Raw genomic sequence first — 72,089 nt, 5'->3', positions numbered from 1 at the left:
AGCTGTCCCAGGTCAGGCAGTGGGAGAGAGCAGGGGTTTTTGTGTATGGACTAGACAGCTTTCAGATGAATGCACACTCATCCCCCCACCTTCAAGTATTAAGAAGTCCATTAGCAGCCACATCTTGCTGTAAAACTCCGTCACTAAATTGCCCCAGGACGCGCTAACATCAGCCAGGATTCCTGCACCTGAATTCTCATGCTGCAGCTCCCACACAGAAGTCTGTGCATGTCTGCCTATATGTATGTGTGTGCCTATTATTATCTGTGTATGTGCACATGCCTCTATGTACCTGTCTGACAGATCTGTCTGTGTTTGTGTGTGTATTTCTCCACGATCAGACCATTTCCTGGTCCCAGTGATAAACTTTAGGCCTCAGGATCTTCTCCAGCAGAGGCTCAAATGTCACCAGTGTGAATGCCCAGGGGCAAGAATCTCCTTCCTCAGTCCAGGGAAAATGTAAGGGGCCCAAAGAGAGGACTGGAGAAAATTCCCTGGAGTGATAATTTTAAAAGGAAACCTCCCAGGAAATTAAAGAACCTCCTTTATCAGTGAGCTAGGTCAGGGATTCTCCTTTAAGTGATGGTCATTCAGTTTGTTGAAATAATAAGCTGCCTGGTCATTGGTGGCACTCTGGCCAATGAGGGATTGCAGGTTTCTAACATGGTACAACACTGCCCCTTACTGTCAGCAGACTGCCAGCTACTCACCTTCTCTTATTAGCTATTGGTGCCCTGATAACCATATCTACTTTGACTTACTGGGAAGACTGTCACCAATCACCAAATTTCATCAAATGAAACTGGGAATTCTGCCCATTACACTGCCAGAATACTGTTTAAAGAGGCCTCATCATTTTTCACTGGCAGGTCCATTCCAATCACATCCCTGTTCTGTAAACTATTTCCAACTATTTAATATTGGATTTTGTGTGCTGCTGCTGTACATGTTGCTCCGGCAAAGAAACCTTTTCATTCAGTTTCTTACTCCCTGTCCATCACTTACTCTGTGCCAAATTCTCAGTCCCTTCAGACCATCACTCTCTTCAGTCCCTCACTACCCCTTCAATTCCTCACACTCCCTTCACTCAGAATCATACAATATTACTGCTCAAAAGGGGGCCATTTGGGTCACGCTTTGATGCTTTGAAAGTGGCAGAGAATTTAGTCCTACACTCCATCTCTTTCCCCAAAAGCCTTCAAAATGGCGCTCTTTGAATACATGCTCAATTTATTTTTAAAAGTTCCTGATTCCACCACACTTTCAATTGGTGCAAACAATTCTTAACCACCCTCTATGTGAAGAAATTTCTCCTTATTTACCATCCTTTTGCCAATTATTTTTAATCTATGACCTCTGGTTGCCAACCCACTTGCCAAAGGAAGTGATTTTTTATTACTTGCCTTATCACTACCACTCAAAATTTTGAATCAAGTTCTTCCTATAACCTTTTTATATAAGAGCAATCCATTTTCTCCAATCTCTCCACATAATTGAATTCCCTCATCTTTGTTGAAATCCTAATAAAACTCTCTTTCCGAAGGTCTGCTGCCCTGAATTTTACTTAATAATACAGTTGATGTCTAACAAGAACTGTGTAAAGATTTAGCATAACTTATTTTTGTTTTTTATTCGATGTCCATATTTACAAAGGCAAGTTTCCAATTGAACTACGACCTACATTTATATAGCGCATGCAATGCAATAAAACACCCAAAGGTGCTTCATAGGAGTATTATAAAACAAAACATAACACTGAGCCACTATGGAGATATTGGGTCAGATGACCCAAAGCTTGGTCAAAGAGGGAGTTTTGAAGAAATATCTTCAAGGAGGAAAGCAAGGTTGAGAAGGAGAGAGGTTAAGGGAGGGCATTCCAGAGCTTAGGCCCCAGGCAGCTAAGGGCATAGCTTCCAAAGATGCAATGATTAAAATTGGGGATGTTCTAGGGCCCAGTTAGAGAAGCTCACATACTTCATATGGCTGTGGGGCTGGAGGAGATTCCTGAAATAGGGAGGGCTGAGACCAGGGAGGGATTTGAAAACAAGGATGAAAATTTTAAAATCAATACATTGCTTGGCTGGGAACCTATGTAGGTCAGCGAGCCCAATGGTGTAAGGTGAACAGGATTTGGTGTGAGTTAAGGCACAGGCAGATAGTTTTGGATAATTCCATGTTTATGAAAGCAAAATGTGATAAAATGTCTGTTGAAATAGTCAAGTGTAGAGGTGACAAAGGCATAAATGAGGGTTTCAGCAGCAGATGAGCTGAGACAGGGAAGAAATCAGGCAATGTTATGGAGGTGGAAATTAACATGAATCTGCCTTCTTAACCAGCTTATCAACTTGAAATGTCACCTTCAATGATGTACAGACATGCAAAATGTCATAAACTGATTGTGAGAGGTACAGTTTCTGAGTCAAATTCTGCCTCACTCAATCTCATGTAAGGGTTATGAATTCGGGATTCTTCTGTTGCGGAAATTCCCTCAGGAAATCAGCTCAGCACCAGGTTATTGACTCTCTGCTGATCGACAAATCTTGTCATTGCATGATTGTATGCACTTTTTTTTTCTGTCTGTAGATTGTTTTCTAAAACAGTATTGGGCCAGATCTTCTGGTCAGCGGTGGTGCTGCGGATATTACTTTTTTGATCTTACCTTTTTGTGCCCTTGCAGGTGGGCCTTCCTGTCCTAGCTGCAGCAATGATACCTCAGTGCAGGAATTATGAAGGGGAGCAGCAGAGAGGACACACTCCCTTTTGACAACACCAGCTGCCATGTTCAGGTAAGTGTTTAAAGGGATTCAGTGGAGTTTCTTGGTGGATGAAGGAGTTTGTGGATGACAGAGTGAGTGGATGGGTGAAGAAGTGAAGAATTGGGTGAGCGACTGAGTGGGTGGATGAGGGAGTGAGGTTGTGGTAAGGGAATGAATGAGCGGGTGAGGGAGTAAGTTTGTGGATGAGGGAGTGAGTGGGTGTGTGGGCACTGGTCCAGTCAGAGGTGAGTGGGTAGTCAGGTTGGGTTGGGGGAGTTGGTAGTCGAGTCAGGGATTGGATAATGAGGCCTGAGGAGTGAGTAGTCAGGTCAGGGGAATGCGTAGTCAGATTGGGGGGACGGATAGTCGGATCAGAGAAGTGGGTAGTCAGATCAATGAAATGGTTAGTCAGGTTGCGTTGGGCTGGTAAGTTTATACCATGACATTTTTGTCATTAATCTCTCCTGCCCTCTACTCTATCCCAGACCGTCCCTTTTATTTTTCATCTTTTATTTTTCAACAGCAAAATAACCCATCACATTTCTACCTTCCTTCAATTCTGAAAAACAGCCATATTTGGCTTGAAACGTTAACACTGTTTCTCTGTCCACAAATGCTGCCAGACCTGCTGAATATTTCCAGCACCTTGTTTTTATTTCAAGTTTCAAGCATCTGCAGTATTTTGTTTTTATTTCGTGAATGAGAAGCAGTGTTAATATTTCAGGTCAATAACCTATCATCAGAATTGGAAAAGGTCAGAGAATGTAAAAGGTTTTAAACAAGTACAGTTCAGGGAAAGGGGGGAGTGGGGGAAGAACAAAATGGAAGGCTTGTGATAGGGTGTAAAGTAGGAGAGATTAAAGGACAAAAGGGATGATGGTGTCAGGAAAAGGGAAGTGGTAATGAGAGAAGAAATAAAAACAAAGGGAGGGCCTAAGAGGAGTTTTAAAAGACCAGCGCTGATAATTAGCAGCAACTTCTGTCTGAACAAATGGGACAGGGTTATGAACTGAAATTGTTGCATTCAGTGTTTAGTCCAGAAGGCTGTAAAGTGACCAAATCATACCTGGCCCTCAAGATTATATTGAGCCTCACTCAACAGCCTGGGATACATTTCATCCGGGCCTGGAGACTTATCTACTTTTAAGCCTGCCAGACCACTTAGAACCTCCTCCCTTTCTGTGCTAATTTCTTGAATTATATCACAGTCCTTCTGCCTGATTTCCATACCAACGTCGTTCCTCTCACTTGTGAACCCTGACACAAAGTGCTCATTTAGAAACCTACCTACATCTTCAGGCTCCACACACAAATTATCACTATGGTCCTTAATAGGCCCTACTCTTTCCCTAGTTATCCTCTTACTCTTAATGTACTTGTAAAATAACTTTGGATTTTCCTTTATTTTAGCTGCCAATGTTTTATCATGCCCCCATTTTGCTCTCCTAATTTCCTTTTTAAGTTCCCCCTACACATTCTATACTCCTCTAGGGCTTCCACTGTTTTGAGCCCTCATTATCTGCCATAAGCCTACCTTTTCCTCCTTATCCAACACTGCATATCCCTCGACATCCAGGTTTTCTTGGATTTGTTGGCCCACCCTTTATCTTCACTGGAATATGTTGGCCCTGTACTCTCCCTATTTCCTTCTTGAATATGTCCCACTGCTCTGATGCAGATTTACCTAAAAGTAGCTGCTCCCAGTCCACTCTGGCCAAGTCATATCTGATCTTATTAAAATCAGCCTTCCCCCAATTTAGAACTCTGATTTCTGGCCCATCCTTGTCCTTTTCCATTACAACCTTGAATCTAATGGAGCTATGATCACTATCTACAAAATGTTCCCCCATTGATACCTCTACCATTTGCCTGTCTTCATTCCCTAAAATTAAGTACAAGACCACTCCCTCTCTTGCAGGACCTTCTACTTACTGGCTTAAAAAGCTCTCCTGGATGCATTTTAAGAATTCCGCTCCCTCTAAACCTATCACACTATGACTAACCCAGTTAATGTTAGGGAAGTTGAAATCCCCCACTATTACTAACCTATTATTTTTACACTTCTCTGAAATTTGCCTATATATCTGCTCTTCTATTTCTCTCTGACTGTTTGGGGGCCTACAGTACACTCCCAGCAATGTGATTGCTCCTTTTTTGTTTTTAAGTTCTACCCATATGGCTTCGTTTGAGGAGCCTTCTGAGAAGTCATCCCTCCTTACTGCTGTAATTGATTCCTTGATCAATATTGCGATACCCCCTCCTTTTTACCTCCTTCCCTGTCTCGCCTGAAGACCCTGTTTCCTGGAATATTGAGCTGCCAATCCTGCCCCTCGCTCAACCATGTCTCCGTGACAGCAATGATATTATTCTTCCATGTGCTATTGTGCCCTCAACTCATCTGCCTTATTCATCAGACTCCTTGCATGAAAATAAAAACCAACCAACCTTGCCAAACTCCCTAGTGCCTTAACTGGCCAAAATTTCTATGCCTTCCAAACTCATGTGCTCTTTCTTCTAATTTTGGCTGTGCATGTACCCCTGCTGAACCTCCTCTCAGGATCCCATCCACCTGCCAAGTTAGATTAACTTGCAGAACTTGCAGAATGAATGAAAGTATTCTGTGAAGTAATCACCCAATCTGTGTTTAGCCTTTCCAATATAGAGCAGGCTTCATCGTGAGTAAAGAATACTAAATTGAAGGAATTACCAGCGAATCTCTGTTTGACCTGGGAGGGCTGTTTGGGACCTGGAAGTTGAGAAAGAAGAAGGTAAAAGGGCAGGTGTTGCAAATGTTGCACTTGCATGGAAATGTGCCTTGAGGAGGGGAGGGTCTGTTGGGAATATAGCAGAGTCGACCAGGGTATTGTGGAGGGAACAGTCCCCTCAACTTCTGAAAGGAGATGTCAAGAGATTATGTGTTTGGTGGTGGCATCAAGCTAGTGGTGGCAGAAATGGCTGAGAATGATCTGATAAATATGGTGGCTGATGGGTTGTCAGGTGGGGATAGTGAGACCGTTTATCTTTATTCTGAGAGGGAGAGACGAAAACAGAGTGCAGGAAATGTAAAAGACATGTTCAATGGCATTGCCAATTGCAATACAGGGAAATTTGCTGTTAAGGGAAAAGGAAGGCAAACTGAAAGCACTGGTATTGATGTCAGCATCATCACAATGGATGCAACTGAGACACAGGAACTGGAAGAATGAAACAGACAGAGTATTCCCAGGAAGCAGGGTGGTAAGAAAGGTAATTGAGGGAGTCAGCAGGTTCTCATGTATATTGATCAAGATCCTGCCCTGAAATGGAGGCAGAGATGGTTGATGAAAGGAAAAGAGTCAGAAATGGACCATGTGAAGGTGAGAGAAGAGTGGAAATTGGAAGCAAAATTAATGAAAGTTTCCAGTCCAATCCCTTTCAAACCATGTGCTTCCATTTTCTAATAAATATGTTAAGAGCCATTTTATCAAATACTTTTGAAAATAATTTATATATTACATCTACACTGCCTTCTTTCCTTTGACAGCACCTTCCAAGCCTGTGTCTCTACCATCTAGAAAGACAACTCCACTACCTGTAAATTCCCCTTCAAACCACTCACCATTCTGACTTGGAACTATATCTCTGTTCCTTCACTGTCACTGGGTCAAGATCCTGGAACTCCCTCCCCACCAGCGCTGTGGGTGTACCTACACCACATGGACTGCCATGGTTCAAGAAGGCAGCTCACCACCATCTTCTCAAGAGCTGTTAGAAATGGGCAATAAAATGCTGGCCTAGCCAACAACACCCACATCCCATGAGAGAAGAAGAAAAGTACCTTCATCAACCCTTTCTGTACTTCATTAAAGAATTCAATCAGGTTCGTCAGACATGATTTGCCTACTGTCTATCTTCAAGTGAGAAAGAAATTTGTCCTTGACAATAGTCTCCAGTAGTTTTCCCACCACCGACATAAATACATCCCAGGTTTATCCCTGTCTCACTTTTGAACAGTGGTACAACATTTGCAATCATCTAGTCTTCTAGCGCCACTCCAGAATCCAAGGAGGACTGAAAGATTGTGGTCAGAGCTTCTGCTATCTGAATCCTAGCTTACTGCAGCAACCTAGGATGCATCCCACCCGCACTGAGTGGTTTGTTGACTTTGAATGATTGCAGCCTATTTAAAACCTTCTATTTTTATCATCCCGATATCTCTTCCCCAACCCCTCCTCTCCTGTAATATTAATTTAATCTTTTTTGTTCTTTTGTGTCTTCAGATGGAAAGAATTCAATTATAACTCAGTCATGCTCTCTGTCATGGTATTACGTATCTTTACAATGCAGGAGGCCATTCAACCCATCCAATCTGCACTGGCTCTGTGAAAAAGCATTCCATCTGGTCCCGTTCCCCTGTTGTTACAAGAAGATTTCCTTTTCTATCCATTTTGGTCCCTCCATTCTTTTAACATCTTTTTAATTTCATTTGTTTAAGGAAGATGTTTGGGTTCCTTATATGTTACACGTTCATCTTTCCTTATGCTCATACTTTATATACTGCCTGGTTTGCTACCTTACTCTGTACCTTGCATTTGTCACAACCTTTCCTGTTTTATTTTAACTTATTTTTCTTTTCTCATCCAGGAACCTCTGCCTGCAGATGCTCCAACTTTTCTACTAATGGGAGGTTGCTTGGTTTGTACCTGAACCATCTGCACCCTGCTGGCAAGTTAATCGGTGCTGGACGGACCTCTTCTCAAAACACTGAAATTGCCTCTCTTCCTATTAACAGTGAGCGCTGATGATGTAACAATGGGTGATGAGCCAATCAGCTGCAGCGCGGATACTGATTGGATGGTGTGTGTGGAATGCTCCGATTTTGGAAGGAGTTCTTGATGTCGCTGCTTTAATTGTGCCACTGGTCTGGCGGTTGCTTTTGTAATTTACTCAGGCAGGGCTGTCCTCTCTCGCCTGTTCTTTTCATGTGTTGCATAGAACACTTTGCTGAGTCCATCTGAAAGGATCTGGGCATAAACGGAGTGATGATCCCAGGCAGTGGAGGCACTCAGATCAAAGCCTCCCTGTACATGGATGATGTCACCGTCTTCTGCTCAGATCCGCTGTCGGTGTGCAGACTGATCCACATCTGCAACCAGTTCGAACTGACCTCAGGAGCCAAGGTAAATAGTGGGAAGAGCGAGGCCATGTTCTTCGGGAACTGGGCTGACTGATCCTTTGTCCCCTTCACTGTCAGGGCTGATGGCCTGAAGGTGCTGGGGATATGGTTCGAAGGGACCAAGGCATGCATTAGAAACTGGAAGGAGTGAGTGTCTATGGTGAAAAGGAAACTGGGCACGTGGGAGCGACGCTCCCTCTCCATTGCAGGTAAGAACCTGGTCATCAGGTGTGAGGCACTCTCGCTGTTGCTGTACATGGCGCAGGTCTGGCCCATTCCACACTCCTGTGTGGTGGCGATCACCCAAGCCATCCTCCGCTTTATCTGGAGGTCGAAAATGGATTGTGTCCGCAGAAACGCGATGTATAAGCCTCTAGATAAAGGGGGAAAAAACGTGCCCAACATTGCCCTCATACTGATGGCTACATTTGTGTGTGGCTGCATCAAGCGGTGCGTAGACCCTCAGTACACAAACACCAAGTGTCACTACATGCTAAGGTTCTACCTGTCCACGGTGTTGCGAAGTATGGGTCTGGCCACGCTGCCACAGAACGCTCCAAGTAGTTGGACCATGCTGTACCACCTGTCCCTCGTGGAAAAATTTAAGCAGAGAAACACCTTTGACCACAAGTCCATCAGGCAGTGGTCGGCACGTAACATCTTAGAGGCCCTGAGGGAAAAGGAGAGGGTGGATCCTGTGGGATGGTTCTTCGAGCAGACTGTCAAAGTCATTTGGCAGAATGCCTCATCGCCAGAACTTTCCAACAAGCACCAAGACGTAGCATGGCTGGTGGTGAGAAAGGCCCTCCCCGTCAGATCCTTCCTACATGCCAGGAGTCTCATCCCCTCGGCACATTGCCCTCGAGGTGGCTGTGGTGGGGACGGGACCGTTGTTCACCTCCTTGTAGATTGGGCATTTGCAAAGAAGGTCTGGAGAGAGATGCAGTGGTCTCTGTCGAGGTTCATCCAGAGAAGTTCTGTGACACAGGACTCTGTGCTCTACAGGCTGTTCCCAGGGACACATACTGAGACAAACATCAACTGCTGGAGGATCATCAACTCGGTGAAAGATGCTCTTTGGTCTGCCCAAATCTTGTTGGTCTTCCAGCGCAAAGAGTTGTCCCCGACCGAGTGTTGCAGACTGCCACATTCCAAAGTCCAGGACTACATGCTGAGGGACGCACTAAAGCTTGGGGCAGCTGCCGCAAAGGCGCAATGGGGAAGGGTCGCTGCCTAAGAACTTTCTGCCACAGTGCACCGAGGGGCTGGGAACTGTGTAGAGCCCCTCGGGCTGTACAGCCCAAAATGAATGTCTGCAAATGATTGTAATATTCATTGTTTGTACTGATGCACCTTGTGATACATGTTGTAAAAGTTGAACCTGATTGTACCCTTGTGATGGTGATTTTGAAATGGTTTGGAATGTGGTTAAAAATATTTTATGAATAAAGTATATTTTTGCAAAAAAAAAATACTTCGGGGCTTCGTGTTGTAGCGGGCCTGGTCCTCGGGGGGGCGGGATGGGGGGGGGGCAGCGGGATTGGCTGCTTTTCTCTCACAGCCCTAGGCTCACTCCGCTAATAGGTGGAACGATAATCAAAAGTGTGGAGCACGGAGCAGAGCGGTTACACGGTGCAGAGTGGAGAAAGAGCAAGGGTCTCTATCCCTTCGTGCTGTTCATGCAGCAGATGCAGGACCTGGATCTGGGCTGAGAGACGGTGCTGGACGGAAACAGGACCCAGGGATGAGACTGAATGGCAGTGGTATGAGGCCAGGACTTGGGATGGGAAAAAGGATTGGAAAGGCGAGCAAGGGGTGAAACAGCAACAGGCAAATCCTGTTGTTATGTTATTGTCACCTGGCTGGTTTGATGCTCTGGGCTGGGCTGGGCTGGGAGAGAGATTGGGCTGGGAATAGAGATCAGCAAAGGCACAGTGTCCTTGGCTATTTACAGCTGAGGGGAACCCACTGGGTGGTTACAGATTCATGTGTTCTTTATGTTCAATCTTGCAAGACAGAGATTGTTCAGATAGTCTCAGACTAAGCCAGCATGGAAGTATTCATCGAAGTGAAAATATTAGTGAATGATCAGACTGGGTCAGTGGAGACTCCTGGACTTGGAGCAGCAGAGATACCAGGACCTGGATCAGCAGAGATTCCTGGGCTGGATCAGTGGAGATTCCTGGACCTAGATCAGCAACAATTCCTGGACCCAGCCAACAGGGATTGACTGATGAGGAAGTTAGGGGTTTTCAGTGTCTGATGTGTGGGAGCACCTTTAGATGGGCGAGCCACTTAAAAAGGTACGAGCGCCTTCAAACAGGAGAGAAACCATTCGAGTGCTCCGTGCGTAATAAACGGTTTTACACATCCAGTGACCTGATCCAGCCCCAGCGCATTCGTACTAGGGAGAAAACGTTTGCATGCTCTGTGTGCAGAAAGCGGTTCTCCTTTTGCAATGTGTTGAAAGTCCATCAATGAATTCACACAGGAGAAAAACCGTTTGAATGTCCAGTGTGTAAAAAAGGATTCTGTGCATCCAGTGACTTGACTGTACATCAGAGAGTTCACGCTATGGAGAAACCATTCAAATGCACTGTGTGTGCAAAGCAGTTCTGCACATCCAATGACCTAATAGTACATCAACGAATTCACACTGGAGAGAAACCATTCGTATGTGCTGTGTGTAAAATGCAGTTTTACACATCCAGTCAGTTGACGGTGCATCAGCGAACTCACACAGGAGAGAAGCCATTTGAATGTACAGAATGTAAAAATCGGTTTTACACACCCAGCAACTTGTTACAGCACAAAAAGATTCACACTGGGGAGAAACCATTTGAATGCTCGGAATGTAAAAAGCGATTATTTATCCAGGCACCTGATGTTGCACCAGCAACATCACACTGGAGAGAAACCATTTGAATGTTTAGTGTGTAAAAAGCGGTTTGCCCAATCCAACACATTGTTAGTTCATCAGAGAATTCACACTGGGGAGAAACCATTTGAATGCTCTGCTTGTGCAAAGATATTCTACACATCCAGTCACTTGATACGGCATCAGCGGGTTCACACAGGAGAGAAACCGTTCAAGTGTGCAGATTGTAAGAAGCGGTTTTGTACACCTCGCGATCTGACTGTACATCAGCAAACCCACACTGGGGAGAAACCCTGAGTACAGTGTGTAAAAGCTGCTTTAGTCGGTCTAGTTCATTAACAATTCATGAACGAATTCACACAGAAGAGGAATGATCAGTGCGTGCAAAGCATTTTCACACACATAGTCATTTGATACAATGCCAGCAGATTCACAATGGAGAAACTGAGAATCGTATTTTGTAGAAAACACAGCTTGACACATCAGGGAATGAGTGAATTCACACTGGAGAGATATTGTTGAATTCACTGGATTAGATTGTCTTGGATTTTTTTCCTGGTTGGTTGCTTTGCAGCAGTAAGTCTCACTTACACATTGAAATTGATGATATGCCAGAATTGCCTAGAAGACAATATTGACGCTGCCACGGTATTTGATCACACACATTCTCCTCTGGTAGCAAGGGAATATCGCTGGTATTTCAGGAGATGGAGGTAGCTGGTATTGATGAAGGACTGGATTTTTGTTCAGACCTTTCTCAGGGCACCAGAGATTTTAGTCTGCACTCAAGATGTGAACGCTTTGCTGCGAATTAACAGACCATCTTCACCATTGCCGAATCCAAGCTGCAGAGTATTGTGGTGCACCCTGGACTCAAATGTCCTACAGCAGCAGATGTAAAGTCAAGGTCACTGGCAAGGGGCCAGCTTAGAGTTGATTTTAGGTGTGGAGCTGAGTGGCAGTGTCCAAAGCTGGGTTTGTGCACTTAGAGGAAAACTCCCCCTCCTGTCTCTATGGAAACTATTACTGGCCTTGCATTCCTCTCTGGACAAAGCACCATCAAATGCTGGTCAATGAGAGGTCGGCCCACAAAGGGGAACTATCATTCAGTAACGCACAGGACGAACCCACCACCAACCCTGCCCCCGCAACCACGTCCTCCCCAACACCGCACCGAACTTCAATTTTAAACGGGACTGATGCAACTGGTCTGCAGTGGTCATGGTCAGCACTGTCATAACCATGGTGATGGCAGCAATGAGTGGTAAATTGCCCCTTACTATTTTCATGGGTGACTGCTGTGCAGGGTAAAGCTGAGATTTGAGCCCCTTGATAGGGTAATTCACCATAAGCAGTCAATGGGTGGCAGAGGTTCAGGGTCCATGTTGAACCCAGTCAGAAGTTTATTTTTTTGGTGGGGATTACAATCTGTGTTGGGCAGTAGTGGGATTTGGTTTCACATTGCTGGAGAATGGAGACCTGTTTTACATCTTTTCCCACCTCACTGATTTTCTATTCTGTTGTGTTTGGAAAGATGAACATCGGAAAGCCAATCTGCTCCCTCTGGATTTACCTTCCAGCTGAAGTTCACTCCATCCCCAGAACATGTAACATTTGTCGGTGGCAGCAGTTGTCCCTCGATTCAAGGATGACGTCTATCTGAGTGGGAGTTCCTGCCATGGGTCTTCATGTGACTAAACAGGCTGATTCTCGATTCACAGATCTTTGGGCACAGGGATAGGTCCCCTAAGGTAGTGGAATCCGGAGTGCAGGATTCGCTTTTCCTTTCCTTCTCTGCCACTGCTCTGCCTCATCATTAAAGCATTTGGGCTCGAAGCATCATGCAGCTTGACGGACAAGTTGTCACCATTTTGAATAATTGGCAAGTGCTTCCCAATCACTAATGTCAATTCTGTCACTCTTCAGGGAGAGCTTCAGAGTGTATTTGTCATGTTTTCTTTGTCCTTCCCTGGAATGCTGGCCATTTGAGAGTTGAGAAAACAAGACCTGGTGGGAGGGAGGCTTTGTGGCCATCATTCAACCCATTGCAGTTGATCTTGCAGGGGTTTTGTCTGAATGCTTGTGGAGCTGGCTTCAAGAAGGATACCAGTGTTAATTTGATTATCCTCCCATTGTATCCAGAGGATGTGGTGGAAGCATTGCTGGTGGAATTTTTCTAATGTTCTTATGTGTCACTGATATACTGTCCAGGTCTCACTGCAGCAAAGGAGTGTGGTGACGACAACTGCTCTGTACACTAGGACATTTGTTGACTTGCGGACGTCTTCTGCCTCTGGCGTGAGCATTAAATACCGCCCAGATGGAAAACTCTTTAACCTCCGTCATCTCCGTGCCAAAACCAAACTGACCATCATGAACATAAATAATCTACAGTTTCCAGATGACTGCAGCATCATTGTCTACTGTACCAGATTGGCAAGCCACTCTTGATCTCTTCAGCTCTGCATACTAGAGACTCGGGCTGAGCTTGAATGTTGCTAAAATGAAGCTCATTTGTCAACTCACACCTGATCAGCCAAATATTCCACCTCTCATATATGTTGAAGGAGAGACTCTGGAATATGTTGAGCACTTCACATTCCTTGGCAGCCACCTCTCTCCAAAGGTCAGCACAGACAAGGAGACCCAACACTGGATCAGCTGCACCAGCTCAGCCTTCTACAAATCATGGCAGCGAGTGTTTAACTACAAATCTAACATTACAACAATAGTCCAGCATTGCATTTCACCAATCAGTTGTTTACTGTATGTACTTACATCCCCAAATAAAAAAAAATGCAGTAAATAAAACTAATAATGGAAATTATAATTTTCTGTTCTATTCTTTGTTATGAGGTTTTAATTAAATATTCCTGTTAAATGGAAAGAGGTGACTGAACATGCGCTTACAGACAGGTTTGGTTTTCAGTGACTCAGGGACCCCTGAGTCAGCAGCAGTAGGTCGAATTTGCTGTACTGGCTGTGTTTGTTGAATTAGTACACACCTGGATGGTTAGTGTTCTGTTATAATTTCCTCTGCTGAAAGTACTGGTCCTCACTATCTATTGAGAATTAGCATCTCTACTCAAATGTAACTTATTTCATTCATTTCACTAGTTTAAATTTTAATAAAGACATGCCTCTTAATCCATTTAGTTACCAAAGATTTACATAAATAAACCCGAAGAATACAGAAAAGACTGACCCTAAATAAGCAGATTCCAAACGTACACAGGGAATGTTAAATATTCCCAATACACAGTTAAAAAGAAAGGAGAGAATTCATACAGATCCCACAGGTGTATCAGAAAGTTATAAACATCAAAAAACGGGATCAGAGTTGTAGATCATTAGAGCAGAGGAGTCGGCCATTTGGCCTATCATGTCTGTGGCTACTCCCTGCAAGAGCAAATCAGCTACTGCACAACCCCTGCCTTTTCCTCTTAGCCCTGCAATTTTTTTCTCTTCCGATATTATCCAATGCCCTTTTGAAAGCCACACTTGAATCTGGTTCCACCACATTCTCAGGTAGTGCATTCAAGATCCTAACCACTTGCTGCATAAAAATAGATTTTTGCTCACGTTATCTTGGTTCTTTTGCCTTTCACCTTAAATAGGTGTCCTCTTGTTATATGGTTCTGATTTCTGCCAATGAGAACAGTTTCCCCCGACCTACACCATCCAGATCATTCATGACTTTCAACACCTCTGTCAAATCTCCTCTCAACCTTCCTTTCTTGAAGGAGAACAGCCTCAGTTTCTCCAATCTTATCTACACAACTGAAGTCCTTCATCCCTGGAACCATTTATCGTACATCGTTTCTGCATTCTCTCCAGTGCCTTCACATCCTTCCTAAAGTGTGGTGCCCAGAATTGGACACAATAATCCAGATAAGGCCAATAAGTGTTTTATAAAGGTTCACTGTAACTTCTTTGCTTTTGTACTCATTTCTCTATTTATAAAACTTAGGATTCCATGTTCCTTATTCACCGTTTTCTCAACCTGTTCTGCCACCTTCAGTGGTTTGTGCGCATATTACTCCCACAATTTTGATGTTCTTCTACTAGCAGCACATTACCTTTTATCTAACCTGCCCTTACATTACAAACCACCCCCCACTCAGCCCGTAATGACAAACCTGCATTTCAATATCTTATCTCAACAGCATCAGAGCTTTTCATGAATTGATTATCACTCAGAAGTGTGGATGTGTAGATATGATGTAGATATAAGAATAACATTTCAATGCATGGATTGACTTTAGATAAAAGATCACCCAGTTGGACAGTACAGATGGCCAGTTTGCACCCAGAGATCACCAGGGCTTTCTATGTGCCTCTAACCTGACCCATGGGAATATGTGTTGTAAGATCCTGCATCTGACATTCAGCCTTACCCCTCAAGCTCCTGTGTGGTAGGTGATACCACTCTTGTACCTATGAAGGTGCAGAACATCAGTTATGATCAACATACATATTGTCTCAGCTGATAAAAGTATAAGACAAAGTAAACTTGGCACCTGATTTCTCTTTGTTTGGACTGTGTGAACACTCAACAATCAACTAGGATTTGATCAAACATTTAAAGTTCGCCACCTCGCTTTCCCCCTTTAAAACAGACTTGAAAGACCTACCTCTTTGACACTTTTTGTTATCTTACCTAATGTCTCCTAAATATCCATCATGTTTTGTTCCAGCTGTGGATCTAGAGTCACATATATAGGCCAGACCAGGTGAGGCTGGCATATTTCCTTCCTTATTTATGAAGCAGATGGGTTATTAATAGCATTCTGGTAGTCTTATGGTCATCATTATTGAGACTAGCTTTTTATCCCATATCTATTTAATTAATTGAAATTAAATTTTCCAGTTACATTGCATCTAACCATTTAACCACTCTTGGTTTACCAATGTTCACATAGATCAGATGGAATGAAGAGCTTGCTTTCTGCACAATATGAAAGGTTTCCTCCCAAGCTGGAATGGTTTCTACTCGGAGCTCTGATGAACCTTCACCCTTCTGCTTACACTCAAAGGTAACTTCCTGATTACAGTACAGTTGTACCTTGCTCTACATCTGACCACGTATCAGTGATACTTGCTTCTGCACTTCATTTTCACATTCCTCTGACTGAATAGATTGGAGAAGCTGGGACATACCTGCAAACATACAAATTAAGAGCAGAAATAGGCTACTCAGCACCACAAGCCTGCTCCACCATTCAATAAGATCATGATCTGATTGTAACCTTAACTCCACATTCCCACCTATCCCCAATAACCTTTCACGCCCTTGCTTATCAAGAATCTATCTAGCCTTGTCTTGAAAATATCGAAGACTCTACTTCCACCACCTTTTGAGGAACAGAGTTCCAAAGACTCATGACCCTCTGAGAGAAAAAGAATTCTCTTCAAGCCTGTCTTAAATGGATGACCCCTTATTTTTAAACTGTGACCCCCTAGTTCTAGATTCTCCCACAAGAGCAAACATCCACATCCACCCAGTCAAGACTCCTCAGGATGTTATGTATTTCAATCAAGTTGCCTCTTACTCTCCTAAACTCCAGTGGATACAAACCTAGCCTATCCAACCTTTCCTCATAACACAACCCGCCCATTCCAGGTATTAGCCTAATAAACCTTCTCTGAACTGCTTCCTACACATTTACATCCTTCTTGAAATAAGACCAATAATGTACACAGTAGTCCAGATATGGTCTCACCAATGCCCTGTACAACTGAAGCATAAACTCCCTACTTTTGTATTTAATTCCCATTGCAATAACATTATATTAGCTTTCCTAATTACTTACAGTACTAACCTTTGCGATTCATGCACTAGGACACCCAGATCCCTCTGCATCTCAGAGTTCTGCAAGCTCTCACCATTTAGATAATATGTTCCTTTTTTATTCTTCCTGCCAAAATGGACAATTGCATATTTGTCTACATTACACTCGATTTGCCAGGTTTCTGCCCATTTGCTTAATCTACCTATATCCCATTGTAGCCTCCTTATGTCCTCTTCACAACTGACTTTCCTACCTATCTTTGTATCATCAAGACTGTTCTCATTTGAGAAAGATGACGGGAGATTTGATAGAGGTTTTCAAAATCGTGAGGAGTCTGGACAGAGTAGATAGAGAGAAGCGATTCCTATTGACAGAAGGATTGAGAACATGAGAACACTGATTTAAGGTGAATGGCAAAAGAAGCAGAAGTCACATGAGGAAAATCCTTCTCATGCGGCAAGTGGGTAGGATTTAGAATGCTTTACCCAGCAGTGTGGTAGAGGCTGATTCATTTGTGGCTTTCAAAAGGAAATTGGATATTTATCTGATGACAAATAATACACAGGGCTACAGAAAGGGCAGGGAAGTGGGTCTCTCTAAGTTAATCTGGTGGGGTGCCAGCACTGACCTAAAGGGCTGAATGGCTTCCTTCTATTCAGTAACCATTCTATGACGGATCCACTGTTCTGTGGAAATGGTTCACTGTACTGTGCTTTTGCAGAATAGAGAAATGTTCCAGTTGACACCTTTCACGCTGTCTTAGATTCAAAAGGTGTGAGTACTTTTAGATATAGTACCTCTAATTGTCATCAAAATCGGTGGTAATTTAAAATCGCTGTCACACTGACTAATTCCTGCAGCATATCTTAACTGTTCGAATTGTCCTTTCTTTTGCAGGTGAAATGGAATGTAGAATTTCTGTTCTATCCTGAATATAGTGTACATTGCTCTCATGCAAATGATGCATATTATCACAATCAATGATCTGAAGTATTTCACAAGTGGAAGCAGTTAGTTCTGCAGGGAGTTTTGATGATGGTTGTGGGTCCCAGCGGATGGTCAGGATCGAAGAGGTGGGTTATAGGGCCAAGTGGACAGTCGGGGTTGGGAATCCAGATGGGGATCAGACTGGGAGATTGCAATCCATCTGGGTTATCAGTGTTATTTGGAACAGTAAAATGAAGGTGTTGAATAGTAAAGTATTGCCACTTCATGGCCTTGAGCTAGTGGGTCAGAAAGACCCCAGTGATCTCCAATGGTGACACTGGAAATATGGAGCAACACAAAGAAACCAGGTCAAGGCCTTGTGTTTTGCTGCTGCAGGCAGCCCTACATTTCAGTGCTGATTGGGGTCTGGTTTGGAATGTATTTTCTCCTTCACAATGTAAATCTCAGGGGAGAGAAAACACTGTACGATCTGTTTAAAGAAAGCTGAATATTTGATAGATCTACCATCAGTGTTGCAACAATTGTTTCTCTGCCAACTTGGGAGGTAGTTAGTCAAGGTGAGATAACATTAAAATCCAGGAGAAGGAATAGCTGGGCTTGAAAGCAAGCCTTGAAGAACAGAAGTCACCTCTGCATTCTGAGCGTAAGGAACAGAACATTTATATCAGTGCCCTATGGGCTGTTCCCAGGGACGCACACTGAGACAAACATCAACTGCAGCTGCAGGATCATCAACTTGGTGAAAGACGTTCTTTGGTCTGCCGAAACTTGTTCTTTCAGTGAAACAAATTGTCCTTGACTGAAGGTTGCAGACTGGCGCATTCCAAAGTCCAGGACTACATGCTGAAAGATGCACTAAAGCTTGGGGCAGCCAACGGAGAGGCGCAATGGGGAAAGGTCGCTGTCTAAGACTTTTCAGGCATACTGCACTGACGGATTGGGAATTGTATAGACCATACAGGCTGTATGACTCACAATGAATGTATGCAGTAAATATTATATATATCACAATTGTATTGAAGTACCTCAGAGTGCATCATGATCTATGTGGAAAACTTGAATATTATTGCACTGTCTGTGATGGCCATTTTGAAATGTTCTTTCAGATACTTTATGAATATAGTATATTTTTGCAACAAAAAGATACACAGATGGAAGAATGCCAAATTTCAAACAAGCACTCACAACAATTTATACCACAGGAGAAAAGGCAGTGCTGATTAGTTAGCAAGCTAACTCCGATTGGCCCAGGAGTTTGCCATGGAGAAAGCAACAGAGAACTATAGGCTCCCCATGCTTCCGGTTATTAAAAAAAGGCTTGAAATGACATAAATTCAAACACAGGGATCCGTCCTCTGCAAACAAAAGGAATATGTTCAAGCTTTTTTAATGCGGTCCTTAGTGAGATAGTGAAACAGGGTGTGGGAGATCTGATCTTCAATTGGGTATTTAAAAGGGGTCCAGTACAATGCTAGAAGTTGCTTTTCCCCACTCAGTATATTGTAGTCAACTCCCTGGAAGCTGATTAACGAAAGACACTAGCTTGACTTTCTGTGATTTTATTGATGGATCACCTCAGCCAAGCTTCTTTTAAATTCTTTCATGGGATATGCATGTCACTGGCAAGGCCAGCATGAGTTGCCCATCTCTAATTGACACTGAACTGAGTGGCTTGCTGGGCCATTTCAGAGGGCAGTTAAGAGTGAACCACACTGCTATGGACCTGGAGTCACATGTAGGCCAGACCAGATAAGGATGGCAGATTTCCTTTTCCGAATGACAATATTGAACTATGGGATTTTACTGCAATTGATGATAGTTTCATGGTACCATTACTGAGACTAACTTCCAATTCCAGATTTGTATTGATCAATTGAATCCTTTTTAATTTAATTCAAATTGCACCAGCTGCAATGATGCAATTCAAACCCATGTTCCCAGGGAGTAGTCTAGATGACATTACCAGTATGCCATGATCTCCCAATCCAATACAATCAAAGGATTTAGAATTAGACATGGGCAGTTAGTAGTAGTCTCGCCTCTGAATCCATGCTGTCTGTATGTAAAGATCAATTACAGCTGTGCCAGACCATCACTGTGCAGGTTGCCCCATTGTCACTTCATCTGGATATTGTTGTGTTCGCACTCCATGACCATTGAATCTCCAACAGCTCTGCATCATTAACTTATTTGTGCAGTCCATAACATACCTTCAACCAGTCTTACATGATCGTCCTGTGATCCTCAAAACTGAGACTTGGAGGCCTCAAACAAGGTCCACCTTGATAACTGCCTCTCCTGAACATAGTAATCCAATCCCTGAAAGAAGAGAGCTTTGCTCCTTGGTCAACCTCCTATAGGAACTTGGGAATGATTGGCAATCAATGCCTCAGGGAAATTGCTCCTATTGGGTTGGACAAATAAATCATTTTTGCTGCCACTCCTTTCATTAGGTGGGTCAAAGTTATTCCTGCTCCTCACCGTATTTCATTAACGGCTGCAAAAATACTGTTGAACAATTCTGTTGTGTTGGGGTATGCCACAGGTGATGGACACAACTGTGCAGAATGCAAAAGTCAGATGATAAAGAAATGCACACATTCTGTCTCAAGCACAGGAATCAGGGTAGGTAGAGAGAGAAAATCGTAGCGTTAAAAAAAACGTTGGATGAGGAGGTTAAAGAATTAGGAAAAACCGGTGATCGAAAGATATCCCAGGCTTAAGTTGCAATCTGGGCTGGGTGAATGTCATCTCAAGTACCGGAATATCACACCTTCTGAGGCTGTGACAGGCCAGATAATAAGGCTACCAGTGTACAACCACGACAGGATTACAGGAGGCAGTATTGATAACATAGTGGGTGCAACACATGGTACATGTTAGGAAAATACACAGGCAGGTAGATAACAGGGATGAATGACCAGAATCAGGATAAGGTACAGCTGTATTTTATTAAGAGTGCAGCACCCAGAAAGTGGAAAATCATGTAATGGTATCCCTTCCCAACCCACATGGATAGGGCCTATTTTTATTGTAGAAAAGTGAGCCCCAACCCACCCTGCCACCTTTATCTTGTACAATAAGACAATGGGAAATCAATTACTGAGAAATGGCTCCACAGGATACAGCTAAAGGTTCCCTGGACTAAACTCAGCAGGGGCTCTACAAATCGCTGAAGGCTTTGCTCCTTGTCTTTTCCAGAGAGCAATGAGAATACTCTTGTCCTGGGAGCATCTGTATGTTGTGGAGTCTCAATCTCAATATCATGGAACAAGAGGCCATCAAGTCTACACTGGCTCTTTCAAAGAGCAATCCAGTTTGTTCCACTCCCCTACTCTTTCTTCATATCCCTGCAATTTTGTTTTCCCTCAAATATTTATTTAACTTGCCTCTTGAAGGTCATTATTAAATCTTAATGACCACCCAATCAAGCATCATATTTCAAATCCTAACCTAAATTCCATCTGTGATTCTTCTGCAAATGGCCTTAAATCTGTGCCAACCGGTTATGATCCTCACTGTTGGAAGTAAATGATCTTTATTTACTCTATCTAAACCATTCATGGTTTCAAGCACTTCCATTAACTCTTCTCTTAGCATTCTCTGCTAAGGAAAACAACGTCAGGTTTTTCAGTGTCTTTGGATTGTTCCTTGCTCTTCTCAGTTGCAAATCTAAAACTTATGATATGATAATCACTCTTACCCAAGTATTTTCCCCACAGACACTTGGGGTTCACTTGCCCCTCCCTCATTCCCCAGCACCATATCCAGTAATGCCTCCTTCTGAGTTACACCACTGGTCAAGAACGTTCTCCTGAACACATTTCAGAAATTCCTTCCACCTTCTTACCTTCAACTCTAAAATTATTCCAATTGATATTTGGGGAATTAAAGTCCCTCAATGTCATCAATTTATATTTTTTGCACTCTGATTTCCCTGCAGATTGCACCACTACCTGTCTTGCTCTTACTATTTGGAGACCTATGAAATATCCTCAGCAGTTTTGCTTCTGAACTGGCACTAAATGGATTCTGTCTTTGCCTTTTGGGCTTATAATATTTGGAGGTTTCAGTTAATGCTAAGTTCTGGAACTCGTTCTGGACATAGTGAGTGACAGGAACCTCAGACCAGGTGTTAAACTTCTGACAGCCAGTTGGCAAAGGAGACAACCAGTAGTCATCTTTACTCTGTTTTACATTTATTTGCAAAGCAAAAAATTACAACTGCATAGCCTCTAACTCTACAAAACAACTGCAGAGTCAATAAGTATGTCAATAAGTATCTCATTATATGTACTCAAGTAATCATCCAGTGAATGCCCTCCACCTGTATATCTGTAACATTAATTTATAAAATTAACACCAGGGCTATGTTTGTACTGGGGACAGTCACTGCAGGAAAGGAATCGATTCGAAATATCTAAATGATTACATCCCACGGAGAAAGCAACTTAGAGAATAATTCATGCAGGAGATTCCAGTTACATTACTTTTCAACATGAATTCACTGTTGCTGGACCAAGTCACTGTCCTGGGCACACAATGAGGGCTATGGTGATTTCTGACCGGTGTGAATTCGTTGATGTCTAGTCAAGCAGCCAGAGGTATAAAAGTGCTTTCCACAAACTCTACATTCGAACGGTTTCCCTCCAGTGTGAGTTTGATAATGCCGTGTTAACTGACCATATGCATAAAACCGTCTTTTACATGCAGTACACTCGAACGGTTTCTCTCCAGTGTGAAATCGCTGATGCTGAATCAAGTTACTGGATTTGCTAAAATGCTTTTTTCACACTGAACATTCAAAGGGTTTCTCAACCGTGTGAGTTCGCTGATGATGTGTTAAGTTAGCGGATTGTCCAAACCTTTTCTTACACACTGTGCACTCAAATGGCTTCTCCCCAGTGTGAGTTCGCTGATGTGTTTTCAGATCATGAGATGTGCAAAACCGCTTCTTACACTCTGTACATTCAAATGGTTTCTGTCCTGTGTGATATCGTTGATGTATTGTTAAGTAACCAGCTTTATTAAATCGCTTTTTACATAGTGTGCATTCAAACGGTTTCTCACCTGTGTGAACTAGCAGATGCATTTTTAAAAGATAAGGCCACTTGAAGCTTTTCCCACAGATAAAACAGCGAAAACCTTCCCTGTTCAGAGGGACAGTCTCCAGCTGACTGGGTCCATGACTCTCAGCTAATCCAAGTCCAGGCATCTCTGTTGATCCAGGCTAAATCATTTATGAACATTTCTGTTCCTTTCACTATTTCCATTTTGGCTCTTAGTCCCAAAGTATCTGAACAATCTCCATCTTGCAAACCTGAACACACAAAACATGGGAAACAGTAATCAGCTTTCTGGTTCTCAGGTACAACAAAACCCCAACACTGTTGGTACCAGGCTCAAACAAGCATCTGCTACAATTACTGGCAATAGCCACTATTGGGGACAATCCAAGGGCTTTACTTACACTACAATTGTAGGGTATGTATGAAGCTGCAGTTATAGTAAAATATGAATCTGGAGTTAGGGTCTACCTGACAGTTAAGGCTCCCGACAGAAGCGAGTCTCATTCAGCTTTGCTTCCAAGTCAATCTGCGTCTTATCAAATTTATATTTCCAAAGCTTGGCGTTGGAAGCTAAAGCATTGATGCTATTTTGCAGCGCGACTGCACCCTGAATGACTGTAACTGTGTAAAATCAGTGCTGACAAATTTGGGCTGGCTTTGAATGTGAACTCACTGGCAGTGGGAACTTCTCAAACTCATTTCAAGTAACAGTGAACAGAGATTGACAACCCATCACATTGAGCTGAATTTAGACTCAGGACCCAAAAGAGAAAACCTAATTGGTACTTTCTCAAAGACTCTGAAAGATACATTCAACTTTCAACCATTGCATTCCACAGGACACATAACATTACCATAAAAATAACATTAAAATTATTCCCGAATCATCAAAAGTAGCTTGTTGTTCCAGATACCATTCCTCCAACAATCACCTATTCCATTAGAGAACCAGAGGACAGATAATATGCGAGAGGTCATAACAGGGCACTTAGAAAATCATAACATGATTGCGCAGAGTCAACATGAATTTATGAAGTGAAAACCTGTTTTTCTGCGGTTGCAACTAGCAGCATAGATAAAGGGGAAACAGTGGATGAAGTAAGACCATAAGACGTAGGGGCAGAAGTAGGTCATTCAGCCCATCAAGTCTGCTCCGCTATTCAATGAGATCATGGCTGATATGATCATCCTCAACTCCAATCCACAGATTGACTACCCACTGAGTGAAGAAATTCCTCCTCATCTCTGTTTTAAGTGGGTGCCACCTTACTCTTAGATTTTGCCCTCTGGTCCCACAAGGGGAAACAACCTCATGGCATCTACCCTGTCAAGCCCCTCAAGAATCTTATATGTTTCAATAAGGTCACCTCTCATTCTTCTAAATTCCAAAGAGTACAAGCCCAACCTACTCAACCTCTCCTCATGAGAAAATCCCTCCATACTTGGGATTAACTTAGTGAACCTTCTCTAGACTGCCTCCAATGCCAGCATATCTTTCCTTAGATAAGGGGACCAAAACTGTTCACAGTATTCCAGGTATGGTCTAACTTGTGCCTTGTCTAGTTTTAGCAAGACTTTCCTAGTTTTATACTCTATTCCTTTGAAATAAAGGCCAGCATTCCATTTGCCTTACTAGTACCTGCTGAATTTGTATGCTAACTTTCTGGGTTCATGCACAAGGACCCCCAAAACCCTCTGTGCTGCAGCTTTCTCCATTTAAATAATATTCAGCTCCTCTATTCTTCCTGCCAAAGTGCTTAACCTCACACTTTCCCACATATTCCAGCCGCCACATTTTTGCCCACTCACTTAACCTGTCTAGATTTCTTTAGACTCTTTGTGTCATCCTCACCACTTGCCTTCCCACCTATTTTTGTGTCATCTGCAAACTTGGTGATAGTACATTCACTTCCCTCATCCAAGTCATTAATATATATTGTAAATAATTGTGGCTCCAACACTGATCCCTGTGGCACTCCACTAGTTACAGGATGCCATCCTGAAAATGCCTCCCGTATCCCAACTCTCTGTCTTCTATTAATTAGCCAGCCCTCTTTCCGTGCAAACATACTACCTCCAACACCACGGGCTCTTATCTTATTAAGTAGCCCTAGGCGTGGTACCTTATCGAACGCCATTTGGAAATCCAAATATATTACATTTACTGTTCCCCTTTATCTATCTTGCTTGTTACCTCCTCAAAGAATTCTAGTAAATTTGTCAGGCATGATTTCCCCTTCGTGAAGCCATGCTGACTCTGCTTGATTCTATTATGCATTTCTAAATGCTCTGCTATTGCATCCCTTATAATAGACTCCAACATTTTTCCAATGACAGATGTTAAGCTAACTGGCCTACAGTTACCTGTGTTTTGTCTCACTCCCTTTTTGTTTAAGGGTGTTACATTGGCAGTTTTCCAATCCTCTGGGACTTTTCCAGAATCTAAGGACTCTTGGAAGATTACTACCAGTGCATTCACTATCTCTGCAGCTATTTCCTTTAATATCCTAGGATGCAACCCATCAGGTCCAAATGACTTATGAGCCTTTAGCCCCATTAGTTACCCTAATACAATAACTATCACTGGAGAAAAAGTATTTATTTCCTCCTCTGCTTTTGCCCCATGATTATTTAGTACGTTTGGTATGCTACTAGTGTCTTCCACCATGAAGACTTACGCAAAGTATTTATTCAACTTCTCTGCCATTTCCTGGTTCCCCATTATTATTTCCCCAGCCGCATTCTCTAAGGGGCCTAAATTGACCATGGCCGCTCTCTTCCTTTTTATATATTTAAAGAAGCTTTTACTGTCCATTTTTATATTACTTGCCAGTTTAGCCACAAAGTTTGTTTTCTCCCTCTTTATTATGTTCTTGATCATCTTCTGTTGGTTTTGAAAACTTTCCCAATCCTCTGGCTTACCATTAATCGTTGCCACATTGTATGCTTTTTCTTTCACTTTGATACAATCCTTAACTTCCTTGCTTAAACATGGTTGGTTTATCCCCTTCCTACAATCCTTCTTTGTCACTGGGATATATCTTAGTTGTGAGTCATGAACTATTTTCTTAAAGGTCTGCCGTTGTTCATCAACTGTCTTTTCTGCTAAACTTATTTCCCAGTCTACTGCAACCAACTCTGCCCTCATTTTTTTGTATTTACCCTTATTTAAGTTTAGCACAGATGTTTCCGAACTAAGTTTCCCACTCTCAATCTGTGCTAAATGCCACCATGTTACGGTCATTGTTTCCTAGGGTGTCTTTTATTCTGAGATCATTTATTAACCATATCTCAGTACACATTACCAGATCTAAAATAGCCTGATCCCTGGTTGCATCCACAAAATATTGTTCCAGGAAAGTGTCCCGATTATGCTCTATGAATTCTTGCTCGTGACTACCTCTGCCAATTTGAGTTTCCCGATCTACATGGAGATTAAAGTCACCCATGTTTAATATGCTGCCTTTATTACATGCCTCGTTATTTCCCGATTTATTCTCTGTCCAACAGCATAGCTCATGTTAGGGACCTAAAGACTACTCCCATCAGTGTCTTTTTCCTCTTGTTATTTCTTACCTCCACCCATATGGACTCCACATTTTCCAATCCAAGATCATTTCTTGCTCTTGTACTTATTCCATCTTGTACTAACAAAGCTACACCACCACCCTTTCCTTCTTGCCTGTCTTTTCGAAAAGTCACATACCTCTGAATATTTAGTTCCCAGCTTTGATCTCCTTGTAACCATGTCTCAGTAATAGCTATAAGATCATACTCATTAATCTCTATTTGTACCGTTACTTCATATATTTTGTTCCAAATACTATGTGCATTTAAGTAAAGGGCCATTAATTGTGTCTTTTTACCATTTTTTCCCTCTTTGACCCTATTTTCTGCTTTTTCTTTAATGTTTGTACACTCTGTCCCTTCCTGTCACACTCTGGGTATCATTACCTAAGTAGCTGCCCTGCATTGCCGCCATTCTTTTTGCTTTGTAAGCCTTCTTATCCCTTCTCCAGAATTGGATGGTGCAGAATTTGTAAGGTGCATCCAGGAGGGCTGCCTGAGACAATATGTAGATAGTCCAACTAGGGAAGAGGCAATACTGGACCTGGTATTAGGGAATGAACCCGGCCAGGTGGTCAAAGTTTCAGTAGGGGAGCATTTCGGGAAAAGTGACCATAATTCAGTAAGTTTCAAGGTACTGGTGGATAAGGATAACAGGAGTCCTCGGGTTAAGGTGCTTAATTGGGAGAAAGCTAATTATAACAATATTAGGCAGGAATTGAGGAATCTAGACTGGAGGTGGATGTTTGAGGGCAAATGAACAACTGACACGTGGGGGGGCTTTCAAACATCAGTTGATAAGAATTCAGGACCGGCATGTTCCTGCTAGGATGAAGGATAAGCATGGCAAGTTTCAGGAATGTTGGATAATGAAGGATATTGTGAGATTAGTCAAAAAGAAAAGGGGAGCATTCATAAGGGCTAGAAGGCTGGGAACAGCTGAAGCCCATGGAGAATATAAAGAAAGTAGGAAGAAACTTAAGCAAGGAGTCAGGACAGCTAAAGTGGGTTATGAAAAGTCACTGGCAACCAGGATTAAGGAAAATCCCAAGGCCTTTTATACATATCTAAAAAGCAAGAGGGTAGCCAGGAAAAGGGTAGGCCCACTCAGGCACAGAGGGGGGAATGTGTGTGTGGAGCCAGAAGAAATGGGAGAGATACTAAATGAATACTTCCCATCAGAATTCACCAAAGAGAAGGACTTAGCGATCGATTTGTCTAGGGAAGAATGTGTAGATAGCGTGGATCATGTTGAGACCAAAGAAGAGGTGTTAGGCATCTTAAAGAATATTAAGGTGGATAAGTCCCCAGGGCCAGATGGGATCTACCCCAGAGTACTGAGGGAGGCAAGGGAGGAGATTGCTGGTGAGGTCCCAGAGGACTGGACAATGGCCAATGTTGTTCCATTATTTAAGAAAGGTAGCAGGGATAATCAAGGAAATTACAGGCCGGTAGCCTTACATCAGTGGTAGGGAAATTATTGGAGAAGATTCTTCGTGAAAGGATTTACTACCATTTGGAAGCAAATGGGCGTATTAGTGAGAGGCAGCATGGTTTTGTGAAGGGGAGGTCGTGTCTCACTAACTTGATCGAGTTTTTCGAGGAAGTGACAAAGATGATCGACGATGGAAGGGCAGTGGATGTTACATACATGGATTTCAGTAAGGCCTTTGACAAGGTCACTCATGGCAGACTGGTACAGAAGGTAAAGTCACACGGGATCAGAGGTGAGCTGGCAAGACGGATACAGAATTGGCTTGGTCATAGAAGACAGAGGGTAGCAGTGGAAGGGTGCTTTTCTGAATGGAGAGCTGTGACTAAGGAGTTCCGCAGGGATCAGTGCTGGGACCTTTGCTGTTTGTAGTATACATAATGGATTTGGAGGAAAATGTAACTGGGCTAATTAGTAAGTTTGCAGACGACACTAAGATTGGAGGGATTGCAGATAGTGAAGAGGATTGTCAAAGGATACAACGGGATATAGATCGGTTGGAGACTTGGGCAGAGAAAAGGCAGATGGAGTTTAATCTGGACAAATGTGAGGTAATGCATTTTGGAAGGTCTAATACAGGCAGGAATTATACAGTAAATGGCAGAACCCTTAAGTGATTGACGGGCAGAGGGATCTCGGTGTACAGGTCCACAGGTCACTGAAAGTGGCAACGCAGGTAGATAAGGTAGTCAGGAAGGCATATGGCATGCTTGCCTTCATCGGCAGGGGTATTGAGTATAAAAGCTGGGAAGTCATGCTGCAGCTGTATAGAACCTTGGTTAGGCCACACTTGGAATACTACGTGCAATTCTGGTCACCACAGTTCCAGAAGGATATGGAGGCGTTGGAGAGGGTACAGAGGAGGTTTACCAGGATGCTGCCTGATCTGGAGGTTATTAGCTATGAGGAGAGGTTGGAGAAACTCGGATTGTTCTCACTAGAACGACGGAGATTGAGGGGCGACTTGATAGAAGTTTACAAAATAATGAGTGGCATGGACAGAGTAGATAGTCAGAAATTTTTTCCCAGGGTGAAAGAGTCAATTACTAGGAGACATAGATTAAAGGTGAGAGAAAACTATAGAGGAGATGGGTGGTTTTTTTTATGCAGAGGATAGTGAGTGTCTGGAATTCGCTGCCAGAGGAGGTGGTGGAAGCAGGTTCGATAGTGGTGTTTAAGAGGCAGCTTGACAAATACATGAATAGAATGGGAATAGAGGGATACAGACCCCGCAAGTGCAAAATGTTTTAGTTGTCGGGCAATATCGTCAGCGCAGGCTTGCAGGGCCGAAGGGCCTGTTCCTGTGCTGTACTTTTCTTTGTTCTTTGTTCTAACCCTCCCCTCCTCTAGTTAGTTTAAAGCCCTCTCTACAGCTCTCGTTATTCAATTCGCTAGGACACGAGATGGATTTGGATTTTGAAGAAGTATTTGATAAGGTACCAAAATTTAGTTTAATGCACCAATTTAGGGCTTGTGGGGTCACAGGTAATATATTAGCAAGGACTGGGGATTGTTAATGGACACAAAACAGAAAGTAACAATAAGTAAGTCATTTTCAGATTGGTAGTGATGAAGCGCAAGGATCAATGCTTGGGTGTCAGCTATTTACAATCTGTGCCAAGGACCAAGGTAGTTAAGTTAAACCTGTATAAAACAGGTTTGGCCTCAACTGGAGAATTACATCGAGGTCTGGGCACCACACTTTAGGAAGGATGTGAAGACATTAGACAGGGTTCAAAAAAGATTCACAAGAATATTTCTGGGGATAAGGAACTTTAATTTCTCTAATCTTCCTTTGTAATTGGACTAGTCTCCTTGGAGAAGGGAAGGTTGAGAGGAGATTTGATAGAGTTATTTAAAATCATGAGGGGCGAGGGCAGAGGGAGAAACTGCTCCCATTGGTCAAAGGATTGTGAACCAGAGGGCACAGATTTAAGATAATTGCAAAAAGCAATGACATGAGGAAAAACTTTTCCACACAGCAAATGGTTAGGATCTGGAATACACTGCCTGAGAGTGTGGTGGAAGCAGGATCAATTGTGGCTTTTAATAGGGAATTGGATCATTAATTAAAAATGAAAAAAATTGTAAGGCTATGGGGAAAAGGCAGTAGGTCAATTGTTCCTTCATAGAACCAGTACAGACACATGTCAAATAGCCTCTGTGTTGTAACCATTCTATGATTTGAATGAAGGAACCAAATGTAATGTATTCAAGTTTGCTGGCAGTGCAAAGCTAGGTAGGATATTAAGCTGTGAGGAGGATGCAAAGAGATTGAGTGAAGAACCTGGCAGATGGAATATAATTAATGAAACATGGATTTTTCCAATTTGGTAGAAAAAATAGAAACACAATATTTTTAAAATGTTACTGTTGATTTTCAGAGGGACTTAGGTGTGCTCAGGTAGGCGGAACAAGGCCATATGCTTCTTGGAGAGGGAGAGTCTAAAGCGGGGAAGGGGGGGTGAAGGTGGATAGGGGTAGAGATACACAAATCAATAAAAGTAGCATCACAGGTTAACAAGGCTGTAAAAAAGTCAAACACTGGGGTTAATTTCCAGAGGATAGAATTCCATAGTAGAGATACTCTGTTACACTGTTATGTATTCTGTGCAGAACTTTAGTTAGACCACACTTATTATTGTGGGGAGTTCTGGCCTTCATATTACAAAAAAAAAGTGTAAATACTTACAAGGCTGATACTGAGAGGGCATAACCATCAGGGGGGACTGAACAGGCTCAGGCTCTTTTCTCTACAAGTTCCTTTCCAGGGAGAAAAGAAGAGAAAGTTGGTTAATAGGCTTAGATTTATTAATGGTTTATTAAAGTCAACTCCTGTCACAGCCAGAGGCTGAATTGAGTTAAGATTTGAAATCAACAAGTAAAATATAAAAAAACTGAAAAAGAAAAATATTAAAAGTTCAGATGAAGTAATTTGGAGAGAAGCTCGTGTGGAACACGAACAGACCTGTTTCTGTGTAGAATTCTATGTAGTAAGGGCACTATCCGTTACAGAAACTCCTGAGAGGATTGTTCCAATTATTCCTAATCCGATAGATCCCATTGTATCCCTGGATGAATCAGAAACAGAGCCAGTTCCTATTACTCTATCACAGTACCAGGCGAAAGTCCTCAATGCTGCAAATCAAGGAAATACTTCTGAGTTTAAAAATATAATGGAATTATAACGGGGGGGGAAGTGATTCCGGCAGTAGCAACATTCCACAGCTGTGTTCAGTATCACGTGAAACAGTGTAACACTTTCCTGTTACTACTACTGACTTCGGTCAGAATGCGCATGCGGCCCTCTCACGAGTTCCCCTTCCACTGCGCATGCGGACCCTTCTCCGTTCAAAGTACGCAATTCACATGCAGGCCCACCCACTCCGTTGACAAGGCCTAATGCGCACGCAAAATAAAAACAGCAAATGCTGGAAAAACTCAACAGGTCCAACAGCATCTGTGGAGAGAGAAACAGTTAACATTTAGAGCCCGTATGACTCAGCAGAGTGCGCATTCGGCTATCTCTCTGCTCATGTAAAACACTGCGCACGCGCCATTTCTACTCTGGACACAGAGCCCAATGCGCATGCGGTCCTCCCTCTGGTCCCGCTGCGCCTGCGCCCCTTTCTCCGGTTCTCTGGCCCGCGATTTTAACCCCGAACCTGCCACCACGGGAAAGATTTGTTGATGGTGAAGCGGAAGCCTTTGACTGATACCTAATCCCGGGCTGACAACAACTGAATTCCCATCATCGGACTGGAGCACCCACCTACGTCACCGTTCCCCCAATGCTTGCGTATGACATCAGCCATTGACCTCGCCGCTTGATTGGCTCAATTGTGGCAACGGCGTTTCAGCCAATCAGCATCTGGAATTGGCTTTTTTTGATACAATGGCTTTTGGCTGTTTTCCCTGCAAAAAATATACTTAATTCGTAAAATGTATACATTTTACATAAAAAACAAAGTACAGGTTACGGTGATAAGGCAGGAGATGGCACTAAATTAAAATAATCAGAGAGCCGTTGCAGACACGATGGACCGAATGGCCTCCTACATGATAACAATTCTGTGAAATAGACATTCTATAAAGTGAAAAACATATCAGTCGCTTTGAACCCAGCATGTGGCACTCAGGTGCCTCACCAGAATAGAATGGTTAGAGCAAAGAAGCAGTTCCATTTGGCCCATCGTGTCCAAGCGTGCTGTCTGTAAGAGCAATTCACCGAGTGCCACTCCCCTGCCGTCCCCCTACTTCCCCCTTCAACTTGTATCCACCATACACCCAGGCATTTACATTTATTATATTTGCACTTACATTCCATTTATAATTACAGTACATATTTACAATATTCATTTCATGTCAAACATATAGTTTCAAGGTGTGTGACATTCATACCATGCAAGTCAGGACAAGAGAGAGCTGATTGGTAGGTACCTATAAAATTCTAACAGGACTAGACAGGGTAGATGCAGGAAGTATGTTCCCGATGGTGCGGGAGTCCAGAGCAGGGGTCACAGTCTGAGGATACGGGGTAGACCATTTAGGACTGAGATGAGGAGAAATTTTTTCATCCAGAGAGTGTTGAGGCTGTGGAATTCGCTACCACAGAAAGTAGTTGAGGCCAAAACATTGTATGTTTTCAAGAAGGAATTAGATATAGCTCTTGGGGCAAAAAGGATCAAAGGATATGGGGAGAAAATGGGAGCAGGCTATTGAGTTGGATGATCAGCCATAAATAATGAATGGCGGAGCAGGCTCAAGGGACCGAATGCCCTACTCCTGCTCCTATTTTCTATGTTCTATGTAGTGGGTAAGTATTTTTTTTTCCATTTTAAAGTGACATTACAGAGGGTAACAATCTCAGCATTTGTTTTTTTTAAGACAAACTAAATAGTTTTTTATTTGGCTTAAATTTAAACAAATTGTCTTTTAATTAAAACAAACAAAGAGTATGGCAAGGGAGATCAGTCCCATGTGTTGTACGGCCTGCAGCTTGTGGGAATTCTTAGACACTCCTTGCTCTCTGGATGGCCATCTGCAGGAAGTACCACCAGCTTCACCAGCTTGAGCAACAGGTTTCGGAGCTTGAGCATCAGCTAGAGACACAGCGGTGCATCCGCGAGGCTGAGGGTTAAGTGGATAGCACATTTTTAGATGTGGTCACTCCACAGCTTAAGAAAGTGCAGTCAGAGAGGGAATGGGTGAGCACCAGTCAGAAGAAGGGAGTCAGGCAGGTAGTCGGGAAAGCCCCAGAGTGCATCTCACTCAAGAACTGTTTTTCTGGAGAGTGCAGCCAGAGCCACGTTTACGGCACTGTGAGTGGCTCAGCTGCACAAGGTGGGAGAAGTAAGAGTGCAAGAGCAATAGTGTTAGGAGACTCAATAGTGAGGGGTGCAGACAGGCACTTCTGCAGCTGCAGACATGACTCCAGGATGGAGCATTGCCTTCCTGGTGCCAGGGTCAAGCATGTCACAGAACAACTGCAGGGCATTTTGAAGGGGGAGGGTGAACCATCAGAGGTTATGGTTCACATTGGTACCAATGACATAGCTAGAAAGAGGGACGCGGTCCTGCAACAATTTAGGGAGCTAGGTAACATATGAAAAAACAGGACCTCAAAGGTTGTAATCTCTGGGTTACTCCCTGTGCCACATGCTAGTGAGTATAGGAATAGAAGGATAAAGAGGTTGAATGTATGGCTGAAGAGATGGTGCAGGAGAGAGGGCTTTAGTTTCTAGGATCACTGGGTCTATTTCTGGCAATGGTGGGGCCTGTACAAGTCGGACGGGTTGCACCTGAACCGGAACAGGACCAACATCCTTGTGGGGAGGTTTGCTAGTGCTGTTGGTGGGGGGGGGGGGGTTTAAACTAATTTGGCAGAGGGATGGGATACAAAGTGGAGGTACAGTAGGCGGTGATACACAGCCAAATATAGAAGAGAAACTAAGTCAGTCTGGAAGGCAGAGCAAATATAGACCTGTTAAGGCACAAGGGAGTGACGCAAGGTTGGATTGCATCTATTCTAAGTCAAGGAGTCTTACAAGTAAGGCAGATGAATTGAGGGTGTTGATAAACACATGGGAATAGGGTATTGTTGCTAAAACAGAGACATGGTTGAGATAAGGGTAGGACTGGCAACTCAATGTTCCATGGTATAAAAACTTCAGGGGTGACAGGGTGGGGGTGTAAAAGAGAATGTGGCATTGCACTCTTGATCAAGGAGTCAATTACTTCAGTAAGGGGGGATGATATCTTAGAAGGTTCCTCAAATGACACCATATGGGTAGAACTTAAAAACCAAAAGTGGGCAATCACTTTGCTGGGAGTGATTACTGGAGTATGCTGTACAGGAGCAGAGAAAGTACTTCCAACAAAGAGATAGAAGGGGTGCCCTTGAAACTGAGGTAGAAAAGTGATGTGAAAACATACACTAAACTCTCATCAGACTCACAGCCACTGGTGGTGCCTCTCGGGTGTGGCAGCTGTTTGCATTTATTGTGAAAACTGATCTGTCCGAATCTACTTTGTTTTGGACTGATGCTGAACATCTAAATCTGATTCTTGCACATCATCACCCACCTCACCATTTAAAACTCCAGGAATTTTGCTTTTCGCAAATGTTTGGAAAGTAACCTCCTGTTGGACTGTTGCTTTGGTGTTTAATGAGAGTTGAAGTACTTGCAATTTCTGGAATGCTTTTTTTGAGTGAAAGTACAAAGGTCAAAGTACAAAAATCTACTATTCTTCATTTGTTTTATTATTGATGAAAACCTATATGTGAAACATGGGCAACTCAGAATTTGGGTAGCAGATTATAATAAGGCTTTGATTATGCTTGAAATGTACTAAAGGAAGATCCTTGACTTGTGACCTCCCTTTCCTCTGTTAAAAATTCCAGTCTGAATTGGCTGTATTTGGAAGTAAAGGCAGGATATTCTCTGTGAGGCTCATCATCTTCTTGAAGAACGGTCATGTTGGGATTATGAACACATGATTCATCATAAAGGCCTCCTGAAATTACCAATGTGTCATCTGGAATATTGTAACTTCCTCCTGGCTCCTCATATGAACTGGCATAGAGAGGGCGATGTGAATACTGTGCTCTCCTTCGTTTACATTTGGTAACATTATACATAATAATGGTAAGAATGACAACTCCAATATTGGTGCTCAAGCAGATGGTCAGAATTATTTCTTGTTTTCTGAGGTGCAATCCTGTGCTTGAAGTTCCAGTTGTTAGAGTTGAATACAATGAGTGTGTATAAGGTTGGGTGACGTCAGTGCCAGTTGGTTGCCTACTTGTTACAGTGGATTCAGTCTGTGTAGGCTTCAGTACAGGTGTTGATATTGATGTTGTAACTTGACGTGTTGAATTAATTTGGTTTTCTGTAGCTGTTTTACCAAGTGCTGGAGTTGCAGAGGACTCAGGCATGTAGTGACCTGAGACAATGGGTAGTGTTGTTTGAACTGTTGTTTTTTGTGTCAAAGGAGGCTGATAACTATCAGGCGCAGACGGCTTCATTGAATTAATGGATGTGGCAACAGTAGTCTCAGGGTCTAAGGAGTTCATGTTGCTACTTGTTGGGTTCTGTTTCAATGTGGAAAGTGACACTGCCTCTGTCTGATTGGACCCAGTTGCAAAGAGAGCTGGGAGCCTACAAACAAACTGTCAGGGGGAGCTAGAGGAGCAGATATGTGGGTAAATCTCAGAGAAGTGTAAAAATAATAGGGTAATAATAGCAGGGGGTTTCAACTTCCCCAATATTAATAGGGATAGTGTTAGTGTGAAAGGCTTAGTGGGGGCTGAATTCTTAAAAGTGCATCCAGGAGAGGGTTTGGAGCCAGCACGTAAAAAGTCCTGGAAAAGAAGGGGTGATACTGAACCTAATTTTTGGGAATGAAGCCAGGCAAATGGTAGAACTGTCAGTGGGGAAGCGTTTCAGGGATAGTGACCATAACTTTGTAAGATTTAAGGTAGTTTTGGAAAAGAACAAAAATGGACCGGAAATAAAGATCCTGAATTGGAGGAAGGCCGATTTCATTATGATAAGACAGGATCTGGCCAAAGTGGACTGGGAGCAACTACTTGTAGGACAGTCTACATCAGACCAGTGGGAGTCATTCAAAAAGGAAATAGTGAGAGTTCAGGGCCAACATGTTCCCGTAAATATGAAGGGTAGGACTAACAAGTCCAGGGAACTCTGGATGTCAAGGGATATAGAGGATTGGATAAGGGAAAAAAGGAGGCTTATGGCAGATACAGAGGGATGAAAACAGCAGAAGTCCTTGGGGAGTATAGAAAATGCAGGGGGGCATTTAAAAAAGTGGTCAGGAGAGTGAAGAGGGGGCATGAAAAAACACTGGCGGGCAAGATAATGAAAAACCCCAAAGCATTTTATAAATATATTAAGGGCAAGAGGATAACCAGGGAAAGGGAAGGGCCCATTAGGGACCAAAATGGCAATCTGTGCGTGCAGCCGGAGGACAGAGATGAGTGTTTGAATGATTACTTTTCTTCTGTGCTCACTATGGAGAAGGACAATGTAGCTGTAGAAATCGGGGAGGGGGACTGTGATATTCTTGAACAAGTTAACTTTGAAATGGCGGACAAAAACCTGAGGACAAAGGAAGGGGGCGGGTGGGGTGGCTGATCTTGGCAAGACCTGGGGATCTGTGTGGTTGGTACAGCCCCACCCCTTTCGAATTCTGCACGGACTTCCCAAACCTCAGACCTGTTTGACAGTACCCTCTTACTCAACTCTGCCAGAAACATCCCTGTGCCTGTGTTAGACTTAACCAGGGCACCTATTCCCCCCCTTCCCCCACTCCCGAATTAGGCCTGAGAGACCCCGCCGGCTCTGACCACCTCCCAGAGTCTCTCCCCCTTCCCCACTCCCCCCCCCCCCACCCCCATCTCCCCTCTTTCCTGGACTCATCAAACACATGGTATCGAAGCTGGGAAGAGACTTGCACCAGTGCCAGCCTGTACTGCTTCTCATGGCTGTGTCTGTCCATGAGCAGTGCTCCAGCTCTGGAATTTGCATGCACAGACACCAACCATGATCAACTAGACACAAGAGGACAGAAATCTGAGATAAATGGCAAACTGGAAAGCTCACACCTGGAATGCAGGACAGAAGGGCATATTCCAGGACAGTCCCAGCAAATCCAGGATGGTTGGTCACCCTGGCACAAATAAGAAAGAATCTAACCATCTCCCCTTTACAATCAGTGACATTACCATCACTGAATCCACCCCATTAACAGCCTAGGGGCTTATCATTGGGGGAAGGCGGTGGCGTAGTGGTATTGTCACTAGACTGGTAAGCCAGAGATCCAGGGTAATTCTCTGTGGACCTGGCTTTGAATCCTGCCATGGCAGATGGTGACATTTGAATTCAATAAAAATCTGGAATTGAAAGTCTGATGATGAAACCGTTGTTGGTTGTTGTAAAAACCCATCTGGTTCACTAATGTCCTTTAGGGAAGGAAATCTGACATCCTTACCTGGTCTGGCCTACATGTGACTCTTAAAAAAATGTGGTTGACTCTTTAAAAAAGTGCTCTCTGAACAAGGGCAATTAGGGATGGGCAATAAATGCTGGTCTAGTCAGCAATGCCCACATCCCATGAACAAATAAAAAATGAGAAACTGAACTGGCTACAAGAACAGGTTAGAGGCTGGGAATTCTGAGCCAAGGAACTCACTTCCTGACTGCACAAAGCCAATGCACGAGGCACAAGTCAGGAATGGAATACTCTCCCCACTACCACCATTGAATCCCCAGTCATCAACATCCTGGGTGCCACCTTAGGAATAGCCCATAGAGCACAGAGTCCTGCATGACAGAGCTGCTCAAGATGAACCTAAGCAAAAACCACTGCATCTTTTCCCAGACCTGCTTTGCAATGTGAATTCCAGAAGGAGGTGGACAATGGTCTCTTCCCCACCGAAGCCACCTTATGGGCAACGTGCAGAAGGGTTGAGATTCCAAGCATGCAAGAAGGAAATAACAGGAAGGACACTTCTCACCAACAGCTATGCTGCATCTTGGTGCTTATTTCAAAGTCCTAGCAATGAGGCATTCTGTTGCGATCATCATAGAGACCTATAACATTAAAAAAGAGATGTGAACCTCCAGTTGATAGCTAAAAGAATGGCACATCAAGATTTCATGTTTTTTGAAAACATTTACTGTAACGAATCACTAAAAGCACGATTGACTAAACAGCACATTCTTTTTGTCGGCAACAACTACTTCAAACTAGAGAGATGAACATTCCCCACTAATACTTATCACACATTGTGCTCTCCACTGAATTACAATCCCTATAGCAAATAGTCCACAGTTAGTCCCAGCTTCCAGTGAGTTCCCCTACCCCTACTTCGCCAAGTAGTAACTTTGAATAATTATCTTCAGGTACTTTCCTCAGATTTGACAGAGTTTCTTAAATCTGCCACCAGCATTAAAGCCTATTTTGATAATTCTACCTCCTCCTGGCCATACCAGGATGAACCTCACAGAATCCATTGGTGGCTACAGGATACATATCTTCAACTAGAGACTGTCTCCCTCCGGCATTTGGCTGTGGTAGCTCAAAAAAACAGGCAGCCTCCTCTTGCTGACCATACGGAGCTCCTGCCTATTCATTGATTTGTTGGCAAGACTGTAACCTGATCTCAAAGGTGGCTCCCTCTACCCTCTTCCTGTGGCAACGTGCAACACATTAATTGAGAAAGAGAACACCTCTTTATCATCTTAGAAGTAAACAGACAGTTTGAAGCAAAACTATTTACAACCCAGTACCTTCAACACCTTTCTGGGACTTTGGCAGACTCAGAGTCTACTGATTGTCAAATCAGAGATTGCTGCCATTGTCTCCAAATATAAATACCTCACATCATCTTCCCAGTAAAACAATCAAAGCCTTCCTTTGATTTCTAACAATCAAACCACCAGCTTTACTGTCAGGCAGATTTCAGAACAGGTCACATGACCCCCTTTATTTGCCCTAAACTTAAAGCTACAATACTAAAGTATAATAATCTCATAAACCTCATAATTTTAATAATTCTGCCAAATAACTTTGACAGTCTACTCAGGGAATGGCCTGACAGGATCCAACATTTTTTTCAGCAGAACTTCAAGGATGTTACATATGGACTTCTACCTGATGGACTTGTGCTCAAAGATGTTTCTCTACGTCAACTTTTCCATGAGGGATAGGTGGTATAGCATAGTCCAACTGAATGGAGTGTAGCACATTAAAGTGGCCTGACCCATCCTTCACAACATCAGGAACAGGTAGAACCTCAGCACATAGTGACACTTGGTGTTTCCTTACTGAGGGTCTATACATACCCTTATGCAGCCACACACAAAGGTGGCCATCAGCATGAGGGTGACATTGGGAACGTTTTTTCCACTTTTATCAAGAGATTTTCCATTTTGTCCCTGTGAACACAATCCATTTTAAATCTCCAGATAAAGCAAAAGACAGCTGGGCTGACCAGGAGTAGGTTATATGAACATACAACATAGGAGCAGAAGTAGGCCATTCAGCCCCTCGAGCCCACTCCACCATTCATTAGGATAATGGCTGATCTATTCATGGTTCGAATTCCACATTCCCATCTACTCTCAATAACCTTTGATTCCCTTGCCAAACAAGAACCTATCCATCTCTGCTTTAAAAATGTTCAATGACCCCGTCTCCACCGCCTTCTGAGGCAGAGTTCCAAAGTTTCACAACCCACTTAGAGAAAAAAATTTCCTCATCTCTGTCCTAAAATTGTGACCCTGCTTTTAAAACAGTGCACCCTAGTTCTGGACTCACCCAAAAGAGGAAACATCCTTTCCACGTCCACCTTGTCAATACCAGCGTGGGCCAGAGAAAAGCATCAACAAGGGTGCCTCACAGCTGATGATACCCACAGTGGAGAGGAAGGGTCACGCCCACATGCCTAGCCTTTGTTTTGCCATGGCTCATGTCCCTTCCAGTTTTTAACACGTTCCAGCGTCTCTGAACCATATCCTCAGCACTTCCACGTGGGCTGATCTAATGGGGAAGGGGACAAAGGATCGGTCAGGCCAGTTTCCAGAGAACATGGCTTTGCTCTTGCTGAGATTTACTTTGGACCTGAGGCCAATTTAAACTGGTGGCCAATGTTCATCAGTCTGCGGACTGACAGTGGATCCGAGTGGAAGAGGGTGATGTCATCCATGCACAGGTAGAACCTCAGCACATAGTGACTCTCAGTGTTTGCCTATTGGGGGTCTAATGATGCAGCCACTCACTAAGGTGGCCATCAGGATGAGGGTCACTGTGGTCACTTTTTTCCCTGTTTGCCTGGGATCACCAGCTCTCTTATGCCTGCATCCTTCCTCATGGATTCGGCATAAAGCTCAATATAGCATATAAACAAAAAAGGAGAAAGGACAGCCCTGCCTGACTCCAGAGCTGAAATTTTACAGCCCTGTCACGGTGGGGACGGGGCCATTAAATGCGGCGAGCCATTCTAAACTCAGTTGACTTTGGCAGGACCGTAAAATCCTGCTGTTATAAAATTCCAACCCAGATTTGATGGGAAAGTTTCCCAATGCCCAGCCATTGATTGAAGCTGTGCTACTGATGGGTAAAGCAGTTAGATTCAATAGTGGATTCCCTCCCAAAATCCCATTCTGGACAGCATTATCCATCAGGTGGTGTGACATTCTGCCAAATGCTTTCTCCCGGTTTAAACTGATTGGGCAGGTGTCCGTGCCCCTATCCAGCACATAAGGTGATCATATACCTGAGCACTGCAAGGCTATCCGAGATCTTCCTGCTGGGAGCAGTGCAGGTCTGATCTGGTTGGATCACCAACTCCTGAACAGCCTTGACCTGATTGTTGGTGGCCTTGGACAGAATTTTGTAGTCTATGTTAAACAGTGAGATAGGACACCAATTTCTGATTTTCTCCCTCTTCCTCTTCTGCTTGCAGACGAGGTGATGATGCCTTTCCCCGTGCATTCTGACATACCACCTGCTGGGAGCATGATCTTGCACACTTCCAGCAGGTCTGGGTTGATCCATTCCCACAGAGTCGAATCCAACTTTGCCAGTAAACTGTCATTTCTGGAAATTTCTTTAATCTCAAACAACATGATGGCCTTTGGCAGCTCATCCAGAATTACTGGTTTGTCTACCTGGAGCGCCAGGTGCTTTGCCACAGGCAGTGTTTGAAACCATTACATCTTTTAAAGAAATAATTAATAAACATTTAAAGCAGAGGAAGATGTAAAGGGTGGAGAGCAGGGGAGGAGGATTGGATTTAGACTGCTCTAGCAAAGACCCTCCTTTTATGTGTAAGCATCTATGGTACTATTGCATCAATGTACATAACATTCAGGAAATAATCCTTCAGCATATTACCAATTCCCTGAAACTTGTTCATGGTACATGGTATACCTGAGATCTGATTTTTTTTTTTAAATCCTTTCTTGGGATGTGGGTGTCACTGACAAGGCTGGCATTTTTTGCCCATCCCTAATTGCCCTTGAAGTGAATGACTTGCTTGGCCATTTTAGAGTCAACCATATTGCTGTGGGCCTGGAGTAATGTGTAGTCCAGACCAGGTAAGGACAGCAGATTTCTTTCACTAAAGGGCATTAGATGGTTTTCACAACAACCAGATAGTTTTTACAACAATCGGCAATGGTTTAATGGTCATTGTTATTGAGCCTAACTTTTAATTGCAGATTTATTTGCTGTGGTGGTGGGATTTGAACCCGTGTCCCCAGAGCATTAGCCTGGGACTCCAGATTAGTGGTCCAATGACAATACCACAATGCTACTGCCTCCCACAGAATAAAAATATCCTTTATGAAAGGAAGATTGTGTTTGACAAATTTATTAGCATTCTTTGAAGATCCAACAAGCAGGATGGATGAAGGGGGACCGGTAGATGTAATGGATTTGGATTTCCAAAAGGCATTTGATAAGGTGCCACATAAAAGGTGGGAAAATCAGCTTAATGCCCTTTCAGGTGTCTTTGTGCTAACAGCCATCATTCCATCCTCCACTTCACTAGTTTCACAAATTAGGTCATTCAAGGGTCTAGTGTGTGTGTATATATATACTTCAGCCTGGCTACTTTATAAAATTATTTTTTTTGTTTTCAAAAATGTACAGCTGCTGGGCTGATAAAATGGCTATGGCTGATGACGTGCTCAGAGTTTTTGAAGATTCTAGACTGTTCCAATGGACAAAGGCTACCTCATCATCCTCCTGGAATGTTACTTGTACTGTATAAACATTCCAGCCAAACCAACACAAACATTCATTGACGATAAGTCTGCACCAATCAGCTATGGACAAAGGTAGAACTATCTGTGAGTCCTAATCTCCAAGGCTGTGCTAATAGCCCCTGCGTTACCTGCTCAAAAGACAATGGATTTTAGCCAAGATGCCTCATTAGCTGAAAAGCTCGACCTGAAACCATCCTGTCACATGACCGAGACTTGAGCTGTTTGAATTCCTTTAATTATACAGCCTTTTAATTTTAACTTCAGTTGTTGCTGAACATCCGAAGGGAAAACCAGACTGCAGGCTAACGGCCTGCCTTTGACCTCCATCTCTCTCCAAGTCTGATTTCCAGAAAGAACACTGTATTTCACCTAGAGAGTGAACTAATACCCAGGAGACAAAAATACTTTGCTGCATCTTCAGTGGACTCAACCTGCAACCGAGTTCCTAGGACCAAGACCAAGCATTCTGCCAGACAAAGTCAGCTGAAAGAACCTTCCTTCAACATTAGTTCTGGACTCTTGATTCATGTGAAACCATAACTCTTATTTTTATCATGGTCTTTGCCCTGAACCCCTTTCTCTCCCTTATCCCTCTTTTACTGTATTGAATGCAAACAGGGCAGATATTGCGAAACCCCTTCCAATGTTTGTATGTGAGCAAAAAATAAACCCCCTCTTATTTTACCCTATCTTGAATTTGCTGTGGGGTTATTAATAGAGGATTGGATAACTCTAGAACTGAAGGTTGGAGAAAACACGCCACCACCTACAAAGGGGGAAATCAGAAATCAAAAACACCTTTCTGTTTATGGGTGAATAGCGAGTGGAGAAATCAGGACTGCTTAAATTAATCTCTCTCCTGTCCTTAATGCTTGGAAATGGGAAAATTAATCACATTTAAATATAATTACATAGAAATTAGAGCACAGGAACACGGCATTTGACCCACCAGGTCTACACCAGTTTAAGCTTAGATGATTCCTTTAATGGAGTGTGAGATTGGATGAGGTGCAAAACCAGTTTTATTATCAGATCCCACAGCTTCCTGATAGACAGCTAAGATTACACTTGTGTCTTGGGCTGTGCTTAACTCCAATCAGCATCAAACAGTTTGCAATCATTTATTTGGGCTCTCAACCCAGGACATGCATCACCCTCCACATTATAACAGCAGAGGGTATGCCACTTGGCATCACAGTGAAAACCATAGTAACCCAGAGTAAGATGGCTTTCACCAGTAGCTGAAATGTAGATGCTGATAAGCTCTCAATAGGTGAGAGGGGTGTTTGTTAAAAGCTTACCAAAATCTTCAGCATTTATGAAGATCACAATCATTTATTAATGCAACTCAGTTTATAAACTTATCAGAATCTGTGGAGATCTAAGCCACTTGTTCCCAGAACTCAGCATGGAAATTGACCTGAATCTTTGAAGATTAAAAACCTTGTTTACAGAATTCAGCTCTTAAACTCATCAGAGCTGGAGAGGTAATGTTTCCTCAGAAGTTGAGGATAAAGTCATTGAAGAGACAAAGGGTGATTTCAGTCTGTGTGTAAATGAAGGATCCGTTGTTGGAGAATTATACATTTGAAGGGTTTCTAATTGATAAGGAGGAGGATTTTGTTTTATTCGTTCATGGGATGTGGACGACACTGGCTAGGTCAGCATTTATTGCCTATCCCTAACTGCCCTTGAGGAGGTGGTAGTGAGCTGCCTTCTTGAACCACTGCAGTCCATGTAGTGTAGATATGCCCACAGTGCTGTAAGGGAGGGAGTTCCAGGATTTTGAATGTGCAACAGTGAAGGAACGGTGATATATTTCCAAGTCAGGATAGTAAGTGGCTTGGAGGGAACTTCCAGGTGGTTGTGTTCCCATCAATCTGCTGCTTTTGTCCTTCTAGATGGTAGTGGTCATGGGTTTGGAAGGTGCTGTCTAAGGAGGCTTGTGGAGGATTCTTGCAGTGCATCTTGTAGATGGTGCACACTGCTGCTACTGTGCGTCATCCCTAGTCGCCCTAGGGACGGGCGTCAGTGGTGGAGGGAGTGAATGTTTGTGGATATGGAGCCAATAGAGCAGGCTGCTTTGTCCTGGATGGTGTCAAGCTTCTTGAGTGTTATTGGAGCTGCATTCATCCAGGCAAGAGGAATGTATTCCATCACAGTCCTGACTTGTGTCTTGCAGATGCTGGACAAGCACTGGGGAGTCAGGAGGCAAGCTATTACTTGCCACAGGATTCCTAGCCTCTGACCTGCTCTTGTAGCCACAGTATTTACATGGCTAGTCCAGTTCATTTTCTGGTCAATGGTAACTTCAGGATGTTGATATGCTGTCTGTACTCAAAGTTGATAAGGCACTAGAACTGGATGAAATGCATCCAAGGATACTGAGGGAAGTAAAGGTGGAAATTTCGAAGGCACTTGCCATAATTTTCCAGGCTTGCTTAGATTCAGGGATGGTGCCGAGGACTGGAGAATGGCAAATGTTACTTACATCTTTCATCAAAAAGATAAGCCCAGCAGCTATCAGCCGGTCAGTATAACTTTGATGGTGGGAAAGCTTCTGGAAACAATAATTACAGACAAAATTAATAGTCATTTGGGCAAATACCTTGACTGACCTAACAGCACTGAGTGTACCTACCCAACAGCAGCTCAAGAAGGTGGCTCACCACCATCTTCTATAGGGCAATTAGGGATGGGCAATAAATGCTGATCTAGCCAGCAATGGCTGCTCCCATGAAAGAACAAGAAAAAAATATAGGTTAATAAAGGAAAGCTAGTATGGATTTGTTAAAGGAAAATTGTGTTTAACTAACTTGCTGGCACTTTTTGATGAGAACAGAGGTAACAGAGGCACTGCATGAATTCACCAAGGCTCCTTAGACAGCACCTTCCAAACTCACGACCACTACCACCTAAAAGGATAAGGGCAGCAGGTAGATGGGAACACCACCACCTGGAGGTTCCCGTCCAAGTCACTTACCATCCCGTCTTGGAAGTATATCGCCGTTCCTTCATTATCACTCAGTCAAAACCCTGGGACTCCCTTCCTAACTGTGGGTGTACCTACACCACATGGACTGCAGTGGTTCAAGAAGACAGCTCACCACCACCTTCTCAAGGGCGACTAGGGATGGGCAATAAATGCTGGCCAAGCCAGCGAAGCCCACATCCTGTGAATGAATTAAAAAAAAGCTAATGAGCATAATGGTTGATGAATTGTACATGGACTACCAAAGGCTTTTGATAAAGTGCCTTGTAACAGACTGGTGAGCAAAGTTAGCACTCATGGAATAAAATGGACAGGAGCAACACGGATATGAAATTGGTTGAGTGACAGGAGACAGAGAATAGTTGTTAATGGATGTTTTTTAGACTGGAGGAAGGTTTGTAGTGGAGTTCCCTTGGGGTCAATGTTGGGGCCATTGCTTTTCCTGATATATATTAATTGCCTATATGTATCAAGGCATAATTACAAAATTTGCAGATGATACAAAACTTGGAAGCATTGTTAACTGTGAGGAGGATAGTCTGGAGCTTCAAAAGGACATAATAGGTAGATAAAATTGGTGGACAATTGACGGATGAAATTGAATGCAGAGACTTGAGAAGAGATTCAGTTTGGTAGGAAGAACGCCGAGAGACAGTATAAAATAAAGGGCACAATTCTAAAAGGGGTGCGGGAGCAGAAGGACCTGGGTGTATATGTGCATAAGTAATTGAGGGTGGCAGGATGGAGCAGTTAATAAACATGCAGTATCCTAGGATTTACTAATAGGGGCATAAAGTACAAAAGCAAGGAAGTTTTTTTGAACTTGTGCAGAACATTGATTAGGTCTCAACTGGAGTATTGCCTTTAGTCCTGATCTTCACACTTTAGGAATGATGTGAAGGCATTGGAGATGGTTTAGCAAAGATTCACCTGAATGGTTCCAGCAATGAGGAACTTCAGTTACATAGGTAGATTGGAGAATTTGGGATTGTTCTCCTTGGAGAAGAGAAGGTTGAGAGGAGATTTGATAGAGCTACTCAAAATCATGTGGGGTCTGAACAGAGTAGTTAGGGAGAAACTGTTCCCATCAGTGGAAATATCTAGAACAAGGGGGAACGGATTTAAGATACTTAGCAAAAAAGAAAAAAGAAACATGAATAAATACTTTTTCATGCAGTAACAGTAATTGGTGTTTGAAGGTGTTTGACAGGGACTTGTTGGGGAATCTAAATCACAGGGACACAGTCTCAGGATAAGGGGCCGATCATTTAGGACTGAGAAGAGAAGAAATTACTTCACTCAAATGATTGTGAATCTTTGGAATTCTCAACCCCAGAGGGTTGTGGTTGCTCCATTGTTGAATACATTTAAGGCTGGATAGATAGGCTTCTTGGTCTCTTGGGAAATTAAGGGTTATAGAGAGCTGGTGGGAAAATGGAGTTGAAGCCCAAGATCAGCCATGATCGTGTTGAATGGCGCGCTGTCTTGATGAGCCGTGTGGTCTACTGCTCCTTAAAGCTTGTGTTCTTGTGTTAGGATCGGGAATACATTGGTCGTGAGTGGGGTAGAAGCAGGTTCAGTCAAAGCATTCAAGAGGGAACTGGATCATCATCTGAAAAGGAAGAATGTGCAGGACTATGGGGAGAAGGTGGGGAGGGGCACTAGGTGAATTGCTCCTTCAGAGAGCTGCACAGACATGATGGGCTGAAAGGCCACCCTCTGTGTTGTAACAACTCTATGATTCTGTGAATTACTCTGAAATGAACTGAAATGGTTGAACAGTGAGATTTCCATTCAGATTAAACAGGAATAGTGACAGAAAATAAAACAAGGATGGGTTAATGGACTAAAGAGCCAGGAATGCCTCCTTCCTGCCTTATTTTCATGGGAATGGGTGCAGGACATGGTCCAGGCCCAGTAGCAACCCCAGGAAGTGTGGGTGTGATATAAATGGGTCGTTGGCTCAGTGTTAAATGTCTTCACCTTATATCCTGTCATTAGCAGCTGGGGAGAATCAGGTTTTTAATCTCCATTGGAAGACAGCAATAAGGTGTTGTTGAAAGAAAGCAGGGAAGAGGTTTACAAAGACTGTACATTAATGGAAGCATCATTGCATAAGGATTAGGAGCAGGAGAAGGTCATACTGCCCGTTGAATCTGTTCTACCATTCAGGTGATGATAGTGATCTTTGTCTTCAACTCCACTTTCCACCCGCTCCCTATATCCATTGGTTCCCTGAGAGACCAAAAATCTGGTTATCACTGCCTTAAACATATTCAGTGGTGGAGCATCCACAACCCTCTGGGGTAGAGAATTCTTAGGATCCACAACCCTTTGATTGAAGAAAGTTCTCCTCATCTCAGTCTTAAATCATCGTTCTTATCCTAAGGCTGTGACTCCATGCCCCAGATTCCTTAGCCAGGAGTAACAACCTCTCAGTGTCCATCTACTCTGTTAAACTCCTTCAAAATCTTGTATTTTTTATTGAGATCACATCTCATTCTTCAAAACTTCACAGAATATCGTCCCAATTTACTCAGCCTCTCATCATAGGACAACCCTTTCATCCCAGGAGCCAACCTAGTGAATCTTCACTATACAGCTTACATGACAAGTATATCCTTCCTTAAGAATGGATAACAAAATTACACACAGTATTCCAGGTGTGGTCTCACCAAGCCCTGTCCAATTGTAGCAAGCCTTCTTTATTCCTGTACTTCAGTTCCCTTGCAATGAAAGTCAACACCTGTTTTCCCAATTGCTTGCTGCACTATTATATATCATGAGCTTTAAGACAGAAATATTCATTGGAATTCAAGCTAGAAAGTGAGATGAGGAATGAAAATGCATTTATGGGAGTGGGTTGTCAATTTGGCATCAAACCCTGATGAGGATTTACATAAACCAGTGAACAAAGCAGTGATGTTAGGAGCCGTGTGGTGGCAAAGAGAGGTGTGGTTGGTCAGTACACGGGTTCTATGGGTCAATGATGGGTGAGTAGGTGGGAGGATGGGGACAGAAAGCACTCTTCACAGACATATGGGCAAGCTGGCATATACTTGGAATGGGCATGTGATTGGACGAGAATGCAGCGACATTGGTGGGAGGCCAGGAAGCACTTAATGTAAGTGATGGGTGGAGAATCACTCAAGATGGGCAAGCTGGTGGGACAACTCATCGAAATATAGAATCATACAACATAGAAGGAGAGCATTTGGCCCATTGTGCCTGTACTAGATGATTCAAAGGATTATCAAAGCAGTCCCACATCCCTGCTCTTTTCCCATGGCCAAGCAAATTTCCCTTTCCAATGTTTATCCAATTCCCTATAAATTTATTACTGAATCTGGTTCCACTGCCCCTTGAGACAATGCGTTCCCAATCACAACAACTGGATAGATTTTTAAAAATTGTTTCCATGTGTTGCCTCGGATTCTTTTGTCAAATATGTTAAAGCAACCCTTCTGCTGATGAAAATAGTTTTACCTTATTTACTCTTTCAAAACCCTTCAATATTTTGAACACTTTTATCAAGTCTCCCCTTAGCATTCTCTGCTGTGAAGAAAAACACAGTTTCTCTCAACTCTTCGCATGTCTGATATATTTGGTACCATTTTGGTGAAGTATGTCTACAGGAGTCAGCAGGATATCTGGAATATGCACAAGGCAGCTAGAAAATCAGCACACTAGAGTGCTGACAGTGTCCTCTGAGCAAAGCTCCAGCCTCAGTCTCATGGTAGATATTAGGCCTCATTGCAGAATTCCTCTGGGAAAATCAGAATATATATTTTGCAGATGTTTAAATTATTGCATGGATAATAATTACCCTGTTTATCTGGGAGTAGCTAATTTGTTCCTGTGTAGAGTAGTTAATTATTCTGATTGGTCAGATCAGCTTTTGATTTCTAAATGTCTACATTTCTTGAATATGACATTAAAGCAAGTGTGACTCATACAGTGTGATTCCTGACCCATGACACTGGAGAGACTGGGGAGAGTCTGAGGTGATTAGAGAGATGTGGAGTCATTAGGGAGGGTTTGGAGTCACTGGGAAGGGTTTGGAGTCACTGGGGAGGCTCTGGGGGCACTGGAGATGGTATGGAGGAACTGGGGAGGTTCTGGAGTCACTGAGGGGGCTCTGGAGGAACTGGGGAAGGTTTGGAAGCAGTGCAGAGGGTCGGGGAACCCCAGGGTTGGGAGCAGCTCCATTAGTAAAACTAAAACAAAAACAGAATTACCTGGAGAAACTCAGCAGGTCTGGCAGCATCGGCGGAGACGAAAAGAGTTGACATTTCGAGTCCTCATGACCCTTCAGCAGAACTGGGTGAATCCAAGGAGAGGGGTGAAATATAAGCTGGTTTAAGGTGGAGGGGGTGGGGTTGAGTGGTGGGAGAGTAGTGGAGGGGGGTGGTTGTAGGGACAAGCAAGCAGTGATAGGAGCAGATAATCAAAAGATGTCACAGACAAAAGAACAAAAGAACACAAATGTGTTGAAGTTGGTGATATTATCTAAACAAATGTGCTAATTAAGAATGGATGGTAGGGAATTCAAGGTTTCGCTCTAGTGGGGGTGGGGGGGCATAAAAGATTTAAAAATAATGGAAATCGGTGAGAAAAGAAAAATCTATATAAGTTATTGGAAAAAACAAAAGGAAGGGGGAAGAAACAGAAAGGGGGTGGGGTTGGAGGAGGGAGGTCAAGATCTAAAGTTGTTGAATTTAATATTCAGTCCAGAAGGCTATAAAGTGCCTAGTCGGAAGATGAGGTGTTGTTCCTCCAGTTTGCGTTGGGCTTCACTGGAACAATGCAGCAAGCCAAGGACAGACATGTGGGCAAGAGAGCAGGGTGGAGTGTTAAAATGGCAAGCAACAGGGAGGTTTGGTTCATTCTTGCGGACAGACCGCAGGTGTTCTGTAAAGCGGTTGCCCAGTTTACGTTTGATCTCTCCAATGTAGAGGAGACCGCATTGGGAGCAACGAATGCAGTAGAGTAAGTTGGGGGAAATGCAAGTGAAATGCTGCTTCACTTGAAAGGAGTGTTTGGGCCCTTGGACAGTGAGGAGAGAGGAAGTGAAGGGGCAGGTGTTGCATCTTTTGCGTGGGCATGGGGAGGTGCCATAGGTGGATGTTGAGGAGTAGGGGGTGATGGAGGAGTGGACCAGGGTGTCCTGGAGGGAACGATCCCTACGGAAAGCCGCTGGGGGGGTGAAGGGAAGACGTGTTTGGTTGTGGCATCATGCTGGAGATGGTGGAAATGGCGGAGGATGATCCTTTGAATGCGGAGGCTGGTGGGGTGATAAGTGAGGACAAGGGGGACCCTATCATGTTTCTGGGAGGGAGGAGAAGGTGTGAGGGCGGATGTGCGGGAGATGGGCTGGACACGGTTGAGGGCCCTGTCAACCACCGTGGGTGGAAAACCTCAGTTAAGGAAGAAGGAGGACATGTCAGAGGAATTGTTTTTGAAGGTAGTATCAGCAGAACAGATGTATTTCACTTGCATTTCCCCCAACTTAGTCTACTGCATTCGTTGCTCCCAATGCGGTCTCCTCTACATTGGAGAGACCAAACGTAAACTGGGTGACCGCTTTGCAGAACACCTGCGGTCTGTCCGCAAAAATGACCCAAACCTCCCTGTCGATTGCCATTTTAACACTCCACCCTGCTCTCTTGCCAACATGTCTGTCCTTGGCTTGCTGCATTGTTCCAGTGAAGCCCAATGCAAACTGGAGGAACAGCATTTCATCTTCCGACTAGGCACTTTACAGCCTTCTGGACTGAATATTGAATTCAACAACTTTAGATCTTGACCTCCCTCCTCCATCCCCACCCCCTTTCTGTTTCTTCCCCCTTCCTTTTGTTTTTTCCAATAATTTATATAGATATTTCTTTTCCCACCGATTTCCATTATTTTTAAATCTTTTATGCCCCATCCCCACTACAGCTATACCTTGAATGCCCTATCATCCATTCTTAATTAGCACATTCGTTTAGATAATATCACCAACTTCAACACCTCTGTGTTCTTTTGTTCTTTTGTCTGTGACATCTTTTGATTATCTGCTCCTATCACTGCTTGCTTGTCCCTACAACCACACCCCCCTCCACTTCTCTCCCGCCACTCAACCCCACCTCCCCACCTTAAACCAGCTTATATTTCTCCTCTCTCCTTGGATTCACCCAGTTCTGCTGAATGGTCATGAGGACTCGAAACGTCAACTCTTTTCTTCTCTGCCGATGCTGCCAGACCTGCTGAGTTTTTCCAGGTAATTCTGTTTTTGTTTTGGATTTCCAGCATCCGCAGTTTTTTGTTTTTATCCATTAGTAAAGTTGTCTGATTACAGGAGTATGCTGGAGTGTAGGGGAGGGGTGTCTCAGTTTAGCATCACCAGGGGGCCCAGAAAGGCAAAGTTTTTAATTGTTTCGTCTGGAAGATTTTGGCTACAGATTGGGTGATGTAGCAGCTGTTTGTCATACACCCGATGGCTTTTCACCTTTCCTTCAGTCTGCTCTCAGTCATCAGCATGGTGACGGAACGTGTCATCAACAGTGCTGTCCAGTGGCACTTATTCAGCAACAACCTCTTCGCTGATGCTCAGTTCGGTTCTGCAGTGGTCACACGGCTCGAGGCTTCATTACAATCAAATGTGGACAAAAGATCAAGATTCCAAAGGTAATGTGACAGTTACTGCCCTTGACTTCAAGGCTACATTTGACAGAATATGGCATCAAGGATGCATAATAAAATTGAAGTCAATGAGAATCAGAGGGAAAACTCTCCACTGGTTGGAAACATCACTAGAAGAGTGTTGTGGTTATTGCATATCAATCATCACAGTCCCAGGACATTGCTGCAGGAGTTCCTCAGCATAGTGCTGCATCAATGACCTTCCCTCCAACATAAGGTCAGAAGTGGGTGTTTGTTGACAATTGCACAATGCCCAGCATTATTCATGACTCCTCAGATTCTGAAGCAGCCCATGTCCAAATGCAGCAAGACCTGGACAATATCCAGGCTTGGGCTAATAAGTGGAAATTAACATTTACAGCACACAAGTGCCAGGCAATGATAATCTACAACAACAGAGAATCTGATCATCACCCCACTATCAACATCCTGGGGGTTACATAGACCAGAAACTGAACTGGACCAGCAATCTAAATTATAAATACTGTGGCTACAAGACCAAGTCAGAGAATGGAAATTCTGCAGTGCTTAACTCACCTGACCTACACTGATTCCAGACCCCTTCCCCATGCAATAGGGAACAGTGTGGGGATGGACTGAGCGGAGTACCACAGGAATCAGTATTAAGGATGCATTGTGTGGCATCTCCATGCAATATTGCTGAAGGATATGCTGGGTGGAGTGCTCCAGGGTTCGGTGTTGGATGATGAACTGAGAGGAGTATTCTAATGATCGTTAATGGCATGTCCCAGGATCCATTGCTAATAGACATACTGAGTGAAGTGTCCAAGGGTTTGGTATTCACAGATGTACAGAAAGGTGTTGCAAGGCTTTACTGTTGGGAAATACTTTGGAGTATTCCAGGAATCAATTCTGGGAGGTGTCCGTAATGGAGTGTACCAAGGATAAGTGCTGGAGAGATGTACTGAGTAAATTAATCCAAGAATTGGCGCTGTGAATATACATTGAAAAGTGTGCTCCAGAGATCATGCTAGACAGTGCTGGGGCGACCCAGCAATCAGTTTTGAGGATGCAATGAGTTCAAGGGATTTGAATTAGGGAGACATATTGAGCAGTGTATACCAGAGGACAATGTTATGAGATGTACTGATGAGAGTGTCATGGGGATCAGGGCTGTGAGATTTACTGAGTGGAGCATCCAAGAGATGAGCGCTATGGAAATGCAGTCAGTGAATTCTCTTTGTGCTCAGTGCTTGGAATATATACCAGAAAGATTCACCAAGGGCTTTGCGCTGAAATATTAATGAGGTAAGTGTTCTAAGATCAGTGCTTTGGGTGATGACTGAGTGGGATGTCCCAGGGATCTTTGCTGGGTGATGTACTGAGTGGAGTGTACCGGTGTTCAGTGCTAGGACATGTACTTAGTGGGTAGGCCCACTGCTCACTGTTCAGGATGTGCTGAGTATAGTGTTTCCCGGAATTGGTGCTGGACTATGTATCAAATCGAAGACCCCAGGCATTGGTGTTGAGAGCTGTACTGTGTAGCATGTTCTAGAGATCAGTGCGGCATCTCCGACAATTGCTGCTGAGAGACTTACTGAGAGGGGTTCTCAGTGAGATGTAACCAGTGGATGCCTTAGGGTCCAACGTTCTGAAATGTACTTAGTGATGTGTCCTAGGCATCAATGTTGGGAGATGTACTGAATGGTGTCTAGGGGTGACTTGGTGCTGGGGAGCTGCAGTATGTGATGTGTCCTCGTGAGCAGTGCTGGGAGACAGACTGAGTCAAGAGCCCCAGGGATCAGTGTTCGGAGATGTACACACTGGAATTCTCTCAGGGCCACTGTGGGAGATGGGTGACCTAGGAATTGAACTTGGGCAATGTCCTCATTGGGCATGCCAGGGATTGGTGCTGGAGAGATCAGTCAGTTACGGCCTAGCAAAATTGATGCTTGGGATGTCGGGCTGAATTTTCCCAGAATTACACTAAGTGCGTTAATGGGCGGGTATAAGGAAGCCCTACCAGCCAATGAAAATTGCGGGCTTTCACGTCATATCTTCCCAAGCCCATCTCATTATACATTCACTCCCACGAAACATGCTGTTTCCATGGCAGGCGGGCTCTCATTCGCCCACTCGCCATCACCCCAATGTTGCATCACGCTGGACAGCATCTTTAAAAGGCAGCTGCCAGCAAAGTGCTCATCACCACCAACTCACCACCACTGCCCGGAAGACATAGTCAGCAAAGGAAAAAAGACTGCAGCCCCCCTCTACAATGACGAGCCCTTTGAGCGAATGCTGGATGCCATGGGGGCCCACCGGGATGTCCTCTACCCCCGCTCTGGCCTCAGGCTGAGTAGCAATGTCACCAACCAACTCGGGAGGCAGTGGCAGTGGTGGTCAGCCATCCAGCAGCGCAAAATAAAGAAGGATCTCTTCCGTTTCGCCAGGGTAAGTCACTCTTTTCATCATTCCCAACTCTCACACTCACAAACCCATCACACACCTACAGGGCCCTCACTCACTGCCAGTGAAAGGGACATCACTATTCACTCTTTCACACTCGCCATCATTGTCCTCATCCTGTCCGTGGGACCACTCACCACCCACACAGGCATACTTATCATCTGGCCCGGCAGGCATCCTGATACACCCTCCCCACCTCTATCCATGCAGGACCAACTGGTTCACAACAGGAGGGAAAGGTTGTTATCAGGTGGTGGGATGCCAGAATTCAAAGTTTTCACAGAATTTGAAAACAGAGCCATCCAGCTGGCCAGTGATGACCAGCCCCGGTCCAGTGCTGACGGTGAGGTCGGCGCTGCTCTTCCAAATGAGGATCCAGCAGCGCAACATCCATCAGACAACCATGCCATGAGTGATGTGCCCTGTTTCGCAGGCCACTGCAATGCTCTAATTATAACCCCTTGCTTTCACAGACACATCTGGGAAGCAGCCGATGGAGTCCACGAACCAGGGCCTCCAATCAAGCTCCAAAGAAACCTTTGAAGAAGAAGCTGAAGGCACCCTTCTGAAGTCCCATCACAGCACTCACCCACACCCTCCACCGGTGCAGAGACACACACCTCGGTGGGACCTAGCTTTAGAGTAGCTTCGGGATCACAAACTGGTGAGCACATCGCATTGTCCGATCCACAGCAGGCGGAGGCAGGGACCTCCTAGGTCCCTGGCACTTTGAGGACTGCTGAAGGCCAGAAATGTGCTGAGTCTGAGTCAGACGATGAGCCTCTGGCTCAGTCATGGCACAGTTGCTGGAGCTGCAAAGGCAAGCTAGGGAACATCGGGAAGGGATGTCCGCTGCACTCCTCAGATTGCAAGGCATGATGGAGGAGTCTGTCCATCTTCCGGCTGAGGTGATAGCACCAGCATTGCAACACACCGAGGTCAACATTGGCAGGATGGCAGCTGCCATGGAGGCCTTGGTCCAGGATGTCACTCCTGCACTGCTGCGAGGGCTCAACTCCATCACTGATACCATAGTTGGCCTCCAACAGTGTGTGCGTGAGAGGGGTGCTGGGCAGCCCGATCTCATTCCAGCTACCCCTTCCACTCACGGGGTCAGCCAGGGGCCCTTGGGCACTCATAAGGAGGATGAGCAGCAGGTTCTGGGACCATCCACCCAGGTGACTTTGGGAGTGGCTGGCCCATCTGAATCACCTCTTCCAGTGACCTCCACAGATCCAGCTTCACAGGGTGAGGAGGGTGCCACTGGCACACAGTAAGACTCTGAAAGCAGGCCAGGGCCATCCAAGTCTCGGCCCTCCAGGGGACGCCTGCCAAAGTCATCACAGACAGGGTGTCACAGTCAGCAGGCTGCCTCCACCTCCACTGTGGATGGCCAGGGAGCACCAAGGTGTAGTGACAGGGTTAGGAAAGTTAAGGAGAATTAGTTGTCTTGAACACAGCAACAGAAAAGAGATGTGAAATTCACCCACTCACTGACCAAGTATCTAATTCAATGATGAATTTTAAGTTTGTTATGGACAAAAGAATAGACAAGTTGCAAAAAAATGTTTTGGCTTGGGGAGAGCGGATTTTAGTAAAATAAGGCAGAATCTGGCCAAGGTACACTGGGAACAGCTACTTGTGGGGAAATCTACAGAAGTGCAGTGGGGGGTGGGTGGTGTTCAAAAATGAAATGGGAAGGGTACAGGCTCAACATATTCCCTCTAGGGTGATAGGAAGGAGTAAGAAGCCCAGAGAACCATGGATAACCAGAGATATTCAGGATACGATGAGACGGAAAAGAGAGGCTTCTAGCAGGTACAAGGGGAGCAAATCAGCAGAGGCAGTAGTGGAGTACAGCAAGAGCAGGGTGGAGCTTAAAAAAGCAATTAGGAGAGCAAAGAGGGGATATGAGAAAGTTCTGGCTGGTAAAAGTAGGGAAAATCCCAAGATGTTCTATAAGTATATCACTGGGAAGAGCATAACCAGGGAAAGAGTACGGCCCATTAGGGACCAAGGAGGCAATCTATGGGTGGAGCCAGATGACATCGGTAGGAAGTGTTGAAAGAATGCTTCACATCCATCTTCACCCAAGAGAATGAGGATGTAGGCATGGAACTCAGGGAGAGGGACTGCGAGGTTCCTGAGCAAATTGATATAGGGAGTGACAAGGTATTGGAGGTGTTGGCAGGCTTAAAAGTGGACAAATATCCAGGTCCAGATGATTTGTGTCCCAGACTGCTGAGGCAGACAAGGGAGGAGATCACAGGCACTCTGACCCAAATTTTTAATTCCTCTCTGGCCACGAGGGAGGTGCCAGAGGACTGGAGAACAGCTAATGTGGTTCTGCTATTTATGAAGGGTTGCAGAGATAAGCCAGGGAGCTACAGGTCAGTGAGTCTCATGCAAGTGGTAGGGAGACTATGGGAGAAAATTCTGAAGGAGAGATTCTTTCTCCCTTGGAGAGGCAAGGTTTAATCAGGGATAGTCAGCGCGGCTTTGTCAGAGGGAGGTCATGCCTAACAAATTTGATTGAATTTTTTGAGGAGGTGACCAGTTGTGTAGATAAGGGTAGAGTAGTTGATGTAGTTTATATGGATTTCAGCAAAGCCTTTGACAAGGTCGCTCATGGGAAACTTATAAAGAAGGCAAATACACATGGGATATGGGGTAATTTGTAAGGTGGATTCAAAATTGGCTTAGTTGTAGGAGACAGAGGGTGATGACAGAGGCTGCTTTAGTGACTGGAAGCCCATGCCCAGTGACGTACCACAGAGAACTTTGCTGGGTCCGCTGTTATTCATCATTTATATAAACGACATAGATGACTGTGTTGGGGGTTGGATTTGTAAATTTGCGGATGACACAAGGATTGACCGGGTGGTTAACAGTGAGGTTGAGTGTCTTGGGCTACAGGAAGATATAGACGTGATGGTCAAATGGGCAGATAAGTGGCGGATAGAATTTAACCCTGAAAAGTGTGAGGTGATACACTTTTGAAGGAGTAATTTGACAAGGAAGTATTACAATGAGTGACATGACACTAGGAAGTTCTGAGAAACAAAGGGACCTTGGTGTGTGTATCCATATCTCTGAAGGTGGAGGGGCACGTTAGTGGGGTGGTGAAAAAGGCATTTTGGACTCTTACCTTTATCAATCGAGGCATAGATCACAAAAATAGGGAGGTCATGTTGGAGTTCTATCGAACCTTGATGAGGACCCATGCTGCAGTACTGTGTGCAGTTTTGGATGCCACATTATAGGAAGGATGTGATTGCACTGGAGGGGGTGCAGACGAGATTCACCAGGATGTTGCCTGGAATGAAACATTTAAGTTATGAAGAGAGGTTGGATAGGCTTGGCTTGTTTTCGTTGGAGCAGAGTGAGGGGCGACCTGATCGAGGTGTACAAGATTATGAAGGGCATGGACAGGGTGGATAGGGAGCAGCTGTTCCCCTTAGTTGAAGGGTAAGTCATGAGGGAACAAAATTTCAAGGTGAGGGGCAGGAGGTTTATGGGGGAATGTGAAGAAAAACCTTTTTACCCAGAGGGTGATGATGGTCTGGAATGCCCTACCTGGGAGGGTGGTGGAGGCAGGTTGCCTCACATCCTTTAAAAAGTACCTGGATGAGCAATTGGCACGTCATAACATTCAAGGCTATGGGCCAAGTGCTGGTAAATTGGATTAGGTAGGTAGGTCAGGGGTTTCTCACATGTCAATGCGATGGGCCAAAGAGCCTTTTCTGCACTGTGTGATTCTGTGATTCTCTGATTCTGTGATTCAGTGAAAGCATATTATGTTGGGAAAATATTATATTGAGCTTGCCTATACTCTTAATAAGAAGATTTGAAGAAAGTGTTAATATTTACCATCTTAATGTTAAATAATTTCTGAATTGATTGAGCCTATTATGGACCTTAAGGGAGTTAAAAGGCCCAAAGCAGATATGGTCATTTATTCTGCATGTGTGCACCATTTTTTCAAATTCATTTATGGGGTGCGGGCTTTGCTGGCTGGGTCTGCATTTATTGTCCATCCCTAATTGTCCTTGAAAAGGTGGTTGTGAGCTGCCTTCTTAAACTACTGAAGCCCATGTGGTGTAGGTACACCCACAGTGTTGTTAGGAAGAGAGTTCCAGGATTTTGACCCAGCGACAGTGAAGGAACGACGATATATTTCCAAGCCAGGGTGCTGACTGGCTTGAGGGGAACTTCCAGGTGGTGGTGTTCCCATGTACCTGCTGCCCTTCTCCTTCTGGGTGGTAATGGTCGTGGGTTTGGAAGCTGCTGTTGAAGGAGCCTTGGTGAGTTTGCTGTTGGGCATTGGAGAGACCAAATGTAAACTGGGCGACCGCTTTGCAGAACACCTGCGGTCTGTCCGCAAGAATGACCCAAACCTCCCTGTCGCTTGTCATTTTAACACTCCACCCTGCTCTCTTGCCCACATTTCTGTCCTTGGCTTGCTGCATGGTTCCAGTGAAGCCCAACGCAACCTGGAGGAACAACACCTCACCTTCCGACTAGGCACTTTACAGCCTTCCGGACTGAATATTGAATTCAACAACTTTTGATCGTGAGCTCCCTCCCCCATCCCCACCCCCTTTCTGTTTCCCTCTTCATTTTTTTTCCAATAAATTATATAGATTTTTCTTTTCCCACCTATTTCCATTATTTTTAAATATCTTAAAATCTTTTATGCTCTCCCCACCCCCACTAGAGCTATACCTTGAGAGCCCTACCATCCATTCTTAATTAGCACATTCGTTTAGATAATATCACCAACTTTAACACCTATGTGTTCTTTTGTTCTATTGTTGTTGACATCTTTTGATGATCTGCTTCTATCACTGCTTGTTTGTCCCTACAACCATACCCCCCCTCCACTTCTCTCTCTCTCTCTCTCTCTCCGCCCCTCCCACACACCTTAAACCAGCTTTTATTTCAACTCTTTCTTGGACTCGAACTCAAGTTCTGTCGAAGGGTCATGAGGACTCGAAACGTCAACTCTTTTCTTCTCCACCGATGCTGCCAGACCTGCTGAGTTTTTCCAGGTAATTCTGTTTTTGTTTTGGATTTCCAGCATCCGCAGTTTTTTTGTTTTTATTGCTGTTGGGAATGCTTGACAAGCAGGCTGGAAATTCCAGGCAACAGAGTTTTGAGCAAAACTTTTAAAACACATATGGAAAACATATGATAAACCTTTCCAAAAACCTGATTTGGCTTCAAATGGAAAAGTGTGTCAAACTTCAAGCACAAGACTTTAGGGAGGATGTGAAACCTTTAGAAAGGATGCAGAAAAGATTCACGAGAATACTTCAAAGGGCGCAAACTTTAGTTGCATGAATAGTTTGGAAAAGCTGGGGTTGTTCTCCTTACAGAAGAGAAGGCTGAGAGGATATTTGATAGAGGTTTTCAAAATCATGAGGGATCTTGACAGGGTAGATAAAGAGGAACTGTGTCTATTGGCAAATGCCTTGAGACCCAGAGGACAATGAATTACAGTGATTGGCAAAAGAACCAAAGGCAATATGAAGAAAACTTTTTTATGTAATTAGTTGTAAGAATCTGGAGTTCACTGCCTGTGATCTTTGAGGAGGCTGATTTATTTGGGGCTTTCAAAAGGAAATTGGATAAACACCTGAGAAGAAAAACAGCAGGTCTATGAAGCTGAGTTGCTGGCACAGACATGATGAGCCAAATGGTCTCATTCTGTGCTGTAAACATTTTGTGATTCTACATTGTAAAGCTGTAAACCTCTCAACCTCTTTCTCCCTTTTAAAATCCACCTCATTGACCAAACTTTGCATCATCCCATCTTTATCTCTGTTTCTGCCTTGGTGCCCATTTTTGTTGGATGAAGCATTTTTGGATGTTTTTTTTTTACATTGAAGGCACAGTATAAATGTAAGTTGATGTTGTTGTAAAGTAACATTTTCACAGGAATGTGTTAAATTTTGATACGAATGCTGTCTTCAACTATTTTTGCATGTGATTTAGATATTAAAATAAATTTAATTTGATGACAGTTGTAGTGTGGCTGTGCTGCCTATTTGTAATAGAGTTGATCTGCAGATAACTTTCTAAGTGGAAACATTAGGTTTAATTACAGTACAGCCAGCAGCAACTACACATGTGCTTTCAATGCCACCTCTATCTCTACACTGACAGTGGCGGTAGCCTGCGCTGCTAACACATTGGTTTACACAGATCATGTGATCTTACATCACAAGACTATTTGTAAAGATACAGTCTGACATTGACAAAACCATAATTACTACATTCCTCCCCTTTAACTTTGCTGTACATACTGTATTTACAAGTATATTTATCTCATGACATTATAATATTTACACAGGTCATGAAATTTACAAGTTCAGTCTTTCAGGTGGTTTCCTGATCCGTGTGGAATGTCGCAGCTCCATGACTTCAGGTTCTTTTCCAGGAACCACATTCTCTGGAACTGCATGAACCTCAGGTACCTCAGTGGGCATTTGCAGTTTACTGCCTTCCACTCTGAAAGAGACATCAGACATGTCAGTCCTTGGTTGAGCACCTTCAACAGGAAACGCTGGTTCAGTAATGTTTACAGGTGGAACCATATCTTGTTGTGGTATCTCTTTTTCTTAAAAGGTCCACATGCTTATGGGTGATCCAGCCTTCCACTTCCACATGGTATGATAATGGTCTGGTCACTGAACTTACTTTACTCAGTAAACACTTCGGTCTTCCACGAAATTCTTTATATATACTGCTTCTCCGACAGTAAATTGTCTTTCACGACTGTGCAAGACATGTGTAGCTTTTTGGTTTCCTTGACTCTTATCCACCTTCCCTTCCAAATTTGGAAATAGTAGGCTCAGCCTTGTCCTAAGATGGCGTCTCATCAACAATTCTGCAGGTGTTGCTCCTGTTGTCATGTGGGGGGTCGTTTTGTAGTGGAAAAGAAAGCGTGCATGCTTGGTCTCCAAGTCCCCTGTTAACTTCTTCATATTTGTCTATATAGCATTTAGTATTCTTTCCTGAGAAGGCTTTGGAAGTAACTTGTACCTCTCTGATTTTCTCTTCAGCATCATCATCCAGCAAACCATTGGGACTGGAATAATATCGAAGCAGGCACAGTTCGGTAATTTGTTTATTGCCTCCTTTGTGTGTTTATAGGTGCTACTAGCCACCATTTTGTTGTCTTTTCAGAACTTTCTTCCTTTTTGTCTTCTTTCTATTGCAGAGTTTGGTCTTGTCCTTCATTTTGACTTCACTGTTGGCCAGAGTTCTCTCAGGTGAAATCTCAACTTGCCTTAATTCAGTAGATGAGTCTCCAAAACTTCATTATCTGCTTGCCTCTTGGAAAGGTCACCGATGTTTGTTTTTAAAGCCTCTTTGGTTTCATTTAGCCAAATTCTTCAGCTCTTCTGTCTCTTTGTTGTATTTGTTGGCTGCCTCTTGGAAAATTGAACATTGTTGTGTCTTCTCTACCAACTGGTTCTTCAGTTTGTTCAGAGAGGTGCTGAATTCTTTCTGTTTCTCTTCGTATTGTTCCAGAGGCACAAACTTTGACCTGAGGTAATCATGTTGTGTGTGAAGGTTTTTTTTTAACAGGTTTTCCTTTTCCTTGCAAAGGCTACTCACTTTGTCTTGACCTCTGTCATTCAGCAGGGTTTCCTTGAGCTTCTTCTGCTGCTCTTCCATGTTTTTGTTTGAGATAGACTGCATTTCTTCAAGTTATTGAATCCTTATACACTTCTTTTTCATCCTGTTGTGGTCCTTGAAATCTCCGGGCTCTTTCTGCTATACTTTGCCTTGTTCCTTTTTCAAGATGTGAAATCTTCCAGCTTCCTTTTGAAATCTCACTGGCCAATCCAGGTTGATTTCCCTTAATCAGATTCACCCTAGAAGGCTTGGTCCTCTGCATCTCACTACCATCACTGATAGCTGTGCCGATTGGTTTCTATAATGGGCAGTTACTCTGCTGATAGCTTTTACTTGGATTTCTTTGCCTGTGTACATTTTCAGCTTGGCAGATATTTTTTTCCAAATTTAATTGATGTTTCCCATTATTTAAATATCTGAAATTTTGTTCTGCAATTACAGTACTGGAAGCTCCCATGTCTACTTCCATTTTTACTGGTTTACTATTCACTTGTACTATAACAAATATTGGCTGTCTTCCCAGCTTTCATGTTAAACAATGAATAGATGTCAGAATGTGTTGCTTCAGGGTCTTCTATGCTGTAGATTTCATTGGGCTTCTTCTGTTGTTTGCAAGCCAGTTTAAATCTCTCTTTGCGCTATCTCATTATATGTATATTTCTGTGACAAAAGTAACCTTCTATTTTCTTAAACTGCCAGCCACTAAAAGACATTGTTTCCACATCGATTAAAGTTGTTCTTCGATTTAGCTGCTAAATCTTTTTTTCTTTCTTTCGGTTAGTGGTGGGGGGGATGCTATTTCCCGCTTCACGGTGGAGTTTCTCGTGCCATTTGCAGCTGACTGTTCCCACCCAATATTTCGTACTGCGCCATTTTGGGCCCCTTGTATTGCTTTTGAATCTTTACAGCACTTTCCATGGCCAGCACTATTTCTAATGCCTCCTTAAAATCCAGATTCACTCCAGCCAGCAACCTTCTCTGAATAGTGTCTTTTTTCACACCACACACAATGATCTCTGAGCATGTCGTTTGGAGTCTCACTGAACTCACAATGTTCCATTAGTTTCTTCAAATTTGCCACATAGCTGGCAATTGTCTCACCTGGGGCTCTATTTCATGAATTAAACTGGAACCTCTGCATCATGACTGAGGGCTTGGGTTGAAAATGTCCCTTCACGAGGTCCACCAATTCTCCAAAATCCTTTGAATCTGGGGGACTGGGTGCCGTCAAACTTTGAATCAAACTGTAGGTTTTGCTCTCACAAGAACCCCAGAGGATTGCTTGCATTTTCTCAGTATATAGAACTATACATATACTGAGACAAATGGCTGACTCAAGGGATTGATTCTACCAAATTGTGTGGCATTTTGGGTGAGTATATCTTCTGTTATTTTAAATGATCACATTCGCTGGACGAGGTACAGTACTGATTTTGATTTATCTTGATTTATCCTAGTTTATTCTCATCACCAGTTTGTTGTAGCATGGTTGAGTTGCCCATTTGTAGTAGAGTTGATCTGCAGGTACCTTTCTAAATGGAAGCATTAGGTTTATTTACAATACAGCCAGCAGCAACTAACATGTGCTTTCGACTCCATCTCTATCTCTACACTGCTAACACATTGGTTTATACAGATCATGTGATCTTACATTACATGACTATTCTTAAAGGTACAGTCCAACATTTAACAAAAGCATAATTACTACAATGATCAATGCTGGTTTTGCAGAAAAAAAGTGAAATTGCTGTTCTCTCTCCTTGCTTTATCCAGTTTTTAACTGGCTCTATCCATGGAAGTTGTTTTTTGTCCAGTATATGCAATGTTCCAGTTCAGTGTGATCTCTGTATAAGTAGCATTGCTGGTCACATGGGGTCAGAACTTTGTGTGTGCACTGACCATCCATTACAGTCTGTGAAGACTGATGGAAGTTCAAAATTGTTTACTTAAAAAGCAAAGTATAAACTGGCCTCAGATTAACCCTCTAAACCCTAGTAAAGTTCATTATGTATCCCTAAATTTGCCAAAATTTAATGACAAAGTTGTTGTCTGTAAAATAGAGGGTGGATTTCCTTTCTATTCACTGACACAGAGGAAAATGGACCTCTCTATAAATAAAAGCAGAAAGTGCTGGAAAAATCTCAGCCGGTTGTCTGGCAACATCTGTGGAAAGAGAAACAGGTTTAATGTTTCAAGCCTAATTCTCCTGAACAGTTCCAGGATCCGCAGTTTTTGCTTTCGTTTTATAAATAATCTTTAAATTCCTGTTGTAAAGTTGAAGAAAAATGTTCACCATTTTTGCTTTGTTAATGTGAACATTAGTTAAATCCAAATGTACAACTAAGTTCTTTGGACTGTGGTGTAACCAGCCAGTGCTTTTGAACTTACATTTTTCAGAAGAAAATGGTAGCTTGTATTTTACATCCGTAAAGGTTTCCCAGGGCAGAAGAAATGAGGGGAACCAGGTCTCAGGCCTCTGATAGCAGTGTCCTTGATATGGCTGCTGGGTTATGAAGGACAGATGTATAAGGCTGAACCCCATTCTGATTCACCCTCTGTGGGTGAGCGGATACCATAACAAATGTCTCATTGGAAATTAAGTAAATGAACTGTGCTAATGTTAAATGTTAATACATTTAATAGACAGTCCAATCAGAGTTTGAAGGTCAGGTGCTTTTTAAAAATTCTTCCATGGGATGTGGGTGTCTCTGGCCATGCCAGTATTTATTGCCAATCCCTAATTTCCCTTGAAAAGGTGATGGTGAGCTGCCTTGTTGAACCGCTGCAGTCCATGTGGTTTAGGTACACTCACAGTGCTGTTAGGGAGGGAGTCCCAGGATTTTCATCCAGCGACCCTGAAGGAACGGTGATATACTTCCAAGTCAGGATGGCGTGTGGTGTGGAGGGGAACTTGCAGATGGTGGTGTTCCCATGTACTTGCTGCTCTTGTCCTTCTAGGTGGCAGAGATTGGGTGCTTGGAAGGTGCTGTCAAAGGAGCCTTTGTGAGATGTTGCAGTGCATCTTATAGATGGTACACACTGCTGCCACTGTGTGTCGGTGGTGGAGAGAGTGAATGTTGAAGGTGATGGATGGGGTGCCAACCAAGCATGCTGCTTTGACCTAGATGGTGTCAAGCTTCTTAAGTGTTGTTGGAGTTGCAGTTATCCAGGCAAAAGCAGAGTATTTCATTCACACCCTTGATTTATGCCTTGTAGATGATGGACATGCTTTTGGGGAGTCAGGAGGTGAGTTACGTGTCACAGAATTCCCAGCTTCTAACCTGTTCATGTAGCCACAGTATTTATATGGCTGGTCCAGTTCAGTTCCTGGTCAATTGTAACCCCAGGATTTTGATAGTAGGGGATTCAGTGATGGTAATGCCATTGAAAATGAAGGGGAGATGGTTACATTCTCCAATGTTGGAGATGGTCACATTCTCCATTGTTGGAGATGGTCATTGCCTGGCAATTGTGTGATACAAATGTTATTTGCCACTTATCAGCCCAAGCCTGCTTCCTGTCCAGGTCTTGCTGCATACGGACATGTGGTGCTTCAATATCTGAGCAATTATGAATGGCACTGAACATTGGGCAATCATCAGCAAATATCCCCACTTTTAACCTGATGATGGAAGGAAAGTCATTGATGAAGCAGCTGAAGATGGTTGGGCTGAGAACACTACCCTGAGGAACTTCTGCAGTGATATCCTGGGACTGAGATGATTGACCTCCAGCAACCACAACCATCTTCTCTTGTACTAGGTATCACTCAAACTAGTGAAGAGTTTTCCCATTGACTCCAATTTTGCTAGGACTCTCTGATGCCACAGTACGTCAAATGGAGCTTTGATATCTGGGGCAGTCACTCTCACCTCACCTCTTGAGTTATGCTCATCTGCCCATGTTTGGAGAAAGTAATGAGGTCCAGAGCTGAGCAGATTATTGCTGAGTGCTGTTTGATAGCACTGTTGACGAACCCTTCAATCATTTTGCTGATGATCGGAGTAGACTAATCTAGCAGTAATTGACCAAGTTGGAATTGCCCTGCATTTTGTGGACAGGACATACCTGGGCAATCTTCCGCATTGTCAGGTTGATGCCAGTGTTCTAGCTGTACTGGAACAGCTTGGTTAGGGGTGCAGCATGTTCTGGAGCACAAGCCTTCAGTGCTATTGTCAGAATGTTGTCAGGGCCCATAGCCTTTGCAGTATCCAGTGCCTTCAATCATTTCTTGATATCATGTGGAATAAATCAAACTGGCTGATGATTAGCACCCGTGATGCTGAGGACCTCCAGAGGCAGCTGAGATGGATCATTTGGCACTCTGTCTGAAAATGGTTCTAAATACTTCAGCTTTGCCTTTTGCACCAATGTGCTTTACATCCCCATCACTGAGGATGAGTATATTTGTGTAGCCTTCTCCTCCTGCCAGTTGCTTAATTGCGCCCCACGATTCAAGACTGGAGGTGGCAGGACTGCAGAGCTTCGACCTCATCAATTTTATGTGAAATCCTACCAATTCTGTCATCAACAGATGCATCTGCACCAGGTCGATTTGTGAAAATGAGGTCAAGATGTTTTTTTTCCCTCCTGTTGGTTCTCTTACCACAAGTCCATTCTGGCACATCTGTCCTTGAGGACTCGGTCAGCTCAATTAGTAGTGCTTCTATAGAGCCTCTCTTGGTGATGAACATTGAAGTCCGTGAACCAAAGTAGATGCTACGTCCTAACCAAACTCAGTGCTTCTTCCAAATTGTTCAACATGGAGGAATATTAAGCAAGAAACTAATGAAAAAAGGAAAAAGGGAATATGAATGGAAGCTAGTGAGAAACATAAGGGCAAACTGTAAAAGCTTCTTTCAATGTGCAAAAAGGAAAATATTATCTAGGACAAATGTAGGTCCATTACATGTGGAGACTGGAGAATCTATAATGGAGAACAGGGAAATAGTGGAGGAACTAAACAATTACTGTGGCTGGGACTGGAAATTCCCACCAAAAGTCAATGGAGTTTTGCTGGGTTGCCAAATCCCGGCCTTTGTGTCTGTCTTCATGGAAGAAGATACAGAAAATCTCCCAGACATACTAGGTAAACAAAGACTTTGGAAACTGAGTAACTGAAAGAAATTAATATTAGTAAGTACTTGAGTAAGTACTTCAAGTAAGGTAGTATTTGAAAAGTTAACTGGATTGAATTCTGATAAATTCCCTGCATCAGATGAGCTTCATCTCAGAGTGTTGAAGGAAGTGGCTAGAGAGATAATGGATGCATTGGTGGATATCTTTCAAAATTCTATAGATTCTGGAAAGGTTCCTGTGGACTGGGTGGTAGAAAATGTAACCCCACTATTAAAGAAGGGAGGGAGAGATAAAACTGAAAACTACAGACCTGTTAGTTTGACGCCAGTCGTGTGGAAAATGTTAAAATCTATTACCAAGGATATGGTAACTGGACACTTAGAGAATAACGGTAAAATTGGGCAGAGTCAACATGGATTTATGAAAGGGAAATCATGTTTCATAAACCAAGCAACACAAGAGAAGGAATAGGCCATTCAGCCCATCGGGCCTGCTCCACCATTCAGTGTGATCATGGCTGATCATCCACTGAAGGTTTTCTACCTTCTAGTCCGCAGGAATCTTTCCAGAATCTGTAGAAGTTTGAAAGATATCCACCAATGCATCCATTGTCTCTCTTTCCCACATTATCCTTATATCCTATATGCTGGAGTTTTTGAGGATGTTACTTTTAACTTAGATAAAGGAGAACCAATGGATGTGGTGTATTTGGATTTTCAGAAGGCTATTGATAAGGTTCCACACAGGAGGTTAGGAAATAAAATTAGAGCACCTGGAATTGAAGTAATATACTAGTATGGATTGCAAGTTTGTGAACAGACAGAAAGCAAAGAGTAAGAATAAATGGATCATTCTCAGAGTGACATGCTATCACTAGTGGGGTATCGCAAGAATCAGTGCTAGGTTCACACTATATAAATGTATGTGGGGACAAATTGCAATATTTCCAAATTTGCTGATGACACAAAGCCAGATGGGGATGTAAGTTGTGAGGAGGATGCAAGGAGGCTTTAGGCAGACTTGGTTTGGCTAAATGAATGGCCAAGAACATAGCAGATGGAATATAATGTGAATAAATGTGAAGTTATTCACTTTGGTTGACAAAGCAAGGCAGAGTATTTATTAAATGGTGAGAGGTTGGGAAGTGTGGGTGGCCAAAGAGACCTGGGTGTCCTTGTTCATGAGTCACTAAAACCTAGCATGTATGTCCAACAATCACTAAGGAAGGCAAATGGTATGTTGGCCTTCATTGCAAGGGGATTTGAGTACAGAAGTAAAGATGTCTTGGTGCAATTGTATAGAGCCTTGGTGAGACAGCAACTTGAGCATTGTGTGCAGTGTTGGTCTCCTTATCTAAGGAAGGATATACTTGCCAAAGAGGGAATGCAATGAGGTGGTTCACCAGACTAATCCCTGGGATGGTGGGATTGTCTTATGAGGAGAATTTTTTTTTCTTTATTCCTACATGGGATGTGGGCATTGCTGGCAAGTCCAGCATTTGTTGCCCATCTCTAATTGCCCTTCAACTGTGTGGCTTGATAGGCCATTTCTGAGGCCATTTAAGAGTCAACAACATTGCTGTGGGTCTAGAGTGATGTGCAGGCCAGACCAGGTAAGGATGGCAGATTTCCTTCCCTAAAGGGCATTTAGGAACCAGATGGGTTTTTACAACAATCACAGAATCACACAGTGCAGAAGAGGCCCTTCAGCCCATCGAGTCTGCACTGACACATGAGAAACACCTGACCTACCTACCTAATCCCATTTATCAGCACTTGGCCCATAGCCTTGAATGTTATGACATGCCAAGTGTTCATCCAGGTACTTTTTAAAGGATGTGAGGCAACCCACCTCCACCACCCTCCCAGACAGTGCAGACCGTCACCACCCTCTTAATAAAAAAGATTTTCCTCACATTCCCCTAAACCTCCTGCCCCTCACCTTGAAATTATGTTCCCTCATGACTGACCCTTCAACTAAGGGGAACAGCTGCTCCCTATCCACCCTGTCCATGTCCCTCATAATCTTGTACACCTCAATCAGGTCACCCCTCCGTCTTCTCTGCTCCAACGAAAACAACCCAAGTCTATCCAACCTCTCTTCGTAACTTAAATTTTTCATCCCAGGCAACATCCTGGTGAATCTCCTCTGCAGCCTCTCCAGTGCAATCACATCCTTCCTATAATGTGGCACCCAGAACTGCACACACTATTCCAGCTGTGGCCTCACCAAGATTCTATACAACTCCAACATGAGCTCCTTACTTTTGTAATCTATGCGTCGATCGATAAAGGCAAGTGCAGCAAATGCCTTTTTCACCACCCCACTAACATACCCCTCCACCTTCAGAAATCTATGGACACATGCTAAGGTACCTTTGTTCCTCAGAACTTCCTAGTGTCATGTCACAACAGATGATAATTTCATCATTACCATTACTGAGACTAGCTAGCTTTCTATTCCAGAATTTTTCTTTTCACTGAATACAAATTCCAACAGCTGCCATGTTGGGATTTGACTCCATGCCCCAAAGTATTAGCCTAAGCCTCTGGACTACCAGTTCACATCATTACCCAGATTGAGGGAGCTGGACCTGTATTCCCTAGAGTTTCAAAGAATGATCTCATTGAAACTTATAAAATTCTTACAGGGCATGACAGTGTAGATGTAGATAAGAGTCTAGAACTAGGGGACATAATCTCAGGAAAAGGAAAGGTCATTTAAGGCTGAGAGGAGGAGTAATTTATTCATTGGAATTCTCTACCCCAGAGGGCTGTGGAAGCTCAATCATTGAGCATGTTCAAGACAGAAATCAGTGTATCTCTGGAGATTAATGACATCAAGGAATATGGAGATAGTGTGGGAAAGTGGCATTGAGATAGATGATGATCAACCATGATCTAATTGAATGGTGGAACAGGCTCAATGGGCTGAATGGCTGACTCCTGTTCCTTTGTTCTTATGATTCATTAGCTGAGGGAGAGCAATAAATGGTAAACAGCAGGAAGCTTCCTTGCTCATGTTTGATGTGATGCCATGAGACTCTGATGGTATGAATGTTGAGGACTCTCAGAGCCACTATCTCCCAACTGTTTACTGCTGTGCCACCACCTCTGTTCAGTCTGTCCTACCAGTGGAACAGGGCATACATAGGCATGGCGACCAAATGTGTCTAGGGCATTGGCTGAAAGGTATGATTCGGTGAATATGACACTGTCAATTTGTTGCTGGAATAGCTTGTGGGACAGTTCTGCCAATTTTGGCACAAGCCCCCAGAGGTTAGGGAGGAGGATTTTGCAGTGTTGACTGAGCAGGGTGTGCCTTTGTCATTCCTACTGTAAAAATTGATATTCACAGTGACTCAAACAAAGAACACAGAAAGTTGGCAGATACAGCAGGCACTTCGGAAGGCAAATGGCATTTTGGCTTTTAGTGCAAGGGGATTGTGCACAGGAGTATGAAAGTCTTATTGCAATTGTATGGGACTTTGATGAGACCATAGCTGGAATACTGTGTGCAGTTTCGGTCTCCACACCTAAGGAAGTATATACTCCCCTGGAGGAGGTGCTGAAAAGGTTCACTAATTGGTTTCTGGGATTAGACGGTTGTCCTATGATGAAAGGCTTTGTACATTGGGTCTATACTCTGGAGTTTAGAAGAATGAGAGATAATCTAATTGAAACATACAAGATTCTGGAGGAGTTTGACAGGGTGGACACTGAGAGGATGGTTCCCCTGACTGTGGAATCTAAAACTTGGGGGCACAGTCTCAGGATAAGGATTCCATCACCTTTATTTCTTTGAAAAATGAAGAGTTAGAGGAGAGATGAGGAAAAATGTCTTCACTCAGAAATTTGTGAATCTTTGGAATTCTCTATCCCAGAGGATTGTGGATGTTCAGTCATTGAGTATATTCAAGGATAGATTTTGGGAGTTTCGAAGAAGTGTCATTTTGGACTCAAAATGTTAACTCTGTTTCTCTCTACACAGATGCAGCCAGACCTGCTGAGTTTTTCCAATACTTTCTGGTTTAATTTTATATTTCATTCTCATTGGTATTAGAAGCTATTTCAGCCAAATGAAGCATAGAATGTTCTGATCATCATGTCTGTGCTGGCTCTTTGAAAGAGCTATTCAATTAGCCTGACTCCACTGCTATTTTCCCATATCTCTGCAACTTTCTTCCCTTTCAAGTATTTACAGAGGATCACACAGAATGTACAGCAGAATAACAGGCCATCAGCTCAACTAGTCTTTGCTGGTGTTTATGTTCCACATAAGGATCTCTCACTCCACCTTTCAGCATTCCGTATCCCACAGGTCCCTCAGCCCACATGTACTCACCTACTTTATTTTTGAAAGCATCCTGTTCTTTGCCTCAACCACTTTCTGTGATGCTGAGTGCCATGTTCTAACCACTCTAACTAAAGACATTTTTCCTTATTTCCCAACTGAATTGATTTGCTACTATCTGGTATTCATCTAGTTTTGCACTCACTCACAAGTGGAAACAATGTCCAGGCATCATCCTGCCCAACCCATTCATATATTGAAAGACTTCTATCAGGTCTGCTCTAAGTCTTCATTCACTTTTCTAAAGAATAAATTCTTAACCTCTTCAACCCATCCCAATAGATGTACTTTTTCAGATCTGGAGCATCTTTGTAAATCTTGTTTGCACTTTTACCAGTGTTTATATGGCTGTTTTATGGTATGGATACACTGAGTCCTCACATTAAGTTGCCCTGCCTAAAATCATTTTTGCTTTAGAACCTTTTCTTGATTTGTGTCACCATTTTCGGTTTTATGTCATAGAATCAAAGAGTTATACAGCACAGAAACAGGCCCTTCAGCCCTTCATGTCCATGCCAGCCATTACGCACCTATCTATTCTAATCCCATTCTCCAGCACTTGGCCCGTAGCCCTGTAAGCAATGGCGTTTCAAGTGCTCATCTAAATACTTCTTAAATGTTGTGAGTGTTCCTGCCTCTACCACCCCCTCATGCAGCCTGTCCCAGATTCCAATCATCCTCTAGGTGAAAAAATTGTTTCCTCAAATCCCCTCCAAACTTCTGGCCCCTTACCTTAAATTCATGCTGCCTGGTTATTGACACCTCCACTAAGGGGAAAAATTTATTCCTATCTACCCTACCTTTGCCCCTCATAATTTTTATACCTCTATCAGGTCCCCCCTCAGCCTTCTCTGCTCAAAGGAAAACAGCCCTAGCTAATCCAGTCTCTCTTCATAGCTGAAACGCTCCAGCCCAGGTAACATCCTTTGAATCTCCTCTGCACCCTCTCC

At 43.5% G+C, this 72,089-nt stretch overlaps 1 long non-coding RNA gene across 2 annotated transcripts; it reads right to left on the bottom strand.

The window, feature by feature from the left end:
• Positions 1 to 21,659: 21,659 nt before the first annotated feature.
• On the bottom strand, positions 21,660 to 31,419 carry LOC121279677. 2 transcript variants are annotated; one of them, XR_005943470.1, is made up of 4 exons: positions 31,377 to 31,419; positions 30,626 to 30,795; positions 30,350 to 30,420; positions 21,660 to 22,849 (listed from the first exon to the last, which is right to left on the bottom strand). It is a non-coding gene; the product is annotated as an uncharacterized LOC121279677 (long non-coding RNA). The 2 variants fall into 2 exon arrangements; XR_005943469.1 differs by lacking the exon at positions 31,377 to 31,419 and having other exon boundaries at positions 30,626 to 31,335.
• Between the last annotated feature and the right edge of the window lie 40,670 nt (positions 31,420 to 72,089).

This window comes from Carcharodon carcharias, chromosome 7 (genome assembly GCF_017639515.1).
Source record: "Carcharodon carcharias isolate sCarCar2 chromosome 7, sCarCar2.pri, whole genome shotgun sequence".
NCBI classification, from domain to species: domain Eukaryota; kingdom Metazoa; phylum Chordata; class Chondrichthyes; order Lamniformes; family Lamnidae; genus Carcharodon; species Carcharodon carcharias.
The sequence above is the reverse complement of the archived record's forward strand: the minus strand, read 5'-3'. Positions and strand labels throughout refer to the sequence as shown.